Genomic DNA, 60,948 nt, shown 5'->3' on the forward strand with positions numbered 1-60,948 from the left:
TGACCCTGCAGCAGGCCACTGTTGACTCATGCCTCCGCCACAGACTCCCAAGCATACACAGGCAAGTCTGGCTCAGTCTCTTGTGGGGCCACTGCTCCGTGCTCCTGGGTACTGGTGCACACAAGGTTTTGTTTGTGTCCTCCAAGAGTCTGTGTTTCCCCAGTCCATTGGAAGTTCTGTAATCAATCCTGCTGACCATCAAAGTCAAATTCCCTGGCTATACTCAGTCCCTCTACCAGATCCCCAGATTGGGAAGTCTCTTGTGTGGCCTAGAACTTTAGCAGCAGTGTGAGACTTCTTTGGTATGATTGTTCTTCAGTTTGTGAGTTGCCTACCCAGCGGCTCTATAGTAGAACTAATGGCCACCTCCTTCAAAAGGACTTATGCTACACACTACACCTCCCAGGACTGCTATTGCTGGAGCCTGTCTCTGCAGCAGGCTGCTGCTCACTCATGCCTCTGCAGGAGACCCTAAAACACTCAAAAGCAGGTCTGTCTCAGTCTCTTCGGGGCTCACTGCTCCTTTCCCTTGGTCCTGGTGTGCACATGGTTTTGTTTGTGCCCTCCAAACATCTCTGTGGCTGTGAGGTTTGATTTTAAACCCCCTTCCTACCATCTTGCTGCAGCTTCTTCTTTGTTCTTGGTCATGGGTTATCTTTTTTTGGTGGGTTTCAACATTTTCCTGTCAATAGTTGTTCAGCAGCTCATCGCAGTTTTGGAGTTCTCGCAGGGCAAGATGAGAGTACATCCTTCTACTCCACCATCTTGGATTTGATTTAGGAATATAGGTGGCAGTAAATAGATATTTATTAATTTAGTGCTCAACAATTTTTTCAAAAGTCTTTCTGTGTGTCATACACTGTGCTATGACCCAAAGACAGATACTCCCACATCTCTATCTTTACCCAACTACAAACCATTTTATAATTGTATCCATCACTCAGCCCCTTCCAGTGAAAGACTAACTTCTCGTCACCTTAGATCTCAGGTTTAAATAAATTTATTTCACTACTGAAACCTCCCCTGGTACTTTAGACTAAGTCATATTCTCCTGGCAAGCAATTTCATAGAATTCTGAAATATGTTTTGCACTTGCACACTTTTAATTGTATCGGTACTGTAGTGAATAATTGCATAATGTCTTTTTTTACCTACTGTCCTATAACTTCCTTGAGGAAGGGGTCCTATCTACCTTGGTCAACACTTTATATTTAGAATATTGCACAGTACCTGGTATATAGCAGTACTAAATGAATGAATGAATGAGTGAATAAATAATCTATTTTTAATGTTCATTTTATTGTGATAGGAATGGTTAGCATGAGACTTATTCTCTTAATAGGTTTTAAAGTATACAGTATAATATTGTTGTACAGATATAATATTTTATAGCAGATCTCTACAACTTATTCATGTTGCTTAACTGAAACTTTATGTCTATTGATTTATGTCTCCTCGTTTCACTTCAACCTCAGCCCCTGAGAACCATCATTCCATCTTGTTGCAGCTTCTCCTGTGAACTTGACTCTTTTAGATACCTTATAAATTAGAATCATGCAGTCCTGTCCTATAACTGGCTTATTTCACTTAGCATAATGTTCTCCAGGTTCATCTACATTATCACTACTGCAGAATGTCTTTCTTTTTAAGACCATAATATTCCATTATTATTCCACGTCTATTATTTTTCTATGTCTACCAAAACTTCTTTATCTATTTCTCTGTTGATGGATATTTACATTGCTACCATATTTTTGGCTGCTGTTAATAGTGCCACATTGGGCTTCCCTGGTGGCTCAGACAGTAAAGTGTCTGCCTACAATGCAGGAGACCTGGGTTCGATCCCTAGGTCGGGAATTTCCCCTGGAGAAGGAAATGGCAACCCACTCCAGTACTCTTACCTGGAAAATCCCATGGATGGAGGAGCCTGGTAGGCTACAGTCCGTGGGGTCGCAAAGAGTCAGACACGACTGAGCAACCCCACTTCACTTCACTTCAGTAGTGCCACAGTGAACATGAGGGTGCTAAGTATCTGAGATACTGATTTCAGTTTTGTTTTAGGTAAATATCTAGAGGTGGGATTAGTAGATTATATGGTAATTCTATTTTTAATTATTTGAGGGAACTTGCCACTGTTTACCATACCAACTGCATCATTTTTCATTTCCCACAAAATTGTACAAGAGTTTCTTCCTTCCCCATCTCCTTGCTGATACTTGTCTTGGCTTTGTTTTACTTTGTAACAGCTATCCTAATACCTGTGAGGTGATATCTCATTCTGGTTTTGATTTGTATTTACTTGATGATCAGCAACGTTCAGCACCTTTTCACATACCTGGTAAGCTACCTCTATGTATGCTTTGAAGACGTCTATTCAAGTCTTTAGCCCATTTTTAAATTGAGTTGTTAGTTTTTATGCTGTAGAGCTGTATTAATTCCTTACATATTTTGGAAATCAACTCCTTATCAGATGTATAGTTTGCAAATATTTTCTCCTATTCTATAGTTGTCTTTTCACTCTGTTATTTCCATGCTGTGCAGAAGCTTTTTAGTTTTATGCAGTCTCATGTGTCCATTTTTATTTTTATTGCCTGTGCTTTCCGTTTGGTATTAAAGAAATCAATGCCAAAGCCACTGACATAAATCTTTTTCCCCTATGTTTTCTTCTAGGGGTTTTATTCTTACAGTTTTAGGTCTTACATTTAAGTCTTTAATCCATTGTGAGTTGATTCTTTTGTATAGAACAATACAATTGTCAATTGTCTTGCACTGTATGTGTGCACTATAGCATATATATTACATTTTCTTTACCCATTTATATGTTGATGGACACTTAGGTTATTTCTATGTCTTGGATATGGTGAATAATGCTGCAGTAAATGTGGGAACACATGTATCTCCTTTGAAATAATGTTTTCATTTCCTTCAGATATATATCCAGAAGTGGTATTGTTGAATCATATGATAATTCTGTTTTTACTTTCTATTTATTCTTGATTCAGTCTTAATAGTTGTTTGCTTCTAGGATTTACGCATGTTTCTAGGTTATCCAATTTGTTTACATACATTTATATTAATCCCTTATGATACTTTTTTATTTCTGAGGCATCCATTTAATGTTTCTTCTTTCACTTATGATTTTATTTATTGAGCCCTCTCTTTTCCTTAGTCTAGCTATAGATTTGTCTGCTTGGTTTATTTTTTAAAATTCATTCTTAACTTTATAGATTTTTAAAATTATTTTTCTATTCTCTATTTGATTTGTTTCTGCTGTAATCTTTACTATTTCCTTCCTTCTGCTAATGCTGGGTTTTTTCTTCTTATTCTAGTCCCTTGAGATATAAAGTTCAGTTCTTTATTTTAAATTTTTCTTCCTTTTAAATGTAGACATTTATCACTATAAACTTCCCTTTTGGTACTACATTAGCTGTATATCGTAAGTTTTATTAGTTGCATTTCCCTCTTCATTTATCTCAAGATATTTATACATTTTCTTTTGATATTCTGTGACTCAGTGTTTGTTTAAGAGTGTTATTTAGCTTCCATGTATTTGTGAGTTTTTTCCTTTTCTCGATGTCATTAATTTCAAGTTTCATTCCATTTGCAGTTAGAAAAGATATATATATATATATATATATATATATATATATATATATATAAAACTAGTATAATTTCAATTTTCTTAATTTTGTTAAGAACTATTTTGTGATCTCATATGTGGTCAGTCCTGAAGTGTGTGCTTGAGAAGAGTGTGTTTCCTTCTGCCATTGGGTGAAAAGTCCTGTGTATGTCTGTTAGGCTCACTAGGTCTGTTTGGTTGGTCGGTTTAGTTGCTAAGTCATGTCTGACTCTTTGGACCCCATCGACTGTAGCCTGCCAGGCTCCCGTGTCCATGGGATTTCCCGGGTAAGAATACTGGAGTGGGCTGTCATTTCCTTCTCCAGGGGATCTTCCTGACCCAGGGATGAACCCAGGTCTGCTACATTGCAAGAGGTCTCCTGAATTGTTGGTGGATTCTTTACCGACTGAGCCACCAAGGAAACCCCTCTTTGGTCTAAAATGTTGTTCAAATCTGTTATTTCTTTACTCATTTTCTGTCCAGGCGTTCTATCCATTATTGAAACTGGAGTATTTAAAAATACTATGATTGTATTGTCAATTTATCCTTTCAGGTTTATCAATATTTGTTTCATTTAGGTGTTTTGATATTGAGTGCATAAAAAGTGAAAGAGTTAGTTGCTTAGTCATGTCTGGCTCTTTGTGACCCCATGGACTGTAGTCTGCCAGGTTCCTCTGTCCATGGAATTCTCCAGGCAAGAATACTGCAGTGGGTAGCCATTCTTTTCTCCAGGGGATCTTCCTGACCCAGGGATCAAACCTAGGTCTCCCACATTGCAGGCAGACTCTTCACCACCTGAGCCACCAGGGAAGACCCTGTTGAGAGCATATATATTTACTATTATATTTTCCTGTTGAATTGATCTTTTTATCGCTGTGTAATGATCTTCTTTGTTTCTAGAGACAAAAGTCTTTTTGACTTAAAGTCTTCTTTGATGTTAGCAGAGCCACTAAAGTGAGTTTCTTGATTTTTTACATGGTATATTGCAAAAAAGATGGAAAACTGTTATCAAAATGTCTTTCTCAAGGCTTCTCAAGAATTTAAATGAAAAACTTTAAATTATACAAACCCAAAGAAATAAAGAAGAAAATAGTAAAAGTTGAATATAAATTATGAAATAGAAAATTAATGTACAGTGCAAAAAAGCACAAATCAAAATTTTATCCTTTGAAAATACTGATAAAATTGATAAAATACCAGCATGATTTATTAATAATATATATAGAAAATACAATATTGAAATGAAAATAGAACCTTACATATTTTATGGAAAATAAAAATAAAATATAATTTTGAAATATAAAGAAATTGGAAAACTATTTTGAAGAATATGTTATCAAAAATGACAAATAAATTGAGGAACTAGATATTTCTTTATTCATTAATGAAAATGAGTCTTATAGTAAAAAAGTTTTCTATAAAAATGGAAAGCCCAAATGGCTTCACCATTGAAGTCTTACAAATATTATACGTATAAATATCACTGATCCTATAAAAAGTTTTCCTGAGAAAAGACAACAAAGAAACCCTTTCCAAATCATTTTTATATTTTGATATCCCCACTTGTAAATTTCATTTCAAGAATGAAAAATGATACGCCAATTTCTCTCACAAACAGAGATGCAAACATCCTAAACCAAATATTAGGAAATCAAATCCAATGCTAATAAGATGAATAAAAATCCAACCAAAGTTGGGTTTATTTCAGCAGTTCTAGATTGCATCAATATTCATAAGTCAAAGTGGTACTTTCATGTCTGAATTAGAATGTACAAGGAAGGATATGAAAAACATTTAATCATATGGTAACAAGAAAAACCTCGAAGAAATGAAGATCATATTTATGTATTTGATGAACTAGGAGCAGAGGATTCAAGAAAGCCTTGATGAAATGACATCCATATAGGTGAGCAGATTGCACACCTAAGGACAAGTGCATAGTCTCGTCTGCCTTACAGAGACACTTTGAAGGGAAGAAAAGGCATTAGCCAATTCTTGATGACAGTATAAATTGTCTGCACAAATAGAAATTTAGAAGAAACCCAAATGTAACAGTGGTAACAGAAGTAGTGGCAATAAACACCTTCTTGAGACATATTACAAAGAGGGATGGCAGGTATAGTCTATGTTTGCATCAGCCGAGGCTCTTAATCTATAATTTTATGCTCTGAAAATGCCAGCTAGCTTGCTAAAAGAAAGCTCCACTATGCCTTAACCCCTGTTCCTGCCCGATACTCCCCAGTAGTTTTTCCTACTACTGGGCTTGTCTGCAAAGTTCAAGTCAAACTTTGCAAAACACGCTTTGTGAATCAACCTTTGAGAAGTAGGAAAAACTTTAGGGAACTCTCAAAGGCTAAGCCTTCAGGATTTCTTTATTATCTGACTGAGTCTTCTAGTGGCAAAAGTATAAAACAAATTCTTTTGGTCTGGCTTAGATTAGATGGGAATGAAGCTTTTCTAGATTTCAACATCACTATTCCCAAAGAAAATGATAACCCCGTATAAGAGAAACCAAGTCTTCCATAGAAAGTAACCTGTACTGTCAACACCACCATCAGTTGCTTTTCTAGTTGAGTACATGATGCCTTTTGAGATGTTAATTTGTAAGATGACTTTTTAAACTGTATAATTTAACAGAAGAAAAAGAAACATCCTCTAATCAGACTCTCTAAATAATGAACAGAGAAGGGAAGAAGTAAAAATATATTCTGTAGATAGCCTCATCCTGAAATATACACATTTCATTTGAACCTAGCAGATTTTCATGAAAATGCTGTACTCTGTGACTCCAGAAAATTATAAGTTAAAGTTGGCATTAATCAATGTTTGGGCATTTTATGTTTAAGATAGGTCTTCACATAAAATGATAAGACTAATGGACAACATAAACACTCATCATGTATGTTTTTTAATATTTATTTTTATTTGTTTATTTGGCTGGGTCTTAACTGCAGCATGCAGGATCTTTGATCTTCACTGCAGCATGCAGTATCTTTGGTTGCAGCATGTGGGATCATTCCCTAACCAGATCCTCCTGCATTGGGAGGGTGGCATCTTAGCCACTGGATCACCATAGAAGTCCCCATCAAAAGTTCTTGAAATTATTTTTTTGCCATTTCTGGATTCACATTGCATTTGTTTCAAAATGACTGATGTATTCTAGTCATCAGCTTTCTCATGGCCTCTTTCACTTCTTTGTTCCTCAGACTGTAGATCAGAGGGTTCAACATGGGGATCACCACTGTGTAGAAGACCGATACCACTTTGATATGGTCAGGTGAGTAGCTTGACTTCGGTATGACATAAACAAATGTGACTGTCCCATAAAACAAAGTGACTGCAGTGAGGTGGGAAGTGCAAGTAGAGAAGGCCCTGGACCTTCCCTCTGTAGAGCACATCTTCAGAACTGACAGGAGGATGTATAGATATGAAACAATTATGGTGAACAGTGTGATTACAATTATTGACCCAGCTGAGATGGCAGGAGATATTTCGGCAACATAAACATGAGTACAAGAGAGCTTCACTAGTGGTGGCAGGTCACAGAAGAAATGGTTGATTTTATTTGGTCCACAGAAAGTCAGGCTCAGTAAACATCCGATAAATGATGACGCATTCACACATCCTCCCAGGTAGGAAGCAATCAGTAAGATGACGCAGACCATGGGAGACGTGTGTAGAGTATAGAAGTGGCGAACAGATGGCCACGTAGCGATCATAGGCCATGGCAGCCAAAAGGAAGCACTCAGCTGTTCCAAAGATAACATCAGAGCCAAGCTGGGCTATACAGCCAGCAACAGGGATGGTAGTTCTTACTTCTAGGAAACTCACAATCATAATAGGTGTGACTGATGAGGAGTAACCAATGTCCACAAAGGCCAGATGGCTGAGGAATAGATACATCGGGGTGTGAAGCTCAGGGCTTCTGTGAATTAATGTGATGATGCTGATATTGCCCAATATGGTAGCAACATAGATTCCTAGAAAAACCACAAAGAAGATGGAGCAAAGTGTAGGATGCTCTGTTAGCCCCAAAATAACGAATTCTGTCACCATTGTGTGGTTTCCAATCTCCATCTTACTTGGAATGATGCCTTTTGAAATGAAAATCAGTGGATATTAAATTAAATGGAATGATCTCGTAATTTATATATTTACTTTACCAGCCAAACTATCAAAAAAGTCAGAACATTGATCTCAATTTAGTCTAATGCTTATACTTTACAAAATGTTCCCAAATATATTTACATGATTCACGATTTGAGAATATTAATGTACATTATCTTAAGTCCAAAGATACTCACAAAATACCAATGGCTCAGATCAGAACACAGTGAGCACTCACATTTGTATCATTTGATCAAAGCAATGATGTTTGGAAATTCAATGAGAACCAGAGGTAAAACACAATCACTTTGCAGTATTTAACAATATCCATATTTTTATTACAATTATATTATAGTATAATTAATATAATGTAAGGTTGTTAAAACAATATCTGTTTCTTGGTCCCATTGGTCACTCTCCAGCCCCAACACAGGTGAGACTGGTCAGTACATGCCAATGTATAATAGAAGGAAATACCCTGTTTCTCTTCGGAATCAAATTAAATTACCAGTGGATCAGTCTCTCTCTTCCATTAAGAGATGTATTAAATGATGTATTAGCATAATACATTTTGAAGGAGGTCACCATTAACTTCATTACCTCCACTATGGTTTGGTCTCAGGCCAAATAACAGGGAGGGAAAACAGCCCTGCACATCAACAGAAAATTGGATTATAGATTTATTGAGCATGGCCCTGCCCATCAGAACAAGAACCAGTCTCCCCCACAGTCAGTCTCTCCCATCAGGAAGCTTCCATAAACCTTATATCCTTATCCCTCAGGAGACAGACATAATGAAAACCACAACCGCATAAAACTAATCAAACTGATTACATGGACCACAGCCTTGTCTAACTCAGTGAAACTATGAGCCACACAAGATGTGTAGGGCCACCCTAGATGGACGAGTCACGGTGGGGAGTTATGACAGAATGTGGTCCACTGGAGATGGGAGTAGCAAACCACTTCAGTATTCCTGCCTTGAGACCCCATGAACAGTATGAAAAGGCAAAGAGAGAGGACACTGAAAGATGAACTCCCCACGTTAGTAGGTGCCCAATATGCTACTGGAGATTGGTGGAGGAATACCTCCAGAAAGAATAAAGAGATGGAGCCAAAGCAAAAACAACTCCCAGTTGTGGATTTTGACTGGTGATGAAAGTAAAGTCCAATACTATGAAGAACGATATTGCATAGGAACATGGAATGTTAGGTCCATGAATCAAGGCAAATTAGAAGTGGTCAAACAGGAGATGGCAAGAGTGAACATAGACATTTTAGCAATCAGTAAATAAAACGGTCTGGAATGGGTTAATATAATTCAGCTAACCATCATATCTATTACTGTGGGCAAGAATCCCTTAGAAGAAATGGAGAAGGCTTCGTAGTCAACAAAAGAGTTTGAAATGCAGTACTTGGGGGCAATCTCAAAAATGACAGAATGATCGTCATTTCTTTCCAAGGCAAACCATTCAGTATCACAGTAATCCAAGTCTATGGCCCAGTCACAAATGTTGAAGAAGCTGAAGTTGAACCGTTCTATGAAGGTCTATAAGACCTTCTAGACTAACACCCCCAAAAGATGTCCTTTTCACTATAGGGGACTGGAATGCAAATGTAGGAACTCAAGAGATACCTGGAGTAAAAGAAAAGTTTGGCCTTGGAATAAAAAATGAAGCAGGACAAAGCCTAGCAGAGTTTTCCAAGAGAATGCACTAGTCATAGCAAACACACTCTTCCAACAACACAAAAGATGACTCTACACATGAACTTCACCAGATGGTCAATACTAAAATCAGATTGATTTATTCTTTGCAGCCAAAGATGGAGAAGCTCTATACAATCAGCAAAAACAAGACCTGAAGCTGACTGTGACCTCAGATCATGAACTCCTTATTGCCAAATTCAGATTTATAATGAAGAAAGTAGGGACATCCACTGGACGATTCAGGTATGACCTCAATCAAATCCCTTATGATTATATAGAGGACCTTAGAAGTAAATTCAAGGGATTAGCTCTGATAGAGTGCCTGAAAAACTATGGATGGAAGTTTGTGACATTGTACAGGAGGCAGGGATCAAGACCATCCCAAAGAAAAAGAAATGCAAAAAGGCAAAATGGTTGTCTGAAGAGGCCTTACAAATAGCTGTGAAAAAAAAGAGAAGCTAAAAGCAGAGGAGAAAAGGAAAGATATACCATCTGAATTCAGAGTTCCAAAGAATAACAAGAAGAGATAAGAAAGCCTTCCTCAGTGATCAGTGCAAAGAAATAGAGGAAAACAACAGAATGGGAAAGACTAGAGATCTCTTCAAGAAAATTAGAGATACCAAGGGAACATTTCATGCAAAGATGGGCTCAATAAAGGACAAAAATGGTATGGACCTAACAGAAGCAGAAGATATTAAGAAGAGGTGGCAAGAATACACAGAAGAACTGTACAAAAAAGATCTTCACGACCCAGATAATCATGATGGTGTGATCACTCACCTAGAGCCAGACATCCTGGAATGTGAAGTCAAGTGGGCCTTAGGAAGCATCACTACAAACAAAGCTAGTGGAGGTGATGGAATTCCAGTCGAGCTATTTCAAATCCTGAAAGATGATGCTGTGAAAGTGCTACACTCAATATGCCAGCAAATTTGGAAAACTCAACAGTGGCCACAGGACTGGAAAAGGTCCGTTTTCATTCCAATCCCAAAGAAAGGCAATGCCAAAGAATGCTCAAACTACCGCACAATTGCACTCATCTCACACGCTAGTAAGGTAATGCTCAAAATTCTCCAAGCCAGGCTTCAATACTACATGAACCATGAACTTCCAGATGTTCAAACTGGATTTAGAAAAGGCAGAGGAACCACAGATCAAATTGCCAACATCCGTTGGATCATCAAAAAAGGAGAGTTCCAGAAAAACATCTGCTTTATTGATTTCTCCAAAGACTTTGACTGTGTAGATCACAACAAACTGTGGAAAATTCTTAAAGAGATGGCAATACCATACCACCTTACCTGCATCCTGTGAAATCTGTATGCAGGTCAAGAAGCAACAATTAGAACTGGACATAGAACAACAGACTGGTTCCCAAATTGGGAAAGAAGTATGTCAAGGCTGTATATTGTCACCCTGCTTATTTAACTTTTATGCAAAGTACATCATGTGAAATGCCAGGCTGGATGAAGCACAAGCTAGAATCAAGATTGCCAGGAGAAATGTCAATAACCTCAGATATGCAGATGACACCACCCTTATGGCACAAAGTGAAAAACTAAAGAGCCTCTTGATGAAATTGAAAGAGGAGAGTGAAAAAGTTGTCTTAAAGCTCTATATTCAGAAAACTAAGATCATGGCATCCGGTCCCATTGCTTCATGGGAAATAGATGGGGAAACAATGGAAACAGTGACAGACTATTTTCTTGGACTCCAAAATCACTGCAGATGGTGACTGCAGCCATGAAATTAAAAGATGCTTGCTCCTTGGAAGAAAAGCTATGACCAACCCAGACACCATATTTAAAAGCAGACATTACTTTGCTGACAAATGTCCATCTAGTCAAGGCTATGGTTTTTCCAGTAGTAGTGTATGGATGTGAGAGTTGGACTATAAGGAAAGCTGAGTACTAAAGAATTGATGCTTTTGCACTGTGGAGTTAGAGAAGACTCTTGAGAGTCCCTTAGACTGTGAGGAGATCCTACCTGTCAACCTCAAGGAAATCAGTCCTGAATATTCATTGGAAGGACTGATGCTGAAGCTGAAACTCCAATACTTTGGCCACCTGATGTGAAGAACTTGACTCATTGGAAAAGAGACTGATGCTGGGAAAGATTGAAGGCAAGAGGAGAAGGGAATGACAGAGGATGAGATGGTTGGATGGCATCACTGACTGGATGAACATGAGTTTGAACAAGCTCCTTGAATTGATGATGAACAGGGAAGCCTGGCATGCTGCAGTCCATGAGGTCTCAAAGAGTAGGACACGACTGAGCAACTGAACTGATTAAGTATAATACAAATATAAGATAGTGGTGTCTCCTATTAGCCTGCAATTTGAGGGAATATGGAGAACAGAGAATATACCAGAAATATACTGGAAATGAGAGATACACATGTGTTGTGTTCGGCCAGACTGAGTTTCCAGGGTTAATTTTTTAGAGCATAACATCACCTAATCTGATATATATATTAATGATTGCATATTGGCAGGAAATGAAACTGTGTAGAGTTTAATCCTGACAGCAACATGAGAAATAAATCCACTTTGTATTGTTAATTGTATTTTAGGTATTGTACAGACCTAATAAAGAATACATTTCATAGTCATACATTAATAAGGTATATATTAGAATATGTTACAAAATGCCTACATATGTATATTATACCAGTCATGTGAGATCAAAAGAGTAATACACAAATGTAAAAAAATATCAAGAAGTCTTTTCACCTAAAAAAGTTATGAGTAGGTTTAATCATGATAATGCAAAAATTAAAATTAAATCAAGCTTTCAGTTTAGGCAACACTGTGTATATGAAATATCTGAAAATGTTTTCAACAAAATATTTGGATAAGCTGTTAAATATTTTTAAATGCTCAGAATACAAAAATGAGCTTCAATATAATAAAGGAAACTTCACTAGCCAAAAACGTTGTGAGAGCTGGTAATCAGCAAAATAAGCTGAAGCAGAAAAGCAGCTATCTGAACACACTTGCTAATCTCCACAACTTAGAACCGAATGCTTTAATAGCTGTGCAGGCATTGGAAATAAGGGATTGGTGAGACTGCAAGTTGGAGAGTTTAAACTGAGACTTTGACACCCTTCTCCACATTTCTACTCATAATTCAAGGATCTTTTCCTTCAGCTTCACTGTAATGATAGCTAACTGGTAATAGTAATATACTCTTACTAGCCAAGTGGATGAGAAGCAGAATTTTCTGTCTCTTCTTTGACTCTTGGAGAAATAAAAGCAACAAACTCCTATCTAGGAAGTAATTGTAATTGGTTTATCCTGATACAGGTTTGGGATCTGACTACATTCTTTGTTTACTGTAAAGTGTAAAATTCCAAGTTGAATTATCATAAGTCATGCATAGGCAGTAATGTAAAACAGATTACTGTAATTCATTAAAGATGTGATATATCTGCAGTAGATTAAAGATGAATGCAAGTATTGTGCTTCTACTCCCATTGAAGAGGGAGTCAAATTCCCTACTGCTGCTGCTGCTGCTGCTAAGTCGCTTCAGTCGTGTCTGACTCTGTGCGACCCCATAGATGGCAGCCTACCAGGTTCCACCGTCCCTGGGATTCTCCAGGCAAGAACACTGGAGTGGGTTGCCATTTCCTTCTCCAGTGCGTGAAAGTGAAAGGTGAAAGTGAAGTCGCTCAGTTGCAACCCCATGGACTGCAGCCCACCAGGCTCCTCCATCCATGAATTTTCCAGGCAAGAGTACTGGAGTGGGGTGCCATTGCCTTCTCCAAATTCCCTACTGCTCAGTTTAATTAGGTCTTAGTAACTTGTTTGACAAGCTCAAGTGATACTCTGGGAGCTCTGTAGCTGGGACTTTTGGCAGATTTTTTTTAGGATTCTTGGAATATTCATCTTCATCCCTCAGGGAACCCAACTGTCATGTAGTGAGAAGCCTAAGCACCCACCTGGAGTGACAATGTATAGTTAGTTGCTCCAGTTGATAGCTACAGCTGCATTCCCAGCAGATAGCTAACATTAACAATTAGAAAAAGCAAGGGAATTCCAGAGGAATATCTATTTCTGCTTAGCTATGCTAAAACCCTTGATTGTGTGGTTCACAGCAAACTCTTGAAATGCTTCGAGAGATGGGAATACTGGACCACCCTACCTGCTTACTGAGAAACGTGTATGTAAGTCAAGAAGCAACAGTTAGAACAAGACATGGAACAACAGACTGGTTCAAAATTTGGAAAGGAGTATATAAAGCCTGGGTGTTGTCACCCTGTTTATTTAACTTCTATGCAGAGTACATCAAGTGAAATCCTGGGCTGGATGAAGCACATGCTGGAATCAAGATTGCCAGGAGAAATATCAACAACCTCAGATATGCAAATGATATCACTCTAATGGCAGAAATCAAAGAAGAACTAAAGAGCCTCTTGATGAAGGTGAAAGAAGAAAATGAAAACACTGGCTTAAACTTCAACATTCAAAAAAAAAAATAAGATCATGGTATCCAGTCACATCACTTCATGGCAAATAGATGGGGGAAAAGTGAAAAAGTAGTAGATTTTATTTTCTTGGGCTCCAAAATCATTGTGGATGGTGACTACAGCCATGAAATTAAGAGATTCTTGTTCCTTGGAAGGAAAACTCTGACAAACCTAGACAGCATATTAAAAAGTAGAGACACCACTTTGCTGACATAGGTCTGTCTAGTCAAAACCATAGTTATTTCAGTAGTCATGTATGGATTTAAGAGTTGGACCATAAAGAAGACTGAGCCCTGAAAAATTGATGCTTCTGAGTTGTGGCATTGGAGAAAACTCTTGAGAGTCCCTTGGACTGCAAGGAGATCAAACCAATCAATCCTAAAGGAAATCAACCCTGAATATTCATTAGAAAGACTGATACTGAAGCAGAGACTCCAATACTTTGGCCACCTGATGCAAAGAGCTGACTCGCTGGAGAGGACCCTGATGCTGGGAAAGATTGAGGGCAGAGGAGAAGGGGGCAACAGTGGATAAGACAGTTGGATGGCATCACAGACTCAACAGACATGAATTTGAGCAAACTCTGGTGGGTAGTGAAGGACAGGGAAGCCTGCAGTTCTGCAGTCCATGGTGTCACAAAACATCGGACACAACTTAATGGCTGAACAACGACTATCCAGTCCAGACTAACTCTTCATCAGTAACAATGAAACTCTAAGACATGGAAGTAATAACTTCAAAAGCTTGGAGGGAAAACAATGACCAACAAGATCATCTAAGGCAGAATTACAATTGTCTGGAGACATTTTTCAATCTATAAACCAATAACTCGAGGTAGCTGGAAGAAAATAAATAGAAAAATTGCAATATATATCACAATAGAACATCAAGAGTTTTCAAATCAGTGAAGAAAGAAAGAAAATGAACCAGAATGAAGGTCTTAATACACAGGATGGAATGTTGTATAAATATACTGACAAATATTTGGATAAGTATAAACAAACACTGAGTTAATAAAGCAAGGATTATGCTTACTTTGGAGATAAAAGTAATAGTAAAGCTAGACTTCTGGATTGTAGAACAGCATTTAGGAGTTTAGAAATCATCATTCCTTCTTAACAACAATAAAGCTGAATCAACTGACAAAATAACAACTTTTCTTAGTCCATAAGAGAAGTGATATCACAGGGCAACACCCTGCCCCCTAAATTGGAAAGACAGACAGGTAGCTACAGAGGCTCACACCTTAGTGGAACAGAAATTCATGAGTAGAAATCTCCTAAGGAATCATTACTGATTTAAACCCTTAAATGTAACTGATAAATTTCTGGAGGCTCAGTGTGGACCAATTTAAGAAATAAAACTCCAAGGGGGCTCAGTCATGTGAGGTACCTCATTAAGTGTTTTACCTCCAGGAGCTCTTACCATATCCTCATAGCAAGCATCATAGAAAAATCCCCTCAGACTTCCAACAGGGGAAGGAAAGAAAGGAAGCGTTATGAAATATGCCAGCAAGTTCTGTCTGTCTTTACAGGATCTATCCTCAGGAGAAACCATTCAACCAGAGCCTAAGCTACTTGTGATGAGGCAAATACACAGCTCCAGCCCCCTCTAGTCATTCTGTCACATCTGAGGAGAAAAAACTGAGAAGCACTGGTGAAATTCACAGTCCAGGGCATAGACTCAACAAAAACTGAAACCAGTTATAGAACTGTAGAACACTCCTCATCCCCCACACCTTACCATGACATTACTAAAGTCCTGTTTACTAAAGTTTCTTTTACCCAGCATATCATGTTTGCCATTAAAAAATCTGTTTTCAAAGCATGCTGAAAGGCAAAAAAGTCATCAGATATGGCAGGAATGTTGGTATTAGCAGACTAGAAATGTAATTATCAGACCAGAGATGTCCCTACAGATCCCACAGATATCAAAATGGTAATTAAGAAACACTATCAATGATTTTATGCCTGTAAATTTGATAACCCAGATAAAATGAACAAATCCTTTGAGTACACAATCTACTAAAACTCACACAAGAAGAAGTAGATGATCTAAATAGGCTTATATAAGGTAGTTCTATTTGCAATTTTTTAAGGAATCTCCACACTGTTCTCCATAGTGGCTGTACTAGTTTGCATTCCCACCAACAGTGTAGGAGGGTTCCTTTTCTCCACACCCTCTGGGCATACACACCGAGGAAACCAGAATTGAAAGAGACACATGTACCCCAATGTTCATCGCAGCACTGTTTATAATAGCCAGGACATGGAAACAACCTAGATGTCCATCAGCAGATGAATGGATAAGAAAGCTGTGGTACATATACACAATGGAGTATTACTCAGCAGTTAAAAAGAATTCATTTGAATCAGTTCTGATGAGATGGATGAAACTGGAGCCGATTATACAGAGTGAAGTAAGCCAGAAAGAAAAACAACAATACAGTATACTAACACATATATATGGAATTTAGAAGACAATGACGACCTGTATGCAAGACAGGGAAAGAGACACAGATGTATAACGGACTTTTGGACTCAGTCTATGTCTGACGCAGGATGCGGCATGCTTGGGGCTGGTGCATGGGATGACCCAGAAAGATGTTATGGGAGGGAGGTGGGAGGGGGTTCATGTTTGGGAATGCATGTAAGAATTAAAGATTTTAAAATTTAAAAAATAAAAAATAAATAAATAAATAAATAAATAGGCTTATATCTATCTATTGAAGATGTGGAATTAAAATTAATAATCTTCCAAAACGGAAGACACCATGTCCAGATTAGCTCACTGATGAGTTCTATCAAGCACTTAAGGAAGAAATTATACCATTTCTTTACAATCTCTTCTAGAAGATGAAATCAGGGAATACTTCCTAATTCATTTATGAAGACAGCATTATCGCTAGACAAACACAAGTAAAAAACTATAGAATAATATTTGTCAAGAATAGAGATGCAAAAATACTCAACAAAGCATTAGTAAATTGAATCCCACAAAATATAAGACACAGACCTACATAATCTAGAAGTGGTTGATGACCTGGCGGACAAAAATAAAACTCTCATAATACCTAGGTAGTATCATGGTCTGATATGTAAGAAAATTCAAAAGAGTATATACATTAATTACTGTGTTTAAAGAGCCTGGCAATGTTTTGATATACAAGATCAAAATTCAAAAATAAATGACAATTTTCCACTTACAGAAGGATGGAGGAGAAGTACATTTCCCTATTCTGATTATTAAGCATAATTTCAAACTCTGGATATCATATATGAAACAAGCATAAAGAGACTCTGAAACTGGAGAATGAGATACAAACTTCTAGAAACCTTAGGATCAAAAGAATGACATGGAAGTGAGTTCCCAGGGTTTTCTTTTTCTCTCTTTTATCCCAAACTTGGGGCTGGCAAAGCCAGCAACTTAGAAACACCAACAGGTGAAGACCAAAAAATAGCCCCAACAAAGTTTAGTTCTTTCTAACCAAAGGACTGGGGTGGGGAAAACCTAGCAAAATGGAAAACTTTTGGACAATAACTGTTCTACTCCAGCCTAACATCACTCACTCACACACATGACTAAATGTTCTATCCCAGCTAAACATCACATACATACAACAGAGTTCCATTCCCACCAGAAAAGGATGAATGAGGAGCCTAGACATTCATATTCACCAGGATATAATGAGGTATCTCAGCCCTCTACTAAGATTGTGTCAGGAAAATCTGAGTAGGAAACTGAAACTTTCATCTCTGCCAGTCCCCCTAAGGCCACTCTGTCAGTGCCAGTCCCCATCTGACAATAATAAGGTAGCACCCTCACCATTCTCCTTTACACAACAGAGCAGTTTTGGAGAAAGCCAGCTACACAGAAGATTTAAGGAAGATCCAGAGTCTCATAATGGAATACCCCAAAGTCAAGGATTCAACTAAAAAGTCACTCATCCTAACAAGGACCAGAAAAATATCAACTTGAAAGTGAAAGTGAAGTCGCTTAGTCGTGTCTGACTCTTTGCAACCTGTGGACTGTAGCCCACCAAGCTCCTCTGTCCATGGGATTCTCCAGGCAAGAATACTGGAGTGGGGTGCCATTGCCTTCTCCAACTTGAGAAAAAAACAAATAATAGTCACTAATGCCAAAATGACAGAGATGTTGGAAGTTTGGAATTACCTGACAAGGATTTTAAGGCAATCACAATAAAAACGCTTCAACAAACAATCAAAAATGTAGTTGAAATTTTTTTTAATAGAAAGTCTCAGCAAAGAAATAAAAGATACAAGGAAGAAACAAATGGAAATCTTGAACTGAAAAATACACCCCAAATAAACTCAATAAATGAGCTCAACAGTAGAATGGAGGGGATATGTGAAGAATCACTAAAATTGTGGTTAAAACAAAAGAAAAAACATGGTAACAGTGAGAAAGAATGGATTAAAAAAAATGAATAGAGACTCAGGAGCTATGGAACTGTAACAAAAGATCTAACATTTATACAGTCAGAGTCTTAGAAATAAAGGAGAAACAAGGTGGTATTGAAAAATATTTGAAGGAATACTGGCAAACTTTTTCAAATTTGACAAAAGACTCAAACCTATACATTCCAGAAGTGTTTGAGAAAATAACAAAGAGTATAGTCCCAAGGACATCTGCACCAGCATATATAATAATCAAATTTCTTAAAACTAGGAACAAAGAAAAAAATTTGAAAGTAGTGAGAGAGAAATGGCACTTTACCTATAGCAGAAAACCAATTCAAGTGATAGCCAATTTATTATCATAAACTATAGAGGTTAGAATGAAAAAAATTAAGTGCTAATGAAAGAGACTCTCAACCATGAATTCTATATCCAGCAAAAGTATTTTTCAGGAATAAAGAGAAAATTGAGACATACTCAGATGAAAGGAAACTAAGAGAACTGATTACCAACAGACATAGCCTAAATGAATGGCTAGAGGAAATTTCTTAAACATAAAATAACTAATAAAAGAAAGAATAGTGAAACATCAAAAAGCAAGAAAATAAGATAAGTAAAAAAATATGGATAAACAGAATACATGTTCCTTCTCCTAAGTTTTATAAACTATGATGATCATAGCAAAACTTACAAGGCTATCTGATATGGTTCTTAAAATATGTAGAAGAAATACTTAAAATAATTGTATAATTAACAGGGTAAAGAGACATAAAGGGGAAAAGACTTCTACTCTTCATAGCAATTCATATGATTATGCCATAGATTTTGTCAATACTAATAATTTTATCAATTCCATGATAGTAATTTCAAACATCTCATTCTTTCAGTATCAACTCTAGGTCCATTATGCAATTTTTTTTTAATTCCACTGAAAGCACCAATCACTGATGCAACTGTATTTTCCAAGTCCAGACTCTGCCCTCTGTTCAGTTTCTACATCCCTTCTGACCTAGTTAGATTCCACAGATCATCATTATAACCATTCCTATGGTTACATCTCAATTTCCTTCCTGTCCTTCTCTTTATTCTCATCTAACAAAAGTAACTTGTGGTTGAAAGCACTTTTCAGCTTAGGTACACCTATACTCTAATATCAAACTGTGTCTTGAGAATAACCAGATATGTTGACTAGTATCACTTTAGGTTATGACAGCAACCTTCAAGGTTGCCTACATAGATGCCCAGATATACTATATTTTCCCAGTAAATTCATTTTTTAAACCTTCCATTCCAACCTTACGTCTCATAAAGAGTGAGTAAACTGTGGTCTATAGAGATTTGAAAAGTTTATCATTTTCATGTATATTATTGTTAACTAAGCTCAAAACTAGAACCTATATTCCATTCCCTAATTGTTGACTGCAGCCGAAAGCACCTAGTTCCCATGCAACTGTCCAAACAAGAAAATCAAATATCATAATTCATACTGGATTTATTATATCTGAGAAAATATCTAAAGGGGCACAAATTATTTTTTCATTTAAAAATATTTATTGAGCACTTTCTATTTATCAAACACTCATCTAGGTATTTGTGAGCTTCTTGAGCTTCACTAAAAGAAACAAGAACACTGCCCTCTTACATTGTACATTCTATTTTGGAGGGCAAACAACTTGAAAAGAGGAAAAAATAAGAGTAAATAAGCAAGAAATTTGAAACAATGCTAAGTGCTATGCAGAGAATTAAAATATGGTGATTTGATAATGAATTTGTGGCTGATTTTAAATTGGTCAAGGGACTTCCCAGGTGGTCCAGTGGTTGAGAATCCACCTTCCAATTCAGGGGACTCCAGTTCCACCTCTGGTTGGGGAACTAAGATCCTACATGTTGCAGGGCAACTAAGCCCAAACCCTGCAACAACTGAGCCTGCACACCCCAACTAAAGAGCCCCATGCCACAGCAAAGAGCCCACACACTGCAACAAAAGATCCACACATCACAACTAAGACCTGATGAGGTCAAAAGTAAATAAATAATAAAAATAAAATAAATTGATCAGAAGAAACCTCTGTGCAGAGGGAACATTTATGGAGAAGGAAATGGCAACCCACTCCAGTACTCTTGCCTGGAGAATCCCGTGGACAGAGGAGCCTGGTGGGCTGCTGTCCATAGGGTCGCACAGAGTCAAACATGACTGAAGCGACTTTGCATCCATGCATGCATGCATTGAAGAAGGAAATGGCAACCCACTCCAGTATTCTTGCCTGGAGACTCCCAGGGACAGAGGAGCCTGGTGGGCTGCCATCTATGGGGTCGCACAGAGTCAGACATGACTGAAGCGACTTAGCAGCAGCAGAGGGAACATTTCAAGTAAAGTATAAATGACACAAGTGAAGATGAAGTTTGAACATTCTAAATGCAATGGGAACAATAAAAAGTTTTAAACAGAAAGTTGTACTCTAATTTACTTAATAATAAGATAATTCCAGCAAATCTAGGGGGACTAAATTGGAGAGGAGTAAGAGAATTAGCAGAAAACCTTGCTAGAATGTTTTATCAGTAGTAATCCAAGTGTAGTATGATGCTGGCTTGGGTGGCAGTAATAAGGAATGAGAAGAGTGGGCAGATTAGGGAAGTAATTGATGTGTTAAAGAGTAATTTGTTGTTGGGTCAAGAGAAATGTGAAGATAAAGCCAATATAAGAATTTTTAAAAAGAGAAGAAGCTCAACTAAACTGCAGCTACCTATAGTTTTGAGGTTGTTCCAGCATCCCAGAAAGAAACAAGCCAGACCACTTGAAAAAGCAAATACAAAACAATGAAAAAAAATCAGCAAGTACTGCTGCTGCTGCTGCTAAGTTGCTTCAGTCATGTCCGACTCTGTGCAACCTCATAGATGGCAGTCCACCAGGCTCTGCCATCCCTGGGATTTTCCACGCAAGAACACTGGAGTGGGTTGTCATTTCTTCTCCAATGCATGAAAGTGAAAAGTGACAGTGAAGTTGCTCAGTCGTGTCCAACTCTTCGCAACCACATGGACTGCAGCCTATCAGTACTAAATATCAAATAATACTTCAGAAAGCACTGCTATCAAATATCAAAACCTGCCACTTGAGGGACAAGAAATGTCATCAGTTTTGAAAGGAACAGAGTTGACCATGTGTAGACTCCTGAACTGCCAATTGGAACATTGCCTACTTTAAAAAAAAAACCTCAACATTGAAATCTTTCACTAAATACACAGATAAATAACTATCAGTACTTAATTTTTACCCGATTCTTAGTCAGCTATGAAAACTTCATACTCCATGAAGTGATAATTAAAATCAATGCATTTAATCAAATATTTATATTAATTAACTTCATAATAATAATGTAAGAATGCTATATCTCTGGGCTTCCCTTATGGCTCAATGGGTAAAGAATCCACCTGTAATGTAGGAGACGCAGGAGACTCAGGTTTGATTCCTGAGTCTGGAATATCCCCTAGAGTAGGAAAAGGCAACCCATTCCATTATGCCTGGACAGAGGAGCCTGGCAGGCTACAGTCTGACAGGTCACAAAGAGTCGGACATGACTGAGTGACTAAGGACACAAGCTAAACCTCTGGTTTCATTCATTAGTCTCAGGATGGTGTCAGAGGCTCAAAAGACCCAAATCTAGAATAAATCTTATATTTGTATAAGAAAATATATACATGAAAGACTCAGATGAATTCAAAATATGATATGAATGCTGGTATGATATAGAAAGCATGACATACAGGGCTGCAATGAAAAGAGAAGATTTCAGAGCCAAAAGATCTAGGGATAAAATCCAGGTCTGGCACTTACTAACTAGGTGATCTTGTAAAAATTACAAAATCTTTCTAAGATGCAATGTCCTTATTTTAAAAATTGAGATAATAATCATACTTACTTCACATAGTCACTGTGTTAAATGGTATAGGTTAACACACCTGGCAATGGATGACAATGAATGAATAATCCATAAATGAGAATCACATCAAGTAAGCAAATCTAAGCTTCCACTACCAGTGCAAAAGAACATTTATAAATCAACAACAAATGGATGAATGTTACCTCCTTGTCTACTATTATGATGGAGATGGACTCGAGGAATCACTTGTGTATAGCAGGGCTTATTTTTGCAGGATTTAGGAACATTAGATACAAGAAAGACCATAAATGCCTCAGCATCAGACATACACAAGTTTGTTAATATCCTATTGAAAATCCAATGGGAGAAAATCTAATGAGATTGAGAAAATTAGATGTGTTTTCATGTTCCTACATGATTATGCTTCCTAAGATATTTATTAAGGTCTCAAGGGCTTCATTTATTCTCTTCATTATTGACATACATATTATAACTACAAAGATCTAATTAGGTTTGAAACTTGATTTGAACCAATATAATTAACATAGGCTATGCTGTGACCATCTGTGACATTTCTGAGAAACAATCATGACTAGGTACCTAGAACTATTTTCTTGAGCTCTGTCCTATGGTTCCTGTTTAGGCACACCTGGGAAACTGCAGGAAGAGTCAGATGCTTTTCTCTGTGTCAAAATGACCCACAATTTAATTCAGACTTGACATTTCCCACTTATCATAGTGTTTCTTCAAATCCTGAATTCTTGAGATAGATGTTGAATTATCAAAGACACTTATATCCCATAATAAAAAGGAAGCAGACTCATAAAGAACAAACTAGTAATAACCAGTGACGACAGGGAAGCAGGGAGGGGCAACACAAGGGTAGAGGAGTAAAGGTAAAAGCTATTAGGTATAAAATAAGCTACAAGGATATATTGTACAACGCAGGGAATATAGCCAATATTTCATAATAACTGTGATGGAATATAACCTTTAAAAATGTGAATTACTGTGTTATACACCTGTATATGATATTGTACTGTCAGGCGAGTGTATACCCCTTGGTTCTGTCTCGTCACAACAAAGGTTTGGAGTGATGGACATTAAAGCCCTCGGCGTGTCAGCTCTCGGGTCTTGGACAGACCGTGTTATAGCTCTAAGGTCTCAAACAGACTGTGTTATAGCTCTTAGACGAATCAGTGTTACAGCTTTGTGTTTCAGCTCTATTTTATTTAGAAAATAGCAGGAAAGTACATCCTCAAGGCATGAGAGCATGTTGACCCAAAGTCGCAAAGAGAAGAGTGACCCCACGTGAGAGAGAAAGAGACCTAGAGAGACCCCCCGCCCTTTGGCTAGTGCACCTCTTTTTATATGGTTTTTTCTCCCCCCGGGCCTGCCCTAAGTAAATGGACAGGAAGCCTGGTGTGCTCCTGTTCATAGGATCTCAAAGAGTCAGACGAGACTGAACTGAGCTGAACTGAGTACATCCAAGAGGATGCCAGCCAGGAGTATTGTTTGTTCTACCTGAGGTCCTCACTCCGGTCCTCGGACCTTCCTTTGTTCTATTTTCTCAGGCTTTTCTCTTTCTTGTCTTTTAGCCACCACCATTCTGGCCTCCTGTTTCCTATTCTAACTACCTAACGGTACAGAAACTATACTTCAATTTAAGAAAAAAAAAAAAAAAGATACTTCTTTCTTTCCCTGCCCGTATTTATGTCCATCCCAATCTTCCTTTTCTAGATAAGCCAAGAATCTCTTCCTTGTTCCTGACTTCCATGTGGCCAATTGTTAGTTATTGTTTGTACTGTTTTGAAATTACTTTTCTTTACTAAAAAAAAAAAAAAAAAATTTAGACAATTCCTTGTGAGTATGGATTAATTGCCTTCATTCTTTGTAATGATTCACAATATTCCAGAGTATCTAATGAGTTGCTGTTTTTTTTTTAACAATGCACCTGTTAGTGCTTCACTGAAAATGAAAGTTAAAATCTTAGTCTCTCAGTCATGTCTGACCCCATGGACTGTGGCCCGTCTGGCTCCTCTGTCCATGGGACAGAGAGGGTAACAGACAGGAAGGCCAGAGGTCTCCAAATGGAGGAAATAGACCGCAAGTGTCAGACATTTTTTTATCTCTCTCTTAAGCGGCAGAAGGAACCACACTAGTGATATATATTTTTCCCCTTCTCTATACAAACTTAAGAGGTTTCTCTTAAAATACTGTGTTGCCATAATGACACCTGGTTCCACCTGAAGTTAACCGTTCTCAAACCTTGAGTTAACCAATGCATTTTTCTTATGGAAATGTTTGTCTTAAGCCATGTTAATATACTATGCATTTACCCTAGATTCTGTCTTCAAGTCAGTTCTGCCTAATCGCTCAGAACCAACTTGACAAACCAGTATTTTATACTCAGACATTGTTTCCCTAATCTATGTAAATGAAACTATTTGTATGGTAATCTGAGATTCAAGTCAATCATTTTATGCCCCAGGATGACTCTTCTGGTGCCAAGATTATCCCCAAATGCATCTTATGGATGAGGGGCCTGGTGCCATTATCTGAGTTTTAAGACATCCCTTTCTTTCATTAACAGACTGCTAGTGACTATATAACATCCAGCTAAAAACTAGCAGGGGGGTATTCTTTCTGCCCCCTTCTGATATCTATGTCAGAAGCTTTCTCTATCTCCTTTATACTTTAATAAAACTTTATTACACAAAAGGTCTGAGCAATCAAGCCTCGTCTCTGGCCCCGGATTGAATTCTCCTCCAGAGGCCAAGAATCCCGGCGTCTTTTTGTAGTTGAGCAACAACCATTCAGGATTCTCTAGGCAAGAGTAATGACGTGGGTTGCCATGCCCTTCTCCAGGGCATCTTCCTGACCCAAGGATTGAAACCAAGACTCCAACACTGCAGGAAGAATCTTTACCATCTGAGCCACCAGTGCCAGTAGTCCTCTTGGATATACTCAATTCAGCTCAGTTCAGTCGCGTCTGACTCTTTGTGATCCTATGAACTGAAGCACGCCAGGCTTCCCTGTCCATCAACAACCCCTGGAGCTTACTCAAATTCACGTCCATTGAGTCGGTGATGCCATCCAACCATCTCATCCTCTGTCGTCCCCTTCTCCCGCCTTCAATCTTTCTCAGCATCAGGGTCTTTTCAAATGAGTCAGCTCTTTGCATCAGGTGGCCAAAATATTGGAGTTTCAGCTTCAGCATCAGTCCTTGCAATGAATATTCGGGACTGATTTTCTTTAGGATTGACTGGTTGGATCTCCTTGAAGTCCTAGGGACTCTCAGTTCAACCCACAGTTTGAACACCAACACCACAGTTTAAAAGCATCAGTTCTTCAGTGCTCAGCTTTCTTTATAGTCCAGTTCTCAAACCCATGCATGACTACTGGAAAAACCATAGCTTTGACTAGATGGACCTTTGTTGGCAAAGCAATATCTCTGCTTTTTAATATGCTGCCTAGGTTGGTCATAGTTTTTCTTCCAAAGTGCAAGCGTCTTTTAATTTCATGGCTGTAGTCACCATCTTCAGTGATTTTGGAGCCACCCCCCACCCACCCCCAGCCAAATAAAGTCTCTCACTGTTTGCATTGTTTCCTCATTTATTTGCCATGAAGTGATGGGACCAGATGCCATGATTTTAGTTTTCTGAATGTTGAGTTTTAAGCCAACTTATTTACTCTCCTCTTTCATTTTCTTCAAGAGGCTCTTTAGTTCTTCTTCACTCTCTGTCAACTGAGGTTATTGATATTTCTTGTGGCAACCTTGATTCCAGCTTGTGCTTCATCCAGTCCAGCATTTCTCATGATGTTCTCTGCTGCTGCTGAGTCGCTTCAGTCGCGTCCAACTCTGTGCGACCCCATAGATGGCAGCCCACCAGGCTCCCCCATCCCTGGGATTCTCCAGGCAAGAACACTGGAGTGGGTTGCCATCTCCTTCTCCAATGCATTAAAGTGAAAAGTGAAAGTGAAGTCGCTCAGTCATGCCTGACTCTTAGTGACCCCATGGACTGCAGCCTACCAGGCTCATTCTTCCATGGGATTTTCCAGGCAAGAACACTGGAGTGGGTTGCCATTGCCTTCTCTGATGTACTCTGCATATAAGTTAAATAAACAGGTGACAATATACAGCCTTGACATATTCCTTTCCCAATTTGGAACCAGTCTGTTGTTACATGTCCAGTTCTAACTGTTGCTTCTTGACCTGCATACAGATTTCTCAGGAGGCAGGTCAGGTGGTCTGGTATTCCCATCTCTTGAAGAATTTTCCACAGTTTATTGTGATCCACACAGGCAAAGGCTTTGGCATAGTCAATAAAGTAGAAGTAGATGTTTTTCTGGAACTATCTTGCTTTTTCGATGATCCCATGGATGTCGGCAATTTGATCTCTGGTTCCTCTGCCTTTTCTAAATCCAGCTTGAACATCTGGAAGTTCACAGTTCTCGTAGTGTTGAAGCCTGGCTTGGAAAATTTTGAGCATTGCTTTACTAGCGTGTAAGATGAGTGTAATTATGAACTAGTTTGAACATTCTTTGACGTTGCCTTTCTTTGGGATTGGAATGAAAACTGACCTTTTCCAGTCCTGTGGCCACTGCTGAGTTTTCCAAATTTGCTGGCATATTGAATGTAGCACTTTCACAGCATCATCTTTTAGGATTTGAAATAGCTCCACTGGAATTCCATCACCTCCACTAGCTTTGTTCATAGTGATGCTTCCTAAGGCCTACTTGGCTTCACATTCCAGGATGTCTGGCTCTAGGTGAGTGATCACACCATCGTGGTTATCTGGGTCATTAAGATCTTTTTTTGTATAGTTCTTCTGTGTATTCTTGCCACCTCTTCTTAATAGCTTCTGCTTCTGTTAGGTCCATACCATTTCTGTCCTTTATCGAGCCCATCTTTGCATGAAATGTTCCCTTGGTATCTCTAATTTTCTTGAGGAGATCTCTAGTCTTTCCCATTCTATTGTTTTCCTCAGTTTCTTTCCAATGATCACCAAGGAAGGCTTTCTTATCTCTCCTTGCTATTCTTTGGAACTCTGCATTCAGATGGTATATCTTTCCTTTTCTCCTCTGCTTTTAGCTTCTCTTTTTTTTCACAGCTATTTGTAAGTCCTCCTTAGATAACAATTTTGCCTTTTTGCATTTCTTTTTCTTTGGGATGGTCTTGATCCCTGCCTCCTGTACAATGTCATAAACCTCTGTCCATAATTCTTGAGGTACTCTATCAGATCTAATCCCTTGAATCTATTTCCCACTTCCACTGTATAATCATAAGGGATTTGATTTAGGTCATAGCTGAATGGTCCAGTGGATTTCCCTACTTTCTTCAATATAAGTCTGAATTTGGCGATAAGGAGTTCATGTTTTGAGCCAAAGTCAGCTCCTGGTCTTGTTTTTGCTGACTGTATAGATCTTCTCCATCTTTGGCTGCAAAGAAAATAATCAACCTGATTTTGGTATTGACCATCTGGTGATGTCCATGGGTAGAGTGTTCTCTTGTGCCAGAGGCTCCTGGACACTCACGGGCAAGTCTGGATCAGTCTCTTGTGGGGTCACTGCTCCCTTCTCCTGGGTCCTAGTGTATACAAGCTTTTGTTTGTGCCCTCCAAGAGTCTGTTTCCTCAGTCCTGTTTAAGTTCTGGTGGCTCTATGATGGGGTTAATGGCAACCTCCTCCAAGAGGGCTTATGCCATACCTAGGTCTACTGCACCCAGAGCCCGTGCCCCTGCAGCGGTCCACTGCTGACCCGTACCTCTACAGGAGACACTTAAACACAGTTCTGGCTCAGTCTCTGTGGAGTCTATGGGTCCTGGTGTGTACAAGGTTTGTTTGAGCCCTCTGAGCATCTCTGGCAGGTATGGGGTTTGTTTCTAAACATGATTTTGCCCCTCCTGCCTGGATGTACTCTAAGAAGTAGAATTACTGGGTCAAAAGATTTATACAATTTAAATTCTAATAGATACTGCCAAATTAAACTTTTAAAAAATTGTATCATTTTAAAATAATGTTTTACATTAATAATCTATTAGATTAAATTTTTAGTTGTTTATTTGATCTATTAAGTTCTAAAAGTCTTGCATTATGATTGTAGATTTTTCAGTGTTTCATATTCTTATCAGATTTTGCTTTAAATATTTAGAAACTGTATTATCAGTTATATAAATGTTTAACAGTACTCTAAAGTCCATGCAAATTACACCTTTTGTTTTTATAAACCCTTTAAAAATATCTGTGTTGATTTGTTTTCCATCTGCAATATCTGAGCATATTCATTCCCTCACTCCTTAATTAATCATTGGTATTATCAAACTTGTCCATGTATACATCCTATTTCTGTTCTTTCACATCTCAAATTTTAACGCTTTGTTTACATTATCTACCAGTGTCTGGAATTATTTTGTTTCTATAATTTTGTTTGCTCATTCCATCTTCTTGTGTTTTTGTGCTTCCTTAGTTTCTCTCTTCATCCAGAAAAATATGGATTGTGAGAAATAAAAATGTTGGTGTGTCTCCATGATATGAAAATGTCTCTAGATTCCCTCTTGCTTGAATCACATAGTTTTAAAATATAGAATTTTGTGTAGATAAGAATTTCCCACCTCATAACTTAAGAGTTGCTTCCTCTCTTCTTGCCTCCTACATTGCTGATGAAAAGTGTGATATCAATATTTTTGTCCTTCTGGAGATAGACATTGCTACTTATAGAAACTTTCAGAGTGTTTTCTATGTTTAATCACGCAGTTTTAAATATAGCAGTTTTGTGTCGCTCCTCATACTTGGTACTGAAGGAGACCTTTCTCACTGCAGAGTCTTGTCTGGTCAGCACTAAAATGTTTCCTTTAATTATCATTATGCATTACTTCTCACCTCTCACTTCTCCGTTTTCACTGTCTTCTGTGACTCCCACTGAATGAATGTTGAAGCTTCTTGATCTGTCTTCCACAGCTTTTACCTTTTCTTTTATTCTTCACCTCTTTGACCTTTTGTGCTACATCTTGGGCATATTCTTCAGTTTGGTTTTTCATCTCACTAGTAGAGTCCTCCCTCCCTCTGTCCATTTTGATGTTTAACTCATCTGTTGAGGGTTTGGTTTTTTTATTTCAACAATAAACTTCTCCAATATCTCAAGTTGATTTTTATGCATGTAATATATTCTTATTTTCCTCTGAGTATATTAATTATACTTATTCTAAAGTCTTCATTCTAGTTACTTTATTAACTCCTTCCCTTAGGCATTGGATCTACTGATGATTACATTTACTGTTTTCTTTCATAGCTTTGGGTTTTGTTTTATTTTTTTCTTGATGATTAACTCTTTCTTGTTATTTGGTTAACTTTATGTTTTCAATTATCTATTAGTCTTTATGTGGATGCCATAAACATTCACCAAAGCTACCTCTGAGACAAGATGTATTGTCAGATAGGAATTCCAAGGGGCTGGACTTCTGAATTTTTTCCTATTCCTATTCTCTCTGGATGCTGCCAGCTGCTTGGAATGCTACCTTTGCTACTTGGACCCAAATAATCCTTTGCATTTCCCTCCCAGGGGAAAAGACTGAAACAGATTCCTGTTTGAAGTAAGTTAGAGTGGAACAGATTAAAGTGCCTAATTTCTCTATTGGGATATCTCAGAAAATGACCCTATTTATTGTCCAGTAGATTTCTTCTTCTCACTTTTACTACTGCTTCCAAAGCTCTATCACTCTAGAACTTTTTCAGTAATTTTCTCCTTTACCTTTGCTTCAATTCAGTTTCATCTGCTTTTTACCTTTCTAGGAATACTAGTAATTTAGACCCATTAAATATCCTTTTCTGGTTTTCTAGAATTGCTATTAGTTCACTGATTTCATATACATTTCTTATCATGAATTTGGATCAGGAACAAGAAGTAACAGTATGCTCTCAGGTTGTCACTTTAATCCAATCTCTAGGTGGGAGTCATGGACTCTGTCTTTATAGAAGTCTTGTTTAATCCCTGTTGGACAGGAAAAAGCACACAGGACCCTGAAGGCAAGTGAAAAAGTGAGATTGTGAGACAAATTGTGAAATAATTAAGGGCAAGCAGAGAATGCAATGAGAGCAATCAAAAACAATGAGGCTATTATTTCAAAACATCCAATCTAAAAAGGAAGAGATGATTTGGAAATAAGAGGTGTTAATGGAGAGAAACTGTGAAAAGGAATACGTGCTTCCCTCTCTTCACACTGTGAGTTTTAAAATACAAATAAGAGGATTCCAGGGAGGAGAGAGGTTTAATTATGTCCAGGAATTTCAGGAATATTGTGGAAAGGAAGAGTGGGAAGTGTGTTCCCAGGAGTAGTAGACATAGGGGTGTATAGCAGAGAAACAAACTTGGGCAAAAGTGCGGAAGTCAGAAGTATGAGAAGAAAGGGGGAAATGGCATATGGATTTGCCCAAGGCAAGGCTAAAAAGCAAAATTTAACACACTGGAAAGAAGGTAGAGAAAAGGAAGTTGGACAGAGATTGTGTTTGCAAGTAGAGACATAACTAGCTCCAAAATTCAAGATGAAAACTTTATGCGTTATGCTTCTAACTCAGAAAGCTTTCTCCTAGATACTAGTGTTTTTGAACACCAAACTTTGGTTAGTGAGAAAGCCAGAGAAAGAGTAGTTTGGAACAATTAAAAAAAAAATCCTCACAAGCATAAAATAAGAAAGGTTATATTATTTTTCCATAGAAATCTGGTTAAAGAGAAATTGTGCAAATGCATCTTTATTTTATGCAAATTTTGAGACAAGTGATTAATGAAAGCCAAAAAAAGAAAAAGGAAGAAAAGAGAAAGAAAGAAAAGGGACTGAGGGAGAGAGGAAGGAAGGAAATAGAAAGGAGACTGAATCCTCCTGGTGTGCCAGAGAAAAACAGAAAAGGTACATAAGGAAACTTTCATGGACTTAGTTGATATAGTAGTATGATTGCAGTATGAGGACCAGGAATCAAAAGGCATGAATTGAAATCAACACTCCAGCATTTACTAATTGTCTAACCTTGGGAAAGGCTATGAAAGTTTATTTGAATCATATTCCATATTTGTAAAATATGGATAAAACCAGATTAGGATTTTCTTGACTATCTAGTGGGATAATATGCTACAAGGATTATTTAGATTGTACTATGTTACATTACTTCACAATGATACTAAAAATATTAGTTGATCATCTTTAGAGGATACCAGAAAATGACTCATTATTCTTCAAAATGACTGATAAAGAAAAAGAAACAAGTATTTGTCTTAACTTTCTTATATCAAATATACTGTGAGGTACTTAGATAGTTGATGAAAAAAATGTTTATAAAATAGTTACAGTTGATAAACACAGAAGAAATAATAAAATTAGAACATCATCATTTTATAATCATTAATTAAACAGTGGATCTAGGCAATCATTATCAAGGGCTATTTAATCATTAAATGAAAAAATATGAGGAACTTTATACTGAATGAGTCTGAACCCACTTACTAATTTTAAAGTCATAGAAAGGACAACCAGACATTATGTGCCTCATGATATGATGCAATAGGAAGTATACAACCTTACTATAAAATTTCTTGCCAAAAAAATCTAACCTCAATCTGATTAAGACTCTATCTGGATGTGCCTATCAGTTCACAGGTCACACAGAGGTCATAGGAACACATTAGAGGAAATAGTTATGTAATCAGTGAAACACATAATGTATAAAATTCTAGAGGACTAAATAGCCAATTTCTTCAACAAAAATAATTGTATGAACAAGAGAAAAGGAAGTTATAGCTTTAAAAGACATGATATACAGCAACTAAATGAAACGAGTAGAGCGTTTTAGATTTTAATAACACAATTGTAAAAAAAAAAAAAACTCTAAGACAATTGGGGAAATTCAAACACCAAATTTAAAAAAAAACATTTATTTATGGCTGCACTGGGTCTTCACTGCTGTGCACAGGCTTTCGCTCTATTGCAGCAAGCGGGGACTACATTGCGGTGCCTGGTCTTCTCATTGCATCGGCTTCTCTTCTTTCGGAGCATGGGCTCTAGACTTGGGCTCAGCAGTTGTTGCACACAGGCTTAGTTGCTCCACAACATGTGGGATCTTCCCAGACCAGGGATCAAACCCATGTCCCCTGCATTGACAGTGGATTCTTAACCACTGGACCACAGGGAAGTCCCTCAAACACCAGATATTTGTTATTAAAGAGTTATCAGTTTGGTGGTTATTAATGATATTGATTTCCCAGGGTCTCAGTGGTAAAGAATCTGCTCACCAATGCAGGAGACATGGGTTTGATCCCTGGGTTGGAAAGACCTCCTGGAGGTGGAAATGGCAACTCACTCTAGTATTCTTGCCTGGAAAATTCCATGGACAGAGGAGCCTGGTAGACTACAGTCCATGATGTCACAAAGAGTTGGACACAACTGAGCAATGAAACCACCACCTCCAATGCTATTGTGATCTTGTCTTTATGAGTCCTTATAAGTCTTCCCTGGTGGCTCAGATGGTAAGGTGTCTGCCTACAATGTGGGAGACGCAGGTTCAATCCTTGGGTTGGGAAGATCCTCTGGAGAAGGAAATGGCAACCCACTCTGGTACTCTTGCCTGGAAAATCCCATGGACAGAGGAGTGTGGTAGGCTACAGTCCATGGGGTTGCAAAGAGTCGGACATGACTGAGTGACTTCACTGTCTATAAGGTGTATACCGGATTGTTTGTAAATGAAATAAAATAATTCCTGGGATTTGTTTCAAATTCAGATTGTAGATGGAAATGCTTAAGACACACCAAAATGCTACTAGCACTCATCAATGAATTTGGTAAAGTTGCACAATACAAAATTAATATGTAGAAATCTGTTGCAGTTCTATATGATAACTATGAACTATTAGAGAAATTAAGAAAATAATCCCATTGACCATTGCATCAAAAAGAATAAAATAACTTGGAGTAAATCTCTGTGGAATTTTAAGACCTATACTCTGAAAATGGTAGTCCACTGAAAAAAAAAACTGAAGACAATACAAACATATGGAAGATATACCTTGTTCATGTGTTAGAAGAATTAATATTTTAAAATGATCATATTACCCAAAGCAATATATAGATTGAATTTAATACCTATAAAAATGCCAGTGGCATTTGAAAATACCCTGATGCTGGGAAAGAGAGAAGGCAGGAGGAGAAGGGGACAACAGAGGATGAGATGGTTGGATGGCATCACCAACTCAATGGACATGAGTTTGAGTAAACTCCAGGAGTTGGTAATGGACAGGGAGGCCTGGCAAGCTGCAGTCCATGGGGTTGCAGAGTCAGACATAACTGAGTGACTGAACTGAGAATGAATTAATTCTAAAATTTGTATTTAAACAAAAAGACCCCAAGCAGAGAAAACAATTTTGAGAAAGAAGAACTGAGGTGGAGATATAAATGCTCCTTGGTTTCACACTGTACCACAAGTCTACTGCCATCAAAACAGTATGATATTGGCACAAAAACAGACACACAGATTAACAGAACAGTATAAATAGTTGAGAAACAAACCCACTCACTTATGGTCACTTAATCTACAACAGAGAAAGCAAGACAATGCAATGAGGAAGAGAGAGTCTTTTCAATAAATGATGCTGGAAAAACTGGATAGCTGCATACGAGAGAATTAAAACATTCTCTCACACTATATACAAACTCAGATGGACTAAAGAACTAAATGAAGACTGAAAACCATAAAGTTAATAGCAGAAAACATAGGCAGAACACTCTTTGACATAAATTATAGCATTAGTTTTTTGGATCCATCTCCTAAGGTAAAGGAAACAAAAGCAAAATTAAAGGGGACCTAAGTAAACTGAAAAGCTTTTGTACAGCAAAGGAAACCATCAACAAAATTAAAGACAACCTACTGAATGGTGGAAAATATATGACTGATAGGGTTTAATATCCAAAATATATAAGCAGCTGATACAGCTCAACATCAAAAAAAAAAAAAAAAAAAAAACCTAACAGAAAAATGAGCAGAAGACCTGGATAAACATTTTTCCAAATGTATATAGGTTGCCTACAGGCACATGAAAAGATGTTCAACTTTGCTACTCATTGGATAAATGGAAGTCAAGACCTCACATCTGTCAGAATGGATATAGTCAAAAAGACCACACTTTACAAATTGTGGCAAGGATGCGGAGAAAGGAAGACTTTGTACACTGTTGGAGGGAATGTAAATTGGTGCAGCCAATTTACAGTGGAAACAGTTTGGAGGTTTCTTTAAAAACTAAAAATAGAACTACTCTATGATCCAGCAATTCCACTCCTGGGTATATATCCAAAGAAAATGAAAATACTAACTCACAAAGGTACATGAATCCCAGTGTTTACAGCAGCAGTATTTACAACTGCCAAGATATGGAAGCAATCTAAGTGTCCATCAATAGGTGAATGGATAAAGAAGAAGTGGTGTATATATATATACACCATGAAATATTACTCAGCCGTAAAAAAGTAAATTTTGCCATTTGCAACAATATGAATGGACTTAGAGGATATTATGCTAGTGAAATAAGCAAGACAGAGAAAGACAAATACTGTGCGTTATCACTTATATGTGGAATCTAAAAAATAAATGAATATAACAAAACAGAAACAGACTCACAGATATGAAGAATAAACTAGTGGTTACTAGTAGGGAAAGAGAAAATAGAAGGGACATGATAGGGAATTTAGGGGTACAGCTACTACGTATAAAAAAAATAAACTAGAAAGACATATTATACAGCACAAGTAATATAACCCATATTTTATAGTAACTTTTAAATGGAGTATAATCTATAAAAATTTTGAATCACTGTGTTGTACATCTGAAACTAATATAGTGAGTCAACTATACTTCAGAAATATATATAAGATTATAGAGTTGTAAAAGATATAAAATTGGCCAAATATAAGTTATTGTTGAGGAAGAGTGATAGGTATATGGAGGTTTATTACACTATTTTCTCTTCTTTTAAAAGAGATTTTAAATTTACCACCATAAACAGTTAAAATGATAAACAACCAAGTAGAAATATGAGCAAGGGATACAAAACTACAATAATTGGAAAAATAAATACTAATTACCACTAAATACATCTGAAATATTTGATGTCACCAATAATTAGGCAAACTAAAAATTAACAACAGTGACTTATGGTACAGGTTATATCTTTGCACATAATGAGAAAGTTGATACATCAGTTCTACAATGTATTAGGTACCTAGACTTCTATCTTTCCACTCAGTGATCCTTACCTTGCTTTGGGGCCACAGAATGATTGCTCCAGCTTTGACCATTTTGTTCATTTTTCAGGAAGGAGGAAGGGGGAAAGTCTAGAGCCAAAAGATTTATGTCAGCTAAGTCCATCTAAACTTTTTTAGAGTATCGCTTGAACCCTAAATCAACAGAAAGAACTCAGTAACAAGGCCTGTTCATATACAGAGGAAACTGGAAAATGTCCTTTGTTTTGTGTTTAAATTAGGCACTTTGAAGAACCCAACAAAATCAGGGGTCTGTTACCAAGAAAAAAGGGGTAAATATACATAGGATATACAACCAGAAAACTTCACCCTATAATTTCAGATTAGTCATTACTATTGCTACTTTATGCTTGGTTATATATTTATATTTATATTTTAATATTTTTCTTTATTTTATATTTTTTATATTTTATTTTATATATATTTTATATTTTTTTCTTTATTCATCATGGCCTCTTACATCTCTCTCCTTCCTTCTGGACTTAGTTTCTTCTGATGTACTTTCTTCATTTATTGGCTCTCTTATCAATGATTGCTGATATTAAATCTTCTTAAGTGTTTTTTTTTTCCCAAAAAGTATCTTTGCTGCTGCTGCTAAGTTGCTTCAGTCATGTCCGACTCTGCGACCCCACCAATGGTAGCCCCCCAGGCTCCCCCGTCCCTGGAAGAACACTGGAGTGGGTTGCCATTTCCTTCTCCAATGCATGAAAGTGAAAGTTAAGTCGCTCAGTCATGTCTGACTCTTAGTGGCCCCATGGACTGCAGCCTACCAGGCTCCTCCATCCATGGGAGTTTCCAGGCAAGAGTACTGGAGTGGGGTACCATTGCCTTCTCCGAAAAAAATATCTTTATGTTACTCTTATTCTTAAAGGATCACTTAGTTGGGCATAAAACTTTAGGTTAATAGTCATTTTCCTCAGCTCTTTGAAAATATTATTTTCTTACTGTTTGTGGATAAAGCCTCAAATGATGTTCCAGTGTCCTTCTTTTCATAAGGAAGTCTGGACTGTTCCCTAAATTTGCAGTTCTCACAAACTTTCGGTTTTAAAACATCTTTTGTTTGTATGTGTATTAGTTGTCTGTAATATTTTTATAGACTTATTTTGTAGATAGGTATAAGTTGCCACATGAAAGATACTTCTAGTTTGAAATTGCTGTTTTGAGCAGGTAATTTGTAAAAGTTGATAGAAAATTTTTCATATTGCTATGTGGTCATATAGGGCATTGGCCAGTTCACAGGTGCCTCTTACACAGTGACTGCCTCCCAAAAACTCAGCCAAGGAAAAGGAAGACAGATATAATCAGAGCTGCCTCCCCATGCCACATCATCTACCAGGTATAGAAACCAAGGTAATTTAATTTTGCCTTCCACAAATACAAAAAATGTTGAAAGAATGCAGTTCACAAATACCTCAATGAATAGTACCTTAAATTGATTTCCTGAGTGTGCTACCAGATTATATTTTTTCTAACACATGGCTATAACCATCCATTTACATTTGGAAAACAAGAGAAAGACAGATGCTTCAGGATATTCTGATAGGTTATTTGCAAGCATGTAGGAGAGTCTATCATTGCAAATGAGGACAACTTTGATATTCAATTCTTTTGTAGAACATGGTAACCTGTCCCAAGAAGCAAGTACTGTTTGCAAATAGAAACCTTAAGTCACCAACCTCTTGGCTTGCCAGATAAACTCTGGGGGAAGCAATGAATTGATGTGGGTGCAAAGGGACATGTACTATTGCTTGATCAAGACTACGCTTCTGTGGTTGACTCCCCACATCTTTCAGAGATCTTTGCAGGAAACCACATTCAGAAACATCATTTGGACATGGTTGAATACCTCATGTTTTGTTAATAAGTAACCTTCTTTGAAGCTGGTATATTTCTGCTCCCACAAGACTTTCTATTTTGGTTGTCTTCAGTCTCTCTAAAATTTCAGGGAAAAATTCTGAGTTTCAAAATGCATATAAGCAAGAAGAAGCTCATTTTACTATTTGGAATAGTCTTTTTGGAACAGAGTAAATCTGCAACTCTCTCGCTCCCCAAAGGTAAGTTCTAGGAAGTCTATCACTATCTTTGAAGAAATAACCTTTGCTGGCAGTGGGTATCACAGTTTCACTCCATATTCCTTTGGGAGAACAGAAGAAGCAAATATAGCAAATATATTCTGGAGATTTAGTTAGATTTCATGTAATTAATTTGGACTTCTCTCCTGCAATCATCATATTAAACTGAATAGAAAATTTATGGAATACAAAATACAACTTGGATAAGTTGCACTGATCTGGAAAAGACTGGAATTATTCATTTATTTGAACGCATTCCACAATCCCATCTCCTTTAATGGAACAAATTTGAGAAATCAGCATAAATTGAGAAGCATTTGTAATCTTTTAAAAAATTATACTTTTTACTATAGTTTGGTCTTCCCTGGTGGCTCAGTTGATAAAGAATCCACCTGCAATGCAGGAGACCTGGGTTCAATCCCTGGATTGGGAAGATCCCTTGGAGAAGGGAAAGGCTACCCACTCCAGTATTCTAGCCTGGAGAATTCCACGGAGTGTATAGTCCATGGGGTCGCAAAGAGTCGGACACGACTGAGCAACTTTCACTTACTGTAGTTTACTGTATACAGGATACTGCTATAAATAGTAGATGTGAAGTCTGTTTACTGCAGTATATTTTGTATATAAATGATGTTTTTTTTCTTCAAGTAACATAAGCTGAGAACAGTTCTTGGCAGTCTTCTTCATAGTCAGATTCGTACCTCAAGAATCATCGTATTTTCTACTTTTCCTTCAATGAGTTCAGGAAATACTAAATTTTATGTATACAAAGGTATTTATGATTCAGTTAACTGAAACAGCTAGAAAATAAGCTTTTGATTCAGTGTTATGCCTGCTCTGGATTCAGAATCAAAAGACAGTGTTACATCCATGCTTTGTCATTAATTAACTGTGCATCTCTTTGATTCTTCATTTTCCCATCTGTACTGTGGGGATAATAGTGCTTGATTTATAGTCAGAGAATGGAAATTAAATGAGAAGCTATTTGAAAAAGTTTTGTATATTTTAACATATTGATCTAAATAGCTATGCTTTCACGGGTATTTTCTCAAGAAAAATCATTTGTCCATCCTTCCAACTTTTCTAAGTGTTCACTGTATGCTAGGAATGTGCTAAATCTTGGAAATACAGAGATGAATAAAACAGATTTTTTTCATTTTCATAGTAAATGAGGGATACAGGCAAAGAATTTTCTATCCCACTATTTCACGGTGAAAACTATAAAAAGGGAGAGGAAAGGGTTTTACACAGGAGAGACACTTAACACAGTTTGAGGAAATCAAGGAAGACGTCTCAATTGAAGTGATCTCCAAGCTGAAGAATAGGGATTAGAGGATTCAACTAGGTAAAGAAGTGGGGCAAATATGAGGCAGGGCATTCTAGGCCTTCCGAGAGAACATGTAGAAAAGAATGACCTGAAGTAGGGACAGAAGGTGGATCTTCCCTGATTACCAAGCAGAATGATAAGTACATGGAGGTTCATTTATACTGTTCTCTCTACTTTGGAGAGATTTTAAGTTTTCCATTACAAAAAGGTAAAAGCATAAACCAAGTAGAAATATGAGCAAAGGAAACAAAACTTCAATACATGGAAAAATAAACACTAGTTACTAGCAAATAAATTTGAAAAATTTGGTGTCACCGATAATTAGACAAACTAAGAATTAACAATGCATTTTAAGCATCTTAATCTAGCCCATCTCTTAGCTGAGGAGTCCAAAATTTTTTTTTTAAAAGGCAGAACAAACATTGAGAGTAACTAAGTAAATGCAGCTTTTCAAGGATAAAATTCTTTTCCATAAAAAGGAAAGGGTTCTTTTTCCCATTACCTAGCAACCCTTCTACCCTAACACCATTCTGGTATGTGAATTAGGACACTGTCTCCTTTCCAGTCCACTATCATTAAACAATCTGTTACTTTCCACTGTTAGAGAGCATTAAATCTAATATTTGACTGTGCCGGGCACTGCTGACCATCATCTCCTGGGTCAAGCAGAGGAAAAGATGCTGACACAGATGCAATCAAAGGCAGACTACAGGGGCTTCCCTGGTGGCTCAGTGGTAAAGAATCTGCCTGCCAGTACAGGAGACACGGATCTGGTCCCTGATCCAAGAAGATCCCACGCGCCATGGAGCAACTAAGCCCATGAGCCACAGCCGCTGAGCCCCTGCTCTAGAGTCTGGACGACACAACCACTAAGCCCGTGTGCCCCAACTACTGAGGCCTGCGTGGCCTAGAGCCCGTGCTCCACAACAAGAGAAGCACTGCAGTGAGAAGTCTGTGCACTGCAAGCAGAGACACAGTGCCCCCGCTTGTCGCAACTAGAGAAAAGCCCACAGGGCAACAAAGACCCAGCACAGCCAAAGAAATACGTGAATAGATAAGTAACATTACTTTTTTAAAAAGTTTAAGGCAAATTATAGTATTACCCACTCAACCAATTAATTGAGCAACATCTGGGCATCAGTCTAGTGGGTTTGAAAGAATAACCACAATGGAATGGAATAAATGACACAGAAGCACAGAGCGCTCTGAGGAGCCTAGAAGGGGCCAGATGGCTTAGAATCAAAAGGGGACTGTATTCGTGCTAACCCAGTGGAGATCTACCTCTGAGGCCCTAAATCTTCATGTCAGAAAAGTAGATCTTCACGATATGCAGGTTCCATGTGAAAAAGCTGAACAATTGCTTATACTGCAAATCACAGTAAATCCCACAATTAATTTAAAGCCATTTTGTACTATTTCTACATGCTCTATGTCTTACAGTATTTCTTGCTCCGAAGAGTTTCCTGTATACCTCAGAAATAAGAACTATCTAATCTCCAAATTTTTGTCTTTCCCCTCCCCAGTTCCCACTTGTGGGCAGAGTCCAGTGAAGTCACAGTCTTTGAATTACCTGAACATTTTCAGTCGTATCGTTGGGGGAAGGCAAGTGGCAAAGGGTTCCTACCCTTGGCAGGTGAGTCTCAGGAAACCTTCTCTGGTGGGATTATGAGCTGCCTCAAGATTGGATCTCTCAGCATCCCATGCTACTCATCAGCATGCTCCATTCTGCTTAGTACATCAGCAGAGATCTCATGAGTGTGTACAAGGATCCAAGAGCCTCCTGATTTTCATTAGTTGACTTCTAGAAAAGATGTGTTCAGAATAGTTACAAGCGCTGTTGACTCACTCCAAAATTTAGAAATGCCATCCCGAACTTTCAGTCCCTAAGACAAAAATCCCACTTCAAATTTATAAGTTAAAAAATAATTTTCTGATTCAATAAACATATTTAAAATAGACCTATCTTGTTATAGTTAAAGATGATGAGGGAAGTCAAAGGTGTCATATCCATGGGCCTACTTTATATTTGGGATGTAAGGTTCACACCTATTTCATAGGGCCCTTCAGGGAACAATCAAGAGTTTATGGTATGTAGTTAGTCTCCTTAGTATACAGTTGGTATCCTAAGAATTCTGTGTCAATGTAATTTCCTGGTCCTTCTGTGCCTATAGAAATGAGTTTGTGCTTCTGCCCCTAGACTATGGTTTTCTCATTTACCTTCTTTGAAAGTCTCCCAGTTTTCTTTACCCTGGGACCCATCTTGTCTCTTCATTTTGTAAGTAGAGTGATAGTTTTTTGTTTTCACTTCTCTCGAGTCAGTCATATTAACTTTTAGATCAGTGGCTATTTAGCAACGATTTGTTGATTGAATTTTTGTTCAGTGGGTTGATGGAATGGCTGAATCATTGTTATTTGATTAACTGATGAATTAATTATTTGGCTGAAGAGTTGGTTTATCAGTTTCTTACTTGGTCAATTAGTTGGCCAGTCAATTCAGAAGTTCACATTTAAATCATAGTCAGGGATGATTCACCGACTGTTACTCACTTGTACTTTATTCTATTCTTACCCTTTTCTCTGTATTATTTTTTTATTTGCTCATAGAAAAATTTTTGATCAAAAAGGAGACAATTCTAAAAAATTGCTTTTTTCTAATTCCAACAATGGAAGTAAAAGTATTTATTGTACCCTCTAAGTCATGAAGGAGTCAAGCCAAGTATCATGAGCAGGATAGGACATGGGACAGGATAGGACATCTATTTAGAAATAGATCTAAAAATAAGATTGAAGAAATTGTAAAGGTTAAATAGTTAAAGGCTGTTAAGAAAGCAGTAAATCCAAACTATTCCTCTGGGATGCCTAGAGAAATTGGAACAGACTTTGGAAGACTCCTTTAGCCCTCACCTTGTCTTTATCCCAGACTTTTTCATCTGGTCTATGCTGTATCTTATGTCTCTCTCTCTCTCTCCCTCTCCCCATTCACAGATATCATTCATATTGTTAGAGTAACAGACTGGCTGAGCATTATCATATAAATAAGTACCCACAGTTTTTGTTACCAACTTGCTAAAGCCTCAAGTTAACTACCTCTCTTGTGGACCAGGGGTGGGAATATTCTGAGTCCAGCTTTGCCCTTCTTTCTGAACTATAGTGTGATTGGTCTACCACTTCACAGTTCATGATTTCTGATATTTATGAGTAAGATATCTGGGTCTCTTTTTCAGAAGATGCTCAGTCTCCAGGTCTGGGGGGATCCCAGGCCATTAACTTGCTCCCATTTAAGGTCTTTGCAACTCAGGTGTCTCTGAAACGAAGGCAGAAGCATGTCTGTGGTGGGACCATCATCTCCCCACAGTGGGTGATCACGGCTGCTCACTGCGTTGCCAACAGGTAAGGAAAGTCCAGCCAATTGATAAAGGTCAGATTACATTTCTTCTTCCTGGGAATCAGCAGCAACAACTCTATTAAAATATGGGATGGTACAATGTATGCTTTAGGGGAAGACATGCTGGTTGCATAAAATAAATATGGCTCAAAGACATTGTCAAGGGCTCTAAACTTGATAGAAAACATGCATTCCTTATAGGAGTGAATACTTTGATATTTAAAATGATTGGATTAATAAAGAATAATATCCAAGTGAGAAAAAAAATCACAAAGATAGATTTGTGAAAGTTCTCCCCTAGTTTTCTTAAATTCCAGTGAAAAAATCATCCAGCTCATTATGCATCTTAATAAATGAATAAAAGAAAACAAAAGAAGGCCAATAAAAAATGAAGAAGGCTTCTGTGTCTTCCTTCCTATTGATCCTGGCTCTCTGAACTTTAACAATTTCCATCTTTTATCCATTCTCTTGTGTGCTCCAAATGTTCTATTGTTGCCAGTGTTCTTGATACGCATAAAGCAGCAGTCAAGATCATGTCCCCCTATTTTCCCTCTTTCATTTCATGTCTGCAAACATCTCCTGGGTATTTCCTTAAAGCTGTACACTAATAGCTGTCAAAGATACAAAGATGACTCAGAGGTGAACCCTGCCCTCCAAGAGCTGATAGTTTAAAGAAGAGTCAACTGATAATTTCACTGTAGCGTGGCATGTGGTTAGGCTAGAGAGATGCTAGGGAAGCATGCCAAGAGAAAATGATGCCTTTTCCAATGTTGTATTAAATCATCTCTTCTGGATCCCCAGAGATCCTCTTCTAGATCGCTAAGGGCTTAATCCACCTCAACGCCTGCTATCAAGTTCCTTTCAGATAACTTTGCAGCAGGTAGAAGTAATATAGGTCTTCAGTCTTCCCCATGTTAGATCTCTAAAATACAACCAATACAGTATACTAATGCATATATATGGAATTTGGAAAGATGGTAACAATAACCCTGTATGAGAGACAGCAAAAGAGACACAGATGTATAAAACAGTCTTTTGGACTCTGTGGGAGAGGGAGAAGATGGGATGATTTGGGAGAATGGCATTGAAACATGTATAATATCATATATGAAATGAGTCGCCAGTCCAGGTTCAATGCATGATACTGGATGCTTAGGGCTGGTGCACTGAGATGACCCAGAGGGATGGTGTGGGGAGGGAGGAGGGTGGGAGGTTCAGGAAGGGGAACACGTGTATATCTGTGGTGGATTCATGTTGATGTATGGCAAAACCAATACAATATTGTAAAGTAATTAACCTCCAATTAAAATAAATAAATTTATATTTTAAAAAAACACGAAGGAAGTAAGGAAAGATGCCCTCTTCCTAGTACGGTAATCAGTCCCAAAGTTCTGAGTGTGCATACTCTCTGGGATATCAGAGTTATGATGCTACTATGTCTTTCATGGTATGCGTTAGGTATTAGATCTCTGACATTAAAGCAGGCTGTCTTCATAAGAATCACCAAATACTCCCAAAGGATATCAGTGATACCCTGTATGCGAGACAGCAAAAGAGACACAGATGTTTAGAATAGTCTTTTGGACTCTGTGGGAGAGGGCAAGGGTGGGATGGTTTGGGAGAATGGCATTGAAACATGTATATTATCATATGTGAAATGAATCACCAGTCCAGGTTTAATGCATAAGACAGGGTGCTCGGGGCTGGTGCACTGGGATAACCCAGAGGGATGGTATGGGGAGGGAGGTGGGAGGGGGGTTCAGGATGGGGAACACATGTACACCTGTGGCGGATTCATGTCATTGTATGGCAAAACCACTACAATATTGTAATTAGCCTCCAATTGAAATGAATAAATTTATGTTTAAAAACAGAGAGACCAAATTAACCATCTGGGGTAGCTTTAGATCTCTGAATTACAGTGTTTACACAAACCCTTGGACACTTAACAAATAACATTGCGAAGTATTCAGTTTATCTTATTATCAGTTCCACATGAGGCCACTTTCACTAGTCCCCCACTCACGTTGGGAACCTCTACATTTGGAATCATTCTTACTTTTTCTGTTCAGTAGCTGTACACGTGCATTCTCCATCCATCTCATTTTGAAGAGGTCAGTTTGTCAACCATTACAACTGTACTCAGCTTCAGTGAAATCCATCCCTTTTACTCTTTCCTCCTCATAGAAATACTGTATCAACTTTTAACGTTACTGCTGGTGAATATGACTTGAGACATGTGGAGCCAGGAGAGCAAACCCTCACCATTGAAACCATCATCATACACCCACACTTCACTACCAAGAAGCCAATGGATTATGATATCGCTCTTTTGAAGATGGCTGGAGCTTTCCATTTTGGTAAACATTTGAAGTTTACTCTGAATTGTCCACCCCATGTTCTCCAGAACTTCTGTTCCGTAGCACAGTTCCTAAAGTATAAATTATGTAGCATGTGCCCAGGATCTCTGGATCATGGACTTTGAGACAGAAAATCGAGGTGGGGTTCCCCTACCTAAAACTCATTTTGCTTGTGACTTTAGAGATACAATTAAGTGGAGTCAAGAAAAGTTCTGTTTTACTTTGATAAGAGACCCCTGGAGGTACCAGAGACATCTCAAGGCCTTGGGGGATCCACCTAGATGCCCATTGGTGAGTGGCTTGTGGTGTCTCTCCTACATGAATGAAACAAACCCTGCCTTGCTCTTTTTTTTCAGATCAGTTTGTGGGGCCCATGTGTCTTCCAGAGCCAGGGGAACGATTTAAGCCTGGATTTATTTGTACAACAGCAGGCTGGGGCCGCTTGAATGAAAGTAAGAACTTCCATGTTCTGCTCTTAATCTGATATCAGAACTTTCTGGTAGGTAATCAGAAAATAGAATTTTTAATCTATTTGTAAAAGACCGTGTATAAACATTTTTAAAAATAGAGAATGCCACATTGTACTTAAAAATTCAAATCTTTCCAAAAGACACAAGCCTGAATGGGGCATCTTCATGGGGAGGTGAAACAGTACCTTGCTGGGGTTTTGTGTTTTCTAGATGGCATCTCTCCACAAGTCTTGCAGGAAGTGAACCTGCCCATTTTGACCCAGGATGAGTGTATTACAGCTCTGTTGACCCTAGAGAAACCCATCAGTGGGCGGACCTTTCTCTGCACAGGCTTCCCAGATGGTGGAAGAGATGCATGTCAGGTAGGTGGGAGTGGTCGGGCTGACAGGTCCCAGACAGAACTTCCCTCAGCTTTGTCATCAGATGAGAGGCTGAAATAAACCTATAGGAAAGAGTAGACTCTGGGAAGAAGGATCAGGAGTGAGAAGGGAGGTCAAGTCAAAATAAAGGGACAATTTCCTTCACTGTTCACCTGAAATTATCATAGCATGTTTAATCAGTGACCTGGGTTTGATCCCTGGGTTGGGAAGATTCCCTGGAGAAGGGAAAGGCTACCCACTCCAGTACTCTAGCCTGGAGAATTCCGTGGACTGTATAGTCCATGGGGTCCAAAGAGACAGACACGACTGAGTGACTTTCACTTTCATACCTCAATACAAGATAAAAAGTTCAAAAAAAGAAAAAGCCTCAGGCTCCAGAAAGATTATAAATCTGTTTAAAATATCAAAAGTATTCATAATTATTAGTGACATTATAATGATATTTCCAATGTGTATATGTTATCAAATACCTAGTTTCTAAACTTTTTGATGACTGTCAGTGATATCTCTTGGTTATTTATTACCAATAAATAGCTGCAATTGACGGGGTCACAAAGAGTTGGACACGACTGAGTGACTGAACTGAACTGATTTGAAAAGACAAAAAAAATTAAAGGGACAGTTTAAACAACCTGTTTTTAGCAAGGACTAATTTCAGAGGAGGTCTTTCCAAAAGACCAAACACTGAAGATGATGCCAACAATGAACTCAGAGTTCCCCAGCCTGAAGGACAGGTGGCTCCTTCCTACTTAAGCGATTTCCAGTTTGTGTATAATGGGAGCTTTTCTTTCTCTCCATCCCTCCTGCTGACCAGGAACTAAGGTCAATATGACTACTGGGCAAAACTTCTCTGAGTCTGTAGGATGAGACGGTAGAAGGAAACAATGTGATGTCTGATGAAAGCCCCAGATGGGGAAGAAGGAGGTGGATTTGGTGGACTCCAGTGGTATTTCTGGAGCGAATGGGAATTGTACTTGCCTGTTCTCTCGGGTCCTTGAGTCCAAAGTATTAGAAGTGAAGAAATTCATTGATCAATTCACTGATCCTTGTCTAGCATCTTTGTGGGGCACAGACACTGACAACGATGGTAACAGAGATCTTTTCTCCCTACAGGGAGACTCAGGAGGTTCCCTCATGTGCCGGAATAAGAAAGGGACTTGGACTATGGCTGGTGTGACTTCCTGGGGTTTGGGCTGTGGTCGAGGCTGGAAAGACAATCTGCAGAAAAATGATCAAGGATCCCCTGGGATCTTCACAGATCTTACTAAAGTGCTTTCATGGATCCACAAACACATCCGAATTGGTAATCAAGCCAAAACATAAGGTCAAGAAGCTAGGGAAAAAGAGAACATCAGCAGAGTCTAGGCAAGTCAAGACCATTGAGCAGACAGACTCTGCTTTCATCTTTAGTGTCTCACATAAGGATTGTGGTATTCACTGAGGCTAAAAACGGACAAGCGATGATTCGCACAGCATACAACTACTCAATGAAACATGAATACATCCATCCTAGACTTTGTCAAATTTGCATTTAATTGAAACTGTCTCAGCTGGTGGTATGTTTCCACCACTTACTTCTCACTAACTGTGCTAGCAAGATTCAGCAAGCTATAGCATGGGTCAGTGGTTATCAACCAGGGGAAGTTTTGCCCCTTCGGGTAACCGTGACTGGAGACATTTTTGGTTGTCACAACAGGAGAGAGAGGAACCACTGGCATCTAGTGGGTAGGGGGCCATGGATGCTGCTAAGCACCCCACAGTGCACAGGACAGCACCCCCACTCCCACCCAGCAAAGAAGGATTCAGCCCCAGATGTTAATAATGCTGTGGCTGAGAAGGCCTGACATAGAGCCAGGTACTATAAATCTGAAAAGGCCAAGGTCTATATACATCCTTCCACTAGACTGACCAATTAGTTAATTGAAACTTCATTTTTTGCCTCCAAATCCAACTTAACTGGTGGCTTCCAACCTCACTAGGACATCTATTTCTTCCTAAAGGGGTTAATTCAAACTAGATCAGGAAAAGCTTGTGATTGTGTTCAAGTATATGGAACACTGGCAGGTATTTGAGTCCTCAGTTCAGGTCGTAGCTATCTCAGCAACTCTTTTGTGATTGTGGGTACATTATTTCCATCTCTACCCTCTCTTGTCATGAAAAATTAGACGAGTACCCCAGATGACCTCTTCTTGCTTTGCGTAATCCCCAAGCCAATGAACCCACTTAATAAAGACAGTGAATCATTTTTCTTACAACACAAAGGCCCCTCTGCTGCTTTGTCAATCTATCCCTTCTGTTCTTTCCACAGATTATATTTTCATTAGTTGCAAACTGACTTAAAAACCTCTGCACTTTTGCCAGGGAGATGCTACCTTCTTGAAATATTGCTCAAGATACCACAAACCTTGAATCCCATCTTTCTTTTTCTTTCCCAGGGAAGCAGAGAAAGAGCTCCAGAGGTGGGTATTTTTCATCGCCTGCTCTTCTGGGAGCATGAATTAATCTCTACTATTTCTGAAGATTGGTTCCCTTTATAATCAAAAGTCTTCCTCTGCAAGGGTTCTCCATACTTACTATGTATAAAAACATCACTTGGAGCACTCAGTCATTCATCCCCAGCCAGTGAGGGCCCACCCTCACCAGCAGGAGCCCCACAGTCCCTCCCAGTTCACTTCTTGTCAATCCAGAGCTCCAGCTCAATTCAACAAACAGTTATCAAATTCTCAACTTGCATCTCAGACATGAGGGAGGAGGTGAAGTGGATAGTGGTCAGGTTTCTGAGCTCAGCTTGTTCAGAAAGCACAGGGAACCCACCCCAGGGTTACATTGCAAGTCTTCAGTGAATTAACTCTATGACTGGGGGCAAGCTCCTTTCTACCTCTGAACCCGAGTCTGCTTATCCAAAAAGGAAGCAGTTTGGACCAGATGGTCTCAAAGGCATCTTTAGCTCAGCAGTTCTGTGAGTCTGTGGAACTAACTCCAAAGAGCAAAGTGGGAAAAGAGTACCCTGAGAGCTCAGTGGAGAGAATGGCTGTTTCTAGCTGGGAAAAAAAAGACAAAAAGACAAGGGAGGCTTTGGAGCCACAGACATCTTTTAACCTGAACCTCAGAGAATAAAGGATGAATAGAATTTTGTCAGGTGGGGATGGGATACAGGTAAAGAAAAATATTCCAGCTCAAGGAATCATGCTTATGAGAAGATGGATACTAAAAGATGAAGATAGGAAAATTTAGGGTGTAATAGAGACCCAGTAAGTCAAAGCAGCTAAAGTGTAGGATATGTGAGGGGTTTTATGAGAAAGAAGATTAAACATATAACTTGAGACCAAATTATGGAAACTTTGAACACCAGTCAAAAAAACTTAGACTTTATTGAGTAATAGGAGTTGACTAACTAGATAAATAGATTAGAGCTATACTGAAGTGCTGTAAGAACTGTACATAGGGAATAAACTGGAGGAGAAATAATGCATAGTAGAATTATGAGATTATGCATTAGTTCAAGAGATAAGAAAATAAGGCTTGATTTAGGGCAATGGCCAGAGAATGAAAAGGAGGGCATCGGAACTAGGACTGGATAGTCACTAAAGTTAAGGGTGGTGAGAAAAAAGGAGTGGAGGATGACACCAAATCTCTGAGCATGAAGAGCTAAGAACACAAAAAGTATTCAAATCAGAAGCAGAAGCAGTTTTGCAGAAAAGGAATTGTATTTGTAGCACGTTAAGTTTAAGGGGAAGAGACCTAGGAGGGGGCTGAAAAATCAGAAGTTTAGGTAGAGATATAATTAAAACTGAGAGTGTGAATGAACTAGGTCAGAAGGCTCATGTAGAAAGAAATGAAAACTCAGAACAAAACCTAGTAAATACCTGCATCTGTAGAGTGGATCTATGGGGTCAGAGAAAGAAGAGTAAAGGAGAAGAAATCACAGAATCTCAAAGTTAAGCAAGATCTACAAGGAACCAAAAAGAATAAAGCATCACAGAAGCCAAGACAGGAAAAGATTTCATGAAGAAAGGAAGGGAGCATGTGGAAGAGTCAAGAGGTGCCAGTGTCTGCGTGTATTCTGGAGGGAGAGGGCTGCTGTGGCTAGCCATCGCTGTTAGTCCTAATTTTCATGGCTTTCCCTCCCAGCCACATGCAGTGAGCAGGATCGTGTGGTCAGAGCATCGGAGGGGGAGCTGCACTTCCCAGAAAGCCCCTTCCTATATTATGAGAGCAAGCAGTGAGTAGTCCCCACTGCCACCCCTGTCCCAATTCCCACCTCCATTTTTTTTAACTTGTTTTATATCGGAATAGAGCCGATGACTAATGTGATCACTTCAGGTGGACAGCAAAGGGACTCAGCCATACGTATACATGTATCCATTCTCCCCCAACTCCCTTCTCATCTAGGCTGCCACATAATATTGAGCAGAGTTCCCTGTGCTTATATAGTACAACCTTGTTGGTTATTCATTTTAAACATCTCAGTGTGTACAAGTCCATCCCAAACTCCCTAACTATCCCTCTCCTCCATTCTCCCCCCACCACCTAGTAACCATAAGTTTGTTCTCTAAGTCTGTGAATCTGTTTTGTAAATAAGTTCATTTGTATCATTTCTTTTTAGATTCCACATATAAGGGATGTCATACAATATTCTTCTTCTCTGACTTCACTCAGTATGACAATCTCTGGGTCCATCCATGTTGCTGCAAATGGCATTATTTCATTCTTTTCCATGGCTGAGAAATATTCCGTCATAAATATGTACCGTATCTTCTTTATCCATTCCTTTGTCCCACCTCCAGTTTGACTCTGCCCCACTCATTGGACTGTGACAGCCACTTTCTATCTGAAAATGACACCCTGTCAATGTGTCTACCTGCAGACACTGTGCCTGGACCCTGTTGGTACCAGAGGAAATGCATGTGCTCCTCAGTTTTTCCTACTTTGATGCAGAGTCTTGTGACCATAATTACCTGTCGATATATTCTTTAGAAGACACACTTATTGGTGAGTGGATTTGCACATTGTCAAAGGGACACTATTCCAGGAAGATTTAATGGGGCCTGGTTATAGTATGTCTAGCCCCAAGGCATTTATAAACAGCACATTTCCTGTCTCCACTGCTGAGACTTAGAAATGATGGTGGAAAGGAACGAAATCTGAGCCTGTGTGAGGGCTGGAAGGCCACAGTGCATTTCACCTACTGCCTTTGCTTCCCATGGAACCAGGCTTCCTAGACTCATTTGCCAGACCTGGAGCCCATCGGGAGTAAAATGCAGGTCTACAGCTGTGCCTCTCAGGGCCCCTTGGGCAGAATGCTGCTCTCCTGAGCAAGAAAATAACCTTTACCTGCCTCATCCAGCTCAGAAGGAAGACAGCAACAGATAACCACAAGTAGGAGACAAAAGTTACTTATGTAAGAAACAGAAATGGAGGCTCATTCCTATGGTTCTAAACTGGAGATAGTATGGCCTGTCCCTACTTTCCCCTAGGAGACCTTTAACAACGTCTCAGGAGCAATTTTTGGCTGTCACAACTAGAGGGAATGTTGCAAAACAATTTTTCAGCCAGGATGCTGCAAAACATCCTACAAGCCCAAAATGGCCTGAACACACAGAACATTCCAGTTCAGAACATCAGTAGTACCAAAGTTGAGAAGCCCTGATTCAGACAAGCCTGCACTATCATGAATGTTCAGGTCCCTGCAAGTCTTTTAATGGGTGCTGTTTTCTAGGCTCTGAGCAAAGACTCTTCTTTCTTATGTTGCAGCGAAATTCTGTGGAGAGAGACTGGCTTCATCAGTTCTTGTTGGCTCCAGCGCTATAAGGCTGAACTTCATCTCTGATAACACAGATTATGCCGTTGGGTTCAATCTCACCTATAAAGCTGTTAAACCAAACTACCTTCCTGGTAAAACTGTTTACTCTTATCATACACTATGCTGACCTTTTGCAGAAGTTGAGGTCCCATAGGAATTAGATGATGGGTAGGGAAACCACCCAAGGCCCACTGAGCTCCACAGCAAAGAAGAGCCCAAGGTCAGTGAGACAGGGGGTACAGGGGCTCTTCGTGAAGTCTTGAAAATGCATGCTTGTTGCCCACCCACATGAGCCAAGAGAGCTTGATGACTTCTCCAGAACCAGTGCACAGACCTCCTCTTTCTTAATGGCTCTGCCTGAAGAGTTAGTTCAGGCATCTTTCGTGAGGGGCACAAGGGTGAGAACAAAGAGGTCCCCTCTGTCCATGGTGATGCCACTGCTTAGACCTTCTCCTTTGTATTGCAGATTCTGGCTGCGACTCCTTAACGATCCTGTTTGAAGAAGGCCTCATACAGAGTCCTCACTATCCTGAAGACTACACCAACATGGCCATCTGCAATTGGGTCTTTCAAGCCCCCAAACATTACCTAATTAAGGTACCCTTACTTGGCTGTGGATCTCCACAGAATCGCTTACATGAACACCATGAGGGCAGAGGTTTTTATCTGATGCGTTTACTGCTGTATCCCTTGTACTTAGAACCTAGCACCTGGCACACAAATCTCTTGATAAATACTTGGTATCTGACCGTTGTATTCTATCCTGCAACTATCCACACTTGCCACTAGATGGCAGCTGTGCGCTTTCAGTTCAGTTCAGTCGCTCAGTCGTGTCCGACTCCTTGCGACCTCATAAACTGCAGCACAGCTGCTTCCCTGTCCATCACCAACTCCCGGAGCTGACTCAGACTCGTGTCCAGACAGTCGGTGATGCCATCCAATCATCTCGTCCTCTGTCACCCCCTTCTCCTCTTGCCTTCAATCTTTCCCATCATCAGGGTCTTTTCAAATGAGTCAGTTCTTCACATCAGGTGACCAGAGTATTGAAGTTTCAGCTTCGGCATCAGTCCTTCCAAAGAATATTCAGGACTGATTTCCGTTAGGATTGACTTGTTGGATCTCCTTGCAGTCCAAGGGACTCTCAAGAGTCTTCTCCAACACCACAGTTCAAAAGCATCAATTCTTTGGCGCTCAACTTTCTTTATAGTCCAAGTCTCACATCCATACATGACTACTGGAAAAACCATAGCTTTGACTAAACGGACCTTTGTTGGCAAAGTAATGTCTCCCCTTTTTAATATGCTATCTAGGTTGGTCGTAGCTTTTCTTCCAAGGAGCAACGGCTTTCAATTTCATGGCTGCGGTCACCACTTGCAGTGATTTTGGAACCCCCAAAAATAGTTTCTCACTGTTTCCATTGTTTCCCCATCTATTTGCCATGAAGTGATGGGACTGGATGCCATGATCTTAGTTTTCTGAATGTTGAATTTTAAGCCAACTTTCTCACTCTCCTCTTTCACTTTCATCAAGAGGCTCTTTAGTTCTTCACTTTCTGCCATAAGCATGGTATCATCTGCATATCTGAGGTTACTGATATTTCTTGTGGCAATCTTGATTCCAGCTTGTGCTTCATGCAGCTCAGCATTTCCCATGATGTAATTTGCAAAAAAGTTAAATAAGCAGGGTGACAATATACAGACTTGACGGACTCCTTTCCTGATTTGAAACCAGCTTGGTGTTCCATTTCCAGTTCTAACTGTTGCTTCTTGATCTGCATACAGATTTCTCAGGAGGCAGGTCAAGTGGTCTGGTATTGCCATCTCTTCAAGGAATTTCCAGTTTGTTGTGATCCACACAGTCAAAGGCTTTGGCATAGTCAATAAAGCAGAAATAGATGTTTTTCTGGAACTCTCTTGCTTTTTCCATGATCCAGTGGATGTTGGCAATTTGATCTCTGGTTCCTCTGCCTTTTCTAAAACCAGCTTGAACATCTGGAAGTTCATGGTTCATGTACTGTTGAAGCCTGACTTGGAGAATTTTGAGCATTACTTTGCTAGCATGTGAGATGAGTGCCATTGTGTGGTAGTTTGAGCATTCTTTGGCATTGCCTTTCTTTGGGATTGGAATGAAAACTGACCTTTTCCAGTCCTGTGGCCACTGCTGAGTTTTCCAAATTTCCTTGGTTTATTGAGTGCAGCATTTTCACAACATCATCTTTTAGATCTGAAATACAACTGGAATTCCATCATCTTCACTAGCTCTGTTCGTAGTGATGCTTTCTAAGGCCCACTTGACTTCACATTCCAGGATGTCTGGCTCTAGATGAGTGATCACACCATCGTGGTTATCTGGGTCATTAAGATCTTTTTTGTATAGTTCTTCTATGTATTCTTGCCACCTCTTCTTAATAGCTTCTGCTTCTGTTAGGTCCATACCATTTTTGCCCTTTATTGTGCCCATCTTTGCATAAAATGTTCCCTTGGTATCTCTAATTTTCTTGAAAAGATCTCTAGTCTTTCCCATTCTATTGTTTTCCTCTATTTCTTTGCACTGATCACTGAGGAAGGCTTTCTTATCTCTCCTTGCTATTCTTTGGAACTCTGCATTCAAATGGGTATTTCTTTCCTTTTCTCCTTTGCCTTTCACTTCTTTTCACAGCTATTTGTAAGGCCTCTTCAGACAGCAATTTTGCCTTTTTCTTTTCTTTTTCTTGGGGATGGCCTTGATCCCTGTCTCCTGTACAAGGTCACAAATCTCTGTCCATAGTTCTTCAGGCACTCTATCATATCTAATCCCTTGAATCTATTTGTCACTTCCACTATAAAATCATAAGGGATTTGATTTAGGTCATACCTGAATGGTCTAGTGGTTTTCCCCGCTTTCTTCAATTTAAATCTGAATTTTGCAATGAGGAGTTCATGATCTGAGCCAAAGTCATCTCCTGGTCTTGTTTTTGCTGACTGTCTAGAGTGTCTCCATGTTTGGCTGCAAAGAATACAATCAATCTGATTTTGGTGTTGGCCATCTGGTGATGTCTATGTATAGAGTCTTCTCTTGCGTTTTTGGAAGAGGGTGTTTGCCATGACCAGTGTGTTCTCTTGGCAAAACCCTGTTAGCCTTTTCCCTGGTTCATTTTGTACTCCAAGGCCAAATTTGCCTGTTACCCCAGGTATCTCTTGACTTCCTACTTTTGCATTTCACTCCCCTGTAATGAGAAGGACATCTTTTTTGGGTGTTAGCTCTAAAAGGTCTTATAGGTCTTCATAGAACCATTCAACTTCACCTTCTTCAGCATTACTGGTTGGGGCATAGACTTGGATTACTGTGATATTGAATGTTTGCCTTGGAAACGAACAGAGATCATTCTTTCATTTTTGAGATCAGAGGCAACTGTGTTCTTTACTTTTTGCCTTTTTGTCCAACTATGCACTTTACTTTTTGTTATTTTTGAGTTGCAGAGGCAACTGTGCACTTTACTTTTTGTTGAAAAGTTGCCTTTACCTTTGTACCAGGTTAACTTGTTCCATCAATGTCTAGTCCTTTCAAGAAATAAGCATTTCTTCCTTATTAATTAAACTGTTACCAAAACACGTTGTGGGACGTAGATAACAAAAGTGCAGTGCAGAACAGTTTCAGGGACTAGCATAATGTGTAGCAGGAGGGGTGATAGAAGGCGAGGCTGAGACCAAAGTAGGGAGGGCTTTAAGCGTCAGGATACAGAATATATCAGCCTTCGACTGCGGTGTTTTGGACATCTGTTTCTATGCTTGTTCACTTAACACTAGCGTGCTGTCTGCAGACGTGCCTTCAGGTAGATGGTACTGCAGTCAGGGTAAGGTTGGAATTAAGCATTTACTTAGAACATTTTCTCTTTAATTATTGAAAGCAAGAAAGTATATTAAGGAGAGAAAGTAGATGATAAAACAATGGGGAAGGAGCAAGGGTGAACAAGACCTCAAAGTTCTTGTATATTTGAGGCCAAAAAAATAAAAGATCTGACCCAGGAAGAACCAAATTGGTGCAGTGTTATGACAGTCCAGAGAAGAGAGCTTTTAAAACAAAAACCAAAACAAACAAAGAAGTATGGCCAGTAGCTTGAATTTCCCACGCAAAGTTAGACTTTGAAGAGAAGCAGGACTCCCCCCCTTCTTTGGCTCGCCTTCCTCTCCCTCCCTCCCTCCACCACCTCTTCTGATAGATCTTGATCTCCTTCCCACTTTTCTCTCTCCCTTCCACAGAGAAACCATTGTACAGCTCTGAAACCTTTTGTTCTTCTCAAACATGCTTTTAAATGTTAACAAAGTAAAAAGACAGAACTTTTTTAAAACGTAAAGAGGACTGAGCACCTGCTAGTCCCCACCTCAACCCCTCATAACGAAGGTAGAATAATTGAGATGGACAATTGAAAGGAGGTGGAGGTGGTGGCAGCTGAAAGGTCAGGTGAGGTCAGATGTCAGTAGTAGAACAAGATCACACAGGTTTTAAATGTGAGAAGACACAGAGGAAGTAAGGCAAATGTAGCTGTTGTCTTCCTAAAAGTTCCTGAAACCCGAGCAGAGTCAGGCAGACAGTTCAAATAGCAGTGGGATTAAGGGAAGCTATGTAGTGACAGGGCTTTCGTCATAGCTCAGTTGGTAAAGGATCTGCCTACAATGCAGGAGACCCAGGTTCGATCCCTGGGTTGGGAAGATCCCCTGGAGAAGGGCATGGCAACCCACTCCAGTATTCTTGCCTGGAGAATCCCATGGACAGAGGAGCCTGGCAGGCTACAGTCCATGGGGTCGCAAGAGTCAGACACGACTTAGTGACTAAACCACCACCACCTTATAGTGACAGAGGAGAAAAGATTAAGTATGAGCATATTTCCAAAAAGAGGAAGAAGGCAGAATTTAGCTGAAAGTCTAAACATACAAGTGTTAGAGCTAGAAGTGATTCAAAAACACCTGTGCGACCAAGTGCATGAGTGCTGTGCATCAGTGAAAAGACACACTCACATCCGGCCAGCGGCAGCATCGCCTGCAGGACCCATTTGAGACAGTCATTTGTAAGTTGGTACGACAGGTCATGACTATGTGCATACCATCTGACTCAAAGAGAAAAGAGTCTATTTTTATTATTCATCATAAGTTTTATTGCTTTGCATGTTCTGTTCACCAACTTTGAACATTTTAAATTCTAAGTTTTAAATATTATCGATATTAAACAAAATAAGTTTGTTGTTATTGTTTAGTCGCTAAGTCATGTCCAACTTTTTGCAGCCGCATGGACTGCAGCACAGCAGTCTTCCCTGTCCTTCAGTGTCTCCTGAAGTTTGCTCAGACTCGTGTTCACTGAGTCAGTGATGCTATCTAACCATCTCAGCCTCTGCAACCCCCTCACTTTTAGAAATATTTTGAACTTTCTTTAAGTTATTTATTATAGGGATTATAGATTCCCCTGTGTGGGAAATTTCTGGTTTAAAACAGATTTATGTAATTTTCCTCCTTTTTTTAAAACCTCTTTCAATAAGACAGAATGGTCAGAGTAACTGAAAGTATCTGTTTCCAGAAAGAATTCCAGGAAGGATTTAAGAAATGTTTGAATGAATCCTATTTCTGACATGTCTCCTTGACCCCATGTCTTGTTACCATGAATCATCACTTGGCTCCATTTCTTGTCCCAAACATACAGGCCTCTGTGTCTTTTGCCGAGTTTAGGATCCACTGAATCCCTGTCACATGCGTGTATAAAATCTGGACTGCCAGCTCATCATTTCTATCTCCCACTGCTCCTCTCTTTAAACTCAGTTGGTTAGGGATATCAGATTGCTTGAACATTGTTCTTTGAAGTTCCTTTGCTCCTCTAAGGAGGCAGCTGGGGAGCTCAAATAATTGCGCGTTTTCCCACCTTTACATTTGGCCCATAATCGGGTGCTTACAGAGAGGTTTGGGAGCCTGTGGTTTAGCATCTTTTCCTAAGAAATATAACTCATTCAGAAATGCCCGTTACCTTTCTCGTCTTGCTCCAGGGCAAGCTGAACAATTGGAATTCTTCTGCTTGATCAAAATCGGTTAATGTATTCATACTGTCGACTCTGAATGTAACGTGGAGCCTTCTCAGCTTTCATTTCAGGACCTAAAGATAGAAGAAAATGGAGACTGCACTTCCGACTATGTGAGCGTGCACAGGGATGTAGAAAGGAAGAAAGAAATAGGTGTGTGCAGGGGCTCTGTATCAATCTAGAGGGGTGGGGTGGGGAGGGGATGGGAGGCAGGTTCAAAAGGGAGGGGATATATGCATACCTGTGGCTGATTCATGTTGAGGTTCGACATAAAACAACAAAATTCTATAAAGCAATTATCCTTCAATTTAAAAATAAATTTTTAAAAACAACAAAAGAAATAGGTTTGTGTTCCCTGGAAGCCTCAGCTTCCCTAGTTTGCATCTGGATCTGGTCCTTCTTGGGAATCCTTTTAGGGAATAAATGGGATGTGGCTCAGTGTTCCTTTCCCTGCATCAGCTCCATCCTTCCCTGTGCTCTCATCACCTCTCCTCCTCCCCAGATGTGGAGGGAGGCATGGAGCGAGGGTGGGGAGAGCTTCAGGGAAAATCAAAGAACCATTTGAATGGAAGGCCCACGTAGTCTAGGGATCAGAGGGGAAAGTGCTATTGAGATAAGCCCTGTGGCTGGAGTCAGTTCTCTTAGTGGCATTCCCAATGGGACTATTTGGGAGATAAACAGAATTGAAATGTTAGCAGGGTTAAATATGTAGTACTAAGAAGCAGTCTGCCTTTTTCATTTTGAAAATGAATGGTGACATCTGCCGGAAAAGTTTATTTCTTAACAGTTACCTGAAGGACAATCGTTTTTCTTCTATCCACTGCCATGTCTATTTGCTGGGCCCTTGATCCTGTTGTGCCTGGGCTGGGCTCGAACCAGCTCGGCTGTGTGGCTTTCTTGTCCCCACCCCTGTGGTGAGCATCACCAGGGTAATGTCCATCAGCTTCCAGTCCAATGAAAACGCGACCTTCAGAGGTTTCCAGGCTACAGTTTCCTTCATTCATGAAAAAGGTAAGAGGACTGAGGTACCAACTCCGAGTCTCATCCTCCTGATGTGGTAAATAGAGCAACCTTTAGAGCTTGGCATGGGTACAGTCAACTCTTTATTCACTGAATCTGTGAACCCTGAACCACTGCTCCTGGGGTAATGCGGAGAAGGTAGGTTCCTATCAGCCTCTGGTTTTATTTGTGTTTCTGTTTCAGGTCACCTTATTTAATATACATTGCTGATTCATTAACACTGAACTCACTCACAGCCAATACCATTGTAACTGGTGCCTGAACAAAGCTTATCCGTCACATGTATTTTCTCTGCAAGGCACAACTGAGCCTTTTTGCACTTAGCCACACTAGATGGCACTGGAGCACTATGTTTCGGGCCATTTCAACCACCCAAAAAAGCACAAAAATGCAGAGACACATACTAGCGACTATCGCAGAGTGAAGCAAGTCAGAAAGAGAAAAACAAATATCATATATTAATGCATAAAAGGGGACTCTAGAGAATGGTACAGATAATCTTGTTTGCAATGCAGAAATAGCGACATAGACGGAGAAAACAAATGTATGAATACCAAGAGGGAAAGGGGGATTGGGTGGGATGAATTGGGAGATTGGGATTGACATATACACGCCATTGATACTATGTGTAAACTAGATAACTAATTGAGAGCCTACTGTGTAGCACAGGGAACTCTACTCAATGCTCTGTGATGACCTAAACGGAAAGGAAATCCAAAAAAGAAGAAACATATATATGTTCAGTTCAGTTCAGTCGCTCAGTCGTGTCTGACTCTTTGTGACCCCATGAACTGCAGCACGCCGGGCCTCCCTGTCCATCACCAACTCCTGGAGTTTGTACTCAAAATCATGTCCATTGAGTCGGTGATGCCATCCAGCCATCTCATCCTCTGTCATCCCTTTCTCCTCCTGACTTCAATCTTTCCCAGCATCAGGGTCTTTTCCAATGAGTCAGCTCTTCACATCAGGTGGCCAAAGTATTGGAATTTCACCTTCAACATCAGTCCTTCCAATGCATATTCAGGACTGATCTCCTTTAGGATGGTCTGGTTGGATCTCCTTGCAGTCCAAGAGACTCTCAAGAATCTTCTCCAACACCACAGTTCAAAAGCATTAATTCTTCGGTGCTTGGCCTTCTTCATAGTCCAGCTCTCACATATATGTGTATGTATATATAATAGATAGATATAGATAGCTGATTCACTTTGCTGTACAGCAGAAACTAGTACCACATTGTAAAGCAACTATAATGCAATAAAAGTTCACTTAAAAAGAACTAAAACATTTTTAAAAAGAAAATAATTAAGGTGATAAAAAACAGCATGCCTGAAAATGAAAAAATAAAAGTACGAAAGTACAAAAAGCAAGACAAAACAGAAAGTGGTGCTAGCAGACCCATGAAAGGACACTTGTTTACAGTGTGAGAGCTGAAACAAGACAAGAGTGTGGCTGAGACCTCAGCCAGGACACGTGCTTCAAGTAACTCAAAATTTTCATGCTCTGCACATGTCCATGAATGACTGTGAAAGTACCAGGAGGACTGGCTTTGAATTAACAAATCAATGTTAGCAAGTAGGTGAATTTGAAAGTTCGGAATCCACAAAGAATGAAGATCAGCTTTATGTCTGCATGTTGGCCTTTCCTAACTAGATGTGCGACCTAAGAGTCCTCTAAGATTCATCCTCCTCAGTCTTATTATGGGAGAGTAATAAATGCACGGTAAGAATGTAGCAAGGATTGAATCAGACAAGATATGGTTGGCCAGGAGCCAGGGTGTGTGACACACGAGGGAGGCTCAGAGACATGAAGCATTGTCACCAGCCCCTGGGGCCTGGACACCAGAAGATTCAGCTTCCTTCCAAGCTCTCTCACCCATGAGCACTCTGTCAAAATCCTAGAAAGCTAGTTACTGGCTTCTCAAGATGTTCATTCTTTTTAAGTGATAAAGAGCTGTTTATGGCAAACCCAGGTTATAGTTAAAACACTCCACTTTCCAGTTCAAATACCCATAAAATCCAACTGACAGGATGCCCCAGAATTCTAACAATAATAATTTTTTGATAAATCCTAAACGCTGACCTTGTTTGCATGATCTGAGCAATTGTATTATGCTTATACCCAGATTTTAACATCTCTGGATTAGAGAATGAATCCGTGTTTCTGGAGACATGAAATGTGCCACCTGAAGAATCCAGTGATTCTGGTAAGCTGTTTTGGAGAACGTGACCATGAGAAGCACATGCAGTGTATTAGTCCAGGGTTCAACCAAGAACCCTCAAAAGATAATATTGGAATTCTAATGTCCAGTATCTAAGGACACGTTTTGTGACCTTATTTGGAGACAGTGTGTTTACAGAGGCAATCAAGTTAAAATGATATCATTAGTATGGGCCCTAATCCAATATGACTGATGTCCTTATAAAAGGGAAAATTTGGAGAGAGAGACGTGCATATGGAGAAAACCACACGGACATGAAGGCAGAGACTGGAGTGATGGGTCTTTTATGAACCAAAGGATGCTGAAGATGGCCAGCAAAATACCAGAAGCTAGAGGAGAGGCCTGGAGCAGGCTGTCCATCATTATCATCTTCATCCTCA

The 60,948-nt window shown here is 39.1% G+C and overlaps 1 protein-coding gene and 1 pseudogene across 1 annotated transcript; one reads left to right on the forward strand and one right to left on the reverse strand.

Moving 5' to 3' along the window:
* Positions 1-4,658: 4,658 nt before the first annotated feature.
* LOC101106032 (olfactory receptor 5P4-like) lies at positions 4,659-7,706 on the reverse strand (annotated as a pseudogene).
* A 29,720-nt stretch (positions 7,707-37,426) lies between these two features.
* OVCH2 (ovochymase 2) lies at positions 37,427-60,522 on the forward strand. Its single transcript, XM_027979846.3, has 15 exons — positions 37,427-37,547; positions 40,416-40,525; positions 42,191-42,282; positions 44,465-44,637; positions 44,994-45,089; positions 45,318-45,469; positions 46,601-46,798; positions 47,931-47,946; positions 49,619-49,709; positions 50,355-50,479; positions 51,242-51,382; positions 51,757-51,887; positions 57,390-57,483; positions 58,210-58,341; positions 60,449-60,522. The coding sequence occupies exons 1-15, from the start codon at positions 37,460-37,462 to the stop codon at positions 60,520-60,522; spliced, it is 1,713 nt and encodes a 570-aa protein (XP_027835647.2). The 5' UTR covers positions 37,427-37,459.
* Positions 60,523-60,948: the final 426 nt, after the last annotated feature.

The sequence above is a fragment of the Ovis aries genome, chromosome 15 (genome assembly GCF_016772045.2).
Source record: "Ovis aries strain OAR_USU_Benz2616 breed Rambouillet chromosome 15, ARS-UI_Ramb_v3.0, whole genome shotgun sequence".
Lineage (NCBI taxonomy): Eukaryota > Metazoa > Chordata > Mammalia > Artiodactyla > Bovidae > Ovis > Ovis aries.

Coding starts and splice junctions, on each gene's coding strand:
- OVCH2 (XM_027979846.3), top strand. CDS start 37,460: ATGCATATAAGCAAGAAGAAGCTCATTTTACTATTTGGAATAGTCTTT. Junction 37,548..40,415: donor AACTCTCTCGCTCCCCAAAG/GTAAGTTCTAGG, acceptor TCCCCTCCCCAG/TTCCCACTTGTGGGCAGAGT. Junction 51,888..57,389: donor CCAAACATTACCTAATTAAG/GTACCCTTACTT, acceptor GAGCCTTCTCAG/CTTTCATTTCAGGACCTAAA.